Genomic DNA, 72089 nt, shown 5'->3' on the forward strand with positions numbered 1-72089 from the left:
GCAGACAGAGAGTGAATACTGTCCACTGGTGAAGGACAGTGCTGTTGTTGCGGGGGTCTGGAGACTGTCCTGCAGACAGAGTGAATACTGTCCACTGGTGAAGGACAGTGCTGTTGTCACAGGGGTCTGGGAACCTTTCTGTTGGTTCAGAAGCCCTGAAGAAGGATTTTCTTGTTGTATGTTTACAGAAATCCTGGGAGAGGGTTTTGCTAATGTGTTCAGGGGTTCTAGGACTGTTCTACAGACAGAGGATGAATTCATGAAGGGACTGGCAATGTATCTTATGGCCTTGCTAAGCCTTGTCTCCCCAGGAACTAAGATTGCTGAGAACTTGCCTCATGTCAAGATGAAGAAAAGACCTCCATTTGGGTATTAAGTGCTGTGTTTAAACTTGATGTAACTCTGGGGTAGATTCAATTGTGATCCAGGGGTGGGGAACTTTTGACCTTATGTTTGGAAACTAATCTCCATTTGAGAAGAGGGACTTTGTGGTGGACTAAATGAAGGTATAGCCTAGGGGTGGAGAAGTATTTAGAACAGGGACTTTGTAATTGATTGAATGATTGGAAGGTCCTGGGGTGGGGTAGTGCTTGGAGATTATTTAATCACATTTAGTAAATGCTGTATTTGGAATGATGTCATGTTTTGATCTTCTCTGTTCTTGGTTGGTCACTGAATAAAATGGAGAGCACCTATGCTGGTATTCTGAACCTTGGGAAATTGCCTTCCTTTACATTACATTACAACTTGTTACAAATATTTGGTTTTTTTCCCAGTGGTGAAGGAGACATGAAGAGAGAAAAAATAAATGTTTGACAATCAAGAAAATTAATTTTTTAAAAAAGATTGTATTGCATATAAATTATACAAGGTTTGATTATAAAATGAGTGACCTTTTCCACTTATATATTTTCCCAATTACATGTAAAGACAGTTTTCAACATTCACTTTCATAACATTTGGAGTTGCAAATTTTTTTCTCCGTCCTTCCCTCCTCCCCCTCTCCCAAAATGGCAAGCAATCTGATATAGGCTATTCATGTACAATCATATGAAACATTTCCACATTAGAATATGATTGATTTTTTAAAAAAACATATACTAGTAATTTTATTTGACAGATTTAATTGACAGCTATTTTCAAAATGGTCACCTTGAGAAGTTGTATTTTTATAATAATACTGTTACTACTAAAAATATTTTTGAAATTCCTAAGAATTACATTTTTTTGAGAGCTGGAAAGGGACTTCATCAGCCACTAATTCCAAACCATAACCTGAAGGAATCTACCATAAACATCTCTGATAAATGAGTTATTTGACAATACAAAGACAATAATGAAACTTCTCTCTTACATTCCATTAGATAGGGAGATAATTTGTACATACAAAAGTATAGACAATAAACACAAAGGGAACTGAAGAAATAAAAACAGTGAGAGGGAATCAAGAATGTTTGTGATTTTTGCTACTGGGACTGAATTTTGAAACAAAGGATTCTTTGAAATACAGGTGAAAAGGGAATGCACTTCCACACATGGGAACCAGCTAGTGCAAAGGAGCATCGTGTGTGAGGAAAAATAAGAAGGTCCCTTTGGCTGGATCATAATAATAGTATTTTAGTCCAACCCCTTCATCCTCTATATGAGGAAACAGAGACTGAGATGGGAAGCAACTTATTCAAGGTCATCCAGGGGCTAGCTAAGTGGCAGAGCATAGTCTTTAATTCAGATTTCTTCTAAACTGAAACATGTCAAGTCTTTTTTTTTTTACATCTTATCATTAGCATTTGCTTTTCATACCATAATCTCAGAACCACAAGGTTAAACACTACCACATATGTAAGTAATTTTAGTCTTTGGCAACAATCCTTAGAGAAGTAAGTCTGCCACCATCTATTAAATTCCATAAATACATTGCAACATATACTAAATACTTATCTCACTTGGGTCTAAGGGGGAACTTGAATATTCAGTGATCCATCTAATTGTGCAACTTATGAAGGGTAAAATGTTTTCTTAACTCATGTTATTTCACTCTGCAATATCAAGTGTGCTCAGAAATGCAACCTCTGTTCACTTTAGAACATTTTTATCACTTATTCTGAATATATTTACACAGCTTAATTCAACCTAGAACCAAAGTTAATTTTTAAAAGCTCTCAGGGTTTTAGAAGGCAGATGGGAGCAAACACACACAAATGTTAAAATTCAAGCAGAATTTGATTATGCTGTACCAAAGGTTCCTTAAGTCATATGATGGCTTGTTAATTGCTACAACTTACCTATTTTGTAAGGCAGGGGAAAGGTCCATTATAGTGGGTGCTTTCTTTATGTTTCCCTAGTTCCATCAATTCTAAATGATCACTCATCTGATCCACTTCCTTTCCCTGACACCCTTCCAAACTAAGGCCCAAGTGTTATGACCCTTGTTCATACATGTCAGGAGGAGTGATGGGAATGGTTCATTTTCACTAAAGCTTTTCTTTCCCAGCTCAAAGAAGCAGATCAAAGAAAGGGAAAATGAAGTAGCTCAGTGGGTAAACATTAATGTGCTTGTTGCCAATGCTGGAAAAAAGGGAAATACTTCTTTGTACCCTGAGTTCCCAAAAGCTGGAATTATTTGAGGACAAAAGTGATTCTCAAGGCCACAGGTCTTAACTACTCTTGTAATACTTGGCAAAAAAAAAACAAAACAAAACAAAAACCTTAACCCTACCACTAACTCAAAATGTTTTCTTGTGACTTTTCAATAAATCAATTGCTTGATTCAAAGATCAGAACAGAATATTAGTAATAAACTCTAGCAGTTCCATTTCTGAACAAATTGCTTCCTTTAAGTCAGACTCATGAATTGAAAATTCTCATTACTCCCCAAGTTTGGAGTCATATGACCAACAAGAATGAGGACTAGATAGATTTTCTGATCCTTACAACCTGTCAAGCCTCTCCAAAATGGGAGATAAAACAATTTCATCTGTATGCACTATCTAGAACATCAAGACCCCATGCAAAGTAAAAATTCAATGAACCAAAAGCAAAAAAGCCTAATTCCTAATTCAACAGTCCCTCCCTCACCACCACGTATCCTACTTCCACCAACAGGGATGCATGGGCTTGCAAAACCTAAAGTTGGGACAGCAGTAAGGAAGAAGACAGCAGCAAGGAGTGGTACTGCTCTGTGCCACATTAGAACTGGGACAGACAACTGAGAAACAGCAAAAACGGGAGCTGGGCACATGTAGGGGCTGTGTGGCACTCTACTAAATTAGAGGGAAATAGCCTAGAATTCAACTAGAGCCAATTCTATCCCCAAGAACTCATTTGAGGAAGAGACTGAGGATAGAGAACTATGAATTTCCCAGTGTGAGAGAAGGCTGAAACAGCTCTGAGATCCAATTCCTGAGAAAACTGCCATCAAAGGGAAGGGAGTCAGAAAGTAAGGAATAGGGGGAAATTGGGGGAAAGGGAAGCTGAAATTAGTAAAGATCTTGGAATAAAGAAAATTCATTTAAGATCTTACACATAAAGAGATTAACCAAGACGAAAGACACTAATAATGAAAGGGAAAACACCCTCCAAATCAGGGAAGAAGATTCAGGCATCTATGAATAAGTATTGCAAGGCAAAGGAAAAATGAATCAATATCTGATAAGGCAAAGGACCCTGAGGATCTCTAAGAGAGCGTGAAATGACAAGCTGACTGGTTTAAAAGAAAAATAAGAATGATAAGAGCAGAATTTATAGCCTGCACAGGAGAAATAACTATGAGAATAGAAAAATCTGAATCCATGGTAGCAAGTGTCATTAAAGAAATAAAAAAGAAGATAAACTGATTAGGAATGAATACATGAAAGTGAAGAACAATCTGGAAAAGAGAAGAAAAAAGCAATAAAATTAAAAGAAAACATGATCTCCATACAAGCAAAACATATCAATTTTGAAGGCAGGATGTATAGAGACAATTTAAGGATCAGCAGTCTCCTAGAAGAACATGAGTCCAAAACCTTTAACAACATTATGCAAGAAATAATGTAAGAAATCTAGCTAGAACTTCTGAACACAGAAGACAAGGTGTAAATCAAAAGAATTCATAGATTGTCTCTGGAAAAAAGAGAGATTGGGGAAGAAAATTCAAAACTCAGTGTCTTATGGAAGCTAATGCTGAAAACTCAAAATAAATGAATTATTTTTTAAAAAGGGATGGTGGAGAAATGAGACTAAAATATTATGGACTGACCCTCACAACATCTAGCAGTATATCAATGTGTTTTTGTTGTTGTCATTTTGGGGGGGGGGGGACTAAATTACAGAAAGGAAGAGAAAACAAAATGGAGTAGGGAGAAAAGACAGAGAAGAATATGTGAACCAAAAGCTAACAATGAAGGGAAAATAACTCCTGTAGTCTCTCAGAAAGAATAGAGCCTGTAGGAAAATGGGCAAAGAAAAGGAAGTACGGGAAACCCAGGGAAAAGATTTCAAGGCAAAAGGAGGGGTGAGGGAAAATTACCAAGTAGAGGGCAAAGGCGAATAATGGACTGTACAATCATGAACAGAGGAAGATTCCTTGCATGGGGCAATATCCTCTTTACTACCTACAGAAATTGGTATTTCCAAGAGTGAAGTATGACAAAAAAGGGGGGGCTAAGGTCAAGACCTACAAGGCAATAACAAAAATGTTAGAAATACATAACCAATATAAGTACTTCAAAAGGTATATCATAAGGAATATAGACAATAAAGGAGTAATTAAATAAGTATAAGGGCCATAAATCAAAGAAAAATGTCTAGAATAGAAAGAAAAGAAAGATAAATATTGAAGAGAATGAGGAAAGAAAATCAGTTTTAGAAAAAAGTGCAGAGAATGAATTTTAATAACTAATGAACAAAAGCAAGCTGAAGTGGAGGAAAGGAGAGATTCTACTTGATTCCTTAATTGAGGGAAAAAGAGGGGAAGAACTAAATAACTAAAATAAAACAAGAAAGAAAATAAGCAAAATTCTAAAAGTAGAGAAAGGGGTAACAAATAGGAAGGGAGGTGAGCAGACAGGGTAGAGAACCAATGATAATGGGGTTGGCACTGAAATAGGAGTAGGCTAAAATTACTCAAGGGACATATTACTGTGTTTACAATGGAAGGTGGGGAAAGAATCCTGATTTGGAGGGAAAAAACAAGATTTGGAGACAAATGGAGGAAAAATATAAACCTAACTCTCATAACTTGAGAAGTGAATGGATTAAACAATTCAATAAAATGAAAAAGAGTAACAGACTGGATAAGAAAACAAAACCCTATGATCTGTTGCTTACAAGAAACACATTTTTAAAACAATGGCATACACGAAATAAAATTGAGAGATGGAAAAAAAAATTTACCATATATCATGTGAATCCAAAAAAAGCAGGAGCTGGAATCACGCTATCAGACAATGCAAAAACAAACATTCAAAATAAAAATAATATAAACAAGGATAGAAAAATAAACTCTATTATGCTGAAAAGAGCATGGGTAAAAAACCAGTATCAATATTAAACATAGGTTACAAATGCCATAGAATCTAAATCCATAAAGGAAACATTAACAGAGCTATAAGAATATACAGACAGTAATACAACAGTAACAGGAGATTTCAATGTCGCTTTTTCAGTTCTGGTTAAGTCTAACAAAAACATCAAAAAAAAGGAAAAAAATATAACACACACACACACACACTTTTCCCCTCAATACCACATGGAACTTTTACAAAAAATGGCCATGTATTAAGGTAAAAGGATATTACAAACAAAATTTAAAAGGCATAAATAGTAAATACATTCTTTACAGACCACTAGGCAATTAAAAAAAATTAAGAGACCACAATTAAAAGATAAACACTAAACAGATTTAATAATGAAATCCAAAATAATAAGTGGGTTAAAAAAACAAATTATAGAAACAATAAATAAGTAAAAGAAAATTATAATTGTGAAACAATATGCCTACATTTCTGAGATGCAACTAAAGTCATTCTCAGGAGGAAAATTATATCCCTACAAACATACATTAACAAAGTAGAAAAAAAGAAAATTAATGAACTGGATATGCCTTTTAAAAATTAGAAAGCCAACAAATTAACAAACCTAAAACAAGAGCAAAAGAGGAGATATTAAAAATCAGAGAACAAAGATAAACCCAAAAAAGCAATAACCAATAAAAATAAAAACTGGTTGTCTGAAAAGGCTAAAAACATTGATAAACCTTTTTAGCCAATCTGAGTAAAAAGGAGAGGGAAGAAAATAAAATTAACAAAATAATCAACAAACAAGGTGGAATCATAAGTAAAGCAAAGATGTGCACCCTCCCCTCTATATTATTTGATATAATTCTGAAAATGCTAGGAATAGCAATAAGAAAAGAGAAAGAAATTAAAGGCCTAAAAATAAGTAAATAAGAAATAAAGCTATTCCTATTTCAGGGTGGTATAATGGTTTATTTGGAAAAGTAAAGGGAATCAGCAAGGTTACTAATTAAGATAACAGGTCTGGGAAAGTTGAGGACTGCAAATCAACTTCATTTTTATATAATAAAAATATCTAAGATGTAGTAATAGAAAGGAAAACACCATTCCAAAAAACTACAAACTACATAAAATATCTGAGGCTCAACCTACAAGAGCACAGAAAAGACCTGTATAGGTTCCCCTAAAAGAACAACATAAGTAGCTAGAAGAACATTGTGTTCACAGCTGAGCCAAAGCTGTGACTATAATAAATATGACTACACTACTAAAGTTAATAGACACTTCAAATCAAATCAGTCAATCAAATTATCCAATAGATAAACTAAATAATAAAATTCATTTAGAAAAACAAAAGATCTAGAATATCAAGGGAAATTATGAAAAGAGATAATGTTAAAGGGGAAATTGTACTTCCAGACTGCAAACTATTTTATAAAACAATAGTCATCAAAACTATTTGATATTGATTTTAAAATACAGAGATGTTATCAATGGAACAAATTAAACATCAGAAACAATGGAACTTATAGCCAATGTTTGATATAGTAGAAAACATAGCAACTCCATATTTGATTTAAAAAAAAATACTGCTAGGAAGACTAGAAAGCAGTCTGGCAAAAATCAGACCTGGACTAACATTTTACACTGTATTCCACATGACATTCTAAAAGGATATATGACTTTAATATTAAGGATCATACTATTAAAAAAAATAGAAGAGAAGTGGATGATATACCTCTCACACTTATGAGCAAATATATTCTTAACCAAACAACGGATAGAGGGAATTGTAAAACATAAAATAGGTAACTTTAATTCTGTGAAAATGAAAAACATCTGCCCCCGACAAAAATGAAGACATCTAGAATAAGCACCTACTATGTGTCAGGCACCGTGCTAAGCACAAAAGAAAAGCAAAAGACAGTTCCTGCTCTTGAAGAGTTCACAATCTAATGGGGGAGATGATTTGCAAATTATGTATATAAATGAATTATATACAGAATTATCCAGAAATAATCAAGAGAGGGAAGGAACTAGAATTAAGAGAAAAATTGAAAGGTCTCCTGTAGGTGGATTTTTAGCTGGGAATTGAAGGAACTCAGTAAAGCCAGGAGGCAGAGATAAGGAGAGAGTGCATCTGAGCATGTAAGAGAACCAATGAAAATGCCTGGAAGTGAGAAATGGTGTAAGGAGGTCAGTGTCACTGAATAGAGTATGTTCGTGGGGAGGGAGGGACAAGGTCTTAGAAGACTGGAAATCTGGGGGCTTTGAAAACCAAAGCATTTTTTATTTCATGCTGGAGGTGACAGTCACTAGAGTTTAAGTCGGATAACAGTGTCAGAGCTGCATTTTAGGAAGAATACTTTTAACAGCAAAACGGAGGATGGACTGGAATGGAGAAAGATTTGTGGCAGGTAGATCAACTAGCAGGCTACTACAATAATCCAAATGTCAAATGATAAGGTCCTGTATTATATCAGTGGAGGGCAGTGTCAGAGGAGAGAAGGGAGTACATATGCAATAGATGTTATGAAGGTAAAGTGGACAGCCATGACAGCATATTGGATATGTGAGTGGGGGGGGAGGGGTGATAGAGATGACATCTAGGTTGCTAGCCTAGATGACTGGGAAGATGATGTTACCTTCAATAGTAACAGGGAAGTTTGGAAAGGAAAAGAATTTAGAGGAAAAGACTGAATTCAATTTGGGGTATGTTAAGTTCAGTGTTTGAGATGTCTAAAAGTTAGCTGATGCAAGAATGGAGGTTAGGGCTGGATAAGTAGGTTTGAGAATCATCAGGATAGAGGTAATAGAAGAACTAATGTGCTCAACAAGTAAAATAATATAGAGGGAAAAAAGGGGCCCAAGGCAGAGCACTATGGGACACCCACAGTTAGAGGGCATTCCCTAGACAAAGATCCAGAAAAGGAGACTGAGGAGCAGTCAAACATAAAACCAGAAGAGTCCCTGAAAACCTAAGGAGAAAGGAGTACAAAGGAAAAGGGGAATGATTAACAATGTCAAAGGCTGGAAAAAGAATAAGAAAGATGAAGATTTAGACATTGGCATTTAAGAAATCTTTAGTAACTTTGGAAGGAGCAGCCAGACTGAAGAGAGTGAAGAATTAAGTGAGAAGTGGAGAAACCTATTACGGATTGTGGATGAAGAAAAGGATTTGGGAATGGAAGGCAGAACAAGAAGTGAAATGATACTAGGGTGTGATCAAATAAGGCAATTTCAAGGTTCAAGAACATGAAGTGATACATTTGTGGGTGTTCGCAAGATATTTTTATGTATGGCTGAGTAGGTTGGATGGAGTAGGTCATGTGAAATAATTGAGTAACTATGAGGTTAGGGTATCAATATGTATGTTGAAGTCCCTTATATGAGAGCAGAAATGGGGGTAAAGAGAAAAACTGTGAGGAAGGCAGTGAACTCATTAAGTTAGGAAGAGTAGTGTCTTAGAAGTCTGCAGGCAATGACTACCATGTCTACTAATTCAGTAGATATGAATGAAGTAAAGTATAAAGTAGTAAAGGAGGAGAGGTGACTAATGTGATGGTTATAGAGGAAGAACCTGGAACCGGCAATGGGAAGTAAGGCATAGTTGAACTCCCCTACTTCAATCAGTAAGTGGGAATGGAGGAGGGGAAAGGAGTATGGTGTGGTGGGGAAGAAATGAATGAAAGTACAAAGTGCAGTCAGTGCTGAGGCTGTGTCAGGAGGGTGCCAGGTCTCGGTGAGAGCCCAAACCCAGGAGTAGGAAAGGAAAAGATTTAAGATGAAAGCAATTCTGTTACATATGGAGCAGGGATTCCATAGACCACAGTGGATAGCTTCAGAGATGAATATTGGGAAAAAGACATTAGGCAGTATAGCAGGAACAGGGAATGGGGTTTAAATCATGATTGTCAGAGCTTCAGAATCACTGGGACAGGGAGGGTATAACTGGAAGAGAGTTTGTTAATCATAAAGGGATGATTTTAAGGTAAATTTTCAATATCCATAGGACTTTGGCCTCAGGCCTTTAGGGTTCAGACTGACAGAACAAGTACCCTCACCACTGTCAGAGGAAACTGATTTGATAAAATGGCTCTTCTCCTCACTTTGTTGAAAAGATGGGGCCCAGGAAGTAGAAGACACATTACTGATGGAGCTGTGAACTGATACAACTCTTTTATAAAGCAATCTGGAATTATGCAAAATAACTAAAATGTTTGTATCCTTTAACCCACAGATTTTATTACTGGGCTTTTACCCTGGTGAAGCCATTGATAAAAAGAAAGCCTTCATATAGAGCAAAATACTTATTGCAGCCCTTTTGTGATAGTAAGTTGAAAACAAAGTAGATGCCCACAGATTGGGGAAAAGTAAACAAAAGTCATATATGAATATAATTCTGTAAGAAATAACAATGTCGTGAATACAGAAAATGAACTTACAAGACTTGATGCGGAATAAATTAAGCAGAACCAAAACAACACACACTACATCAATGTAAATGAAAAGAACCACATACACAGAACAATGAAAAATGAAGATTGCAAATTGATAAAGAACAAATATGGCCTGAAAGAAGAGATATGAAAAGACCACTCCTTTGAATAGATGGGAGACTCATAACTGTTGAATATGTTTTCAGCCTTTTTCAATATATTAATCAGTTGTGCTAATTCTTTTCCTTCTCTATTGCCTTTTTTTTGTCTTTAAAACATACTATTTCAAACTATATGAGATGGCTTTTGGGAGGTACAGGGGAAGGACAGTGAGGGAAAACTATGGTGATGTAAAAAACAAAAGACATTAATAAAAACTTACTTTTTAGAAAATTTCCGAAATGTCATATTTTAAGGATCTATGATTTTATTAATATATATATTCCCTCACTGGGTCAACATATCCTATTTTCTTTTAAGTTGTAGCATCCTCTCCTGTCTCTCCACCCGTGGAAAAAAAACCCAAACAACCCATCACCTGATAGCCAACTTCTTGGTAACTATGTTCTCTGAACTTAGCCAGGCTGGGCCTTGAATGACACACTGTCTATTAATGGAATCCAATCTGAAGGCTTTCAAGCTTGCTAGGACCAATAAGAGCTTGTACTCTTCTGGCATAGATACTGAGAATACAGAGTCCCTTCTAAACTATGATAAGATATGAAAGCAGAATGTTAAGTATGAGGAAGATGCCACTTCTTCCACCTGGCCCAATGTGTGAGGGGGGATGAAAAAAAGTATACCCAGTACTAGGGAAGCTGGAGGGATGCAGTGTCTTCTGTTAGGAGTCAGATTTCTATAAGAACAAGAAGATAGGGTTCTGGAAGACACAAAGAAGGGAAGAAGTAGAACAGAGTATAGACTCACGATGGGAGAAATGATTAAGGTAGATGGCAATGAGAAAGTGAAGAATGGTAATGTTCTCCTTGACATCACAATGTATCTCCCAATAATGGGATCTGGAGGGACAAAAGTATACAACAAGTTATATCATCAAATACCATTATTTGATATGTGTGTCTCAACACACACATATTAGGGTAACAGAGGGCAACATCAACTTATTCAATCTCAAAAATCAGTAAAAAGGAAAAAAAAATATTTGGTGATTGGACTCATTGGAGGCTTGATGAGATACATAGTTCAGTATCAGTTTCTTTGCCACATCTCAAAATATAAAGTCAGAAAATATTCTGCAAGTGTGGTTGGCTCCTGGTTAGGCCTGGTATCTGAGACTCTACTCAAGAGGTTCACGTGTCAACAAGCCTAGTGTGTGAGACACTGGTCCTGGTGGCAGGAAGTCTGATATGTTGATAACTATGGAGATCTGAAAGCAGCTGACTTTCTAATGAAGGAAAAGTAGCTGTCTAGCCCCATGGCTAAAGCTTTGGTCCTGGTCAAGGTTAGAGAAGCAAAGTTCTCAGACAATGGTTAAGGAAGACAGGGATCGTGGATTTCCTCATCCTTCCAGTAGGAAATAGCCACACCTCCTGAATGCAGAGTCCTGTGCTAGGTACAAGGGTAGACACAAAGTTTAGATAAGGCATGCTTGCTGCCCAGTGGTCCCTGAACCCTAAAAGAACAAACTATAAAGGTCAGTTTACGGTTTAATAGTAGTAATCATTCTCTAAAGTTTCAAAACGTTTCTTTGTTTGTGTTTACATGTGTGTAAAGAAAAAAACAGGGTAGCTAGGTGGCACAGTGAGTAGAGCACCGGTCCTGGGGTCAGGAGGACCTGAGTTCAAATCCAGCCTCAAATATTTATCACAAAAACTAGCCGTGTGACTGGGCAAGTCACTTAACCCCAACTGCCTTCCAAAAAGCAAAAAAAAAAAGAAAGGAAAAAGAAAAAAACAGCCCCTCAAAAGCAATTTTTTAGGATGGAAACACAAGTTACCTTTAAACAAGTCTCAGGACACCAGAGAGCAATCAGTAATAAAAACCAGTTTCATTTGGCAATGCCAGCAGTAAACACCGTAAAAATGTAAATTATTTCTGATCACATCAAATTTGCTTTCAGTTGGTGCATGTTAACCTGCACTGAGTAAATATATTAATAATGGTGTGCCAATATTCATTTGCCCCCAAACTGTTCTTACTGCATCCCTGTTTTCTCCCTTCTATTATTATGTGCTGCTCCTTGATGAATGTTCCAATTAAGTCAATCTTCACCAGTCATAAGAAATCCTAAAAAAACTTACCTGGTGCCTGGAAATCTATCATTCACTATTCAATATTTACACCCTAATATATTCTGCCAAGATCCTATGCTATCTTATTTCCGCAAATCCTAAATCCTTTAAAAGAACATGATTCTTTGTAATCTCTATTGTTCTCAATTACATCTGGACAAAACAAAGGCTGAGTAAATTTCGAGTGCAAAATGATCTTTTCTACGTTCCTCAATTCTAACCAAGTTAAGGAAATGACAGTTTCAACAAACAAGTTTTATTTGATTCATTCATCTTTTATTATTCTTTTGGCAAGCCTCATAATATGAGCAAAACTATAATGCTCACAATAATTAAACACATTTTTTTGCTTTATACAAGTTGTAAACATAATAAAGTGGATAAAATACTTGGACAAAGACATATTCCAGAACCTTGACATATCCCTTTTTGCTCCAAGTTAAGGACAAAAGAAACCTTATGAAGTTCTAATTAGACCAGATTTTATATCATACAAAAATCTAAATTAGCATATGCTATACTTAATCAACATCTGCCATTATTTAAACTTTGATTTTAGGTTAATACTTAAATGATGGTAAGTAATGTTGAATCAGAATACAAATTCTATAAAAGAAAAAAAATTCCCAATAGAAATCTTGTTCATGTCTGCTTTTTAAAATCCCATGAACAAGACAATATTCAGCTCATGATAAAAATACAATAGCTACCAAATGAAAAATTGCTTTTAAACCTATTTGGATAACCTACTTTGCCTGTCGTGTTTCATGATATCAAATTCATATGAATATTACTGCTTAAAAGTTACAGAGATTACTTAGAAAACAGGTCAAAAGCATTAATACTTTAGAATTTCATTCTTTGCATATTTTTTACCCAAAAAGCATTTAATTTAAATCATATAAATTTTAGTAATCTACAAAAAAGTTCTGCATTCTGGGCAAATATACACAAAGATTATTAATCTGATGCTGATATTTCACTTGTATTCATTCTTCCAAAAAACAAATATATAAAACAATAGTTATTTGCACATTGCCTTTTTATAGAGCAAATCATATGCATTTACATATAGGATTTAGTAGTACCATCTAAGTATGGATACTCTTATGTATGTTAAACTCTGGGAAAAGACAGATCTATGTTTCATACTTGAACATATTGTATATTATATAGCTACAGGCTCCCAACCAGTGACTTTACAATTTACCCATAACTGAATTATAACTAATCCTAAAATGCTCAATTAATGGAAAACTAACATAATAAAAGTAAAATGTAATAAGTAACTAGGGCTTTTTTTAAACCCTTTTTTTAAACAAAGAGAAAAGCAGAAAGCTTTAAAAAAGGCAAAGTGAAAATGTGGATATGAACATAGTTGAATTCAGACATTTTGATCATGAGACCTAGTCTCTTCCTTATTTTGTACAGAAGAAAAATAGAAGCAATCAATATTTCCCTAAAGAATCAATTGGGTAGAATGATGAAAGAGCAAACAAGTGTGGGGAAAGGAAGCTATATTTTTTTGCAGAAAAAAGTTAGGAGTCAGCCATGACAGCAGCTGAACATTCATAGGTAAAACAATACAAAGCACATGGATAATGAGATTTTTAAGATAATCAGAAATGTATAGCATTAATTCCAGAGTCTAAACCTTCAAAAATAACAATAAATTTCTAGTGAATTAAGATGCATATGCTGCAGAGTGGTTAGGTGTCTCAGTGCATAGAGCACGGTTCCTGGAGTCAGGAGGACCTGAGTTCAAATTCGGCCTCAGACACTTAACACTTACTAGTCATATGACCTTGGGCAAGTCATTTAACCCCAATTGCCCTGCCTTCCCCCCTCCAAAAAAAGGGAAAAAAAAAAGATGCATATGTCTAAAAGTTACTTGGCGGGGGGGGGGGAAGAAGGAACTGTAATTACATTTTTTTTTCTTAAATCAAAAGTGTCATACTATCAGCATAAACTGTTAGGTATCCTTGACTTTGCCTCATCCACTTATCTTAATCAAGTGATTTACACCTGCATAAAACTATGAAATTTTTAATTACGCAAGCATGCTATTAGCAATACCTTAATCTTATAAAAATAACATTGTGGAGAAAATTCAGATCATTCTATCAACACCCAAGTTATAAGCATTCAATCTCGTCTGAAAATTAGAATTCACTATCATCACTGCCACATAATTGCTGAGTATTAACATCTTCAAGAGTTAAACTGAAAGACACTAAAAGCTTTTTCCTAAGATTTAAAAATACGACCATTTTAAATTCATACCAGTGTAGGTTAGAGGAAATCTATTTTAGGATACAATAAATAACAATATTTGGAGGCTTTCTCCTAAACCTGCTCTGCCTATGCTTGCTTTCATATGATGCAACCAAAACAAGTTTTAAAAATGCCACTAAGTGGAAACTAGAGTTTATTTCTGATGTGTACTCAAAATCCATTAGTAGCTTTGCAAAAAAAAAAAAAAAGGGAAAAAGAGGAAAGAGAAGAAAAAGAGAGAGGAAGAGGAAAAAAGAATTAAGATTCAATTCCCTTTGGAACAATCCAGACTTTGATATGAATGCCCAGACTGTTGTGCTGCACAGAATAGTACAATCTTCATAAACTAGCTACCATTTTCTGTAGCTGTGTCCATCAGTTGTTTCACAGAATTATAATGCTCTCCTAAGCCATATGCATGTCTCATATATCTGGAGGGAAAAAGAGAGATTACTATTATTAAATTTTGGTCTCAGTAAAAAGAATAAATGTGCCAATGCTTTCCAATGTAGAAGTCAAGAAATTAGTACCTCTGGTCATTACAGTACCATTTAATGTACAAGATAACTTGGTTAATAAATTGCTTAAGAATCAACCAACTCCAGAAGTGCCTGACATAAAAAGCAGGATACAGTTTAATAATTCAGTCCATTGGTTTAGTAATTTTACATACAAAATATATGCGGTGGGAGGGTGAGAATAGAAACAATGAAATAATGAATGCCAAAAAAATTGGAATTTTCTTTATCTGAGACAGAAAAAATTTCGTTCCTCCATAACAAATGCAACTTACCTTGCTCCTAACTTAATATAAATAATAGACAACTTGTCAAATTTTCTGTTACTTACCAAACAAAAAATTAGTATGTCATTTTAAAATACATACACAAGTACATTTAAAGTAATGAACTCTGAATAATTCATCTGGTAACATACAACCTACCACTTTGAAACTTAAGTCCTAAAGTACTGAGCTCTTTAGAAACTGGCATTATTCCTGAATCAAAAATCAAATATAAGAATAAGTCATCAGGGATTCAAACAATTAATTATGCAGGATATACATTTTGGCACAGTCTTTAGCTTCCATAATCATCTTCCAACACAAGTCAGGTCAAAAATGCTGCTCAATGCTGAATTTATCAATGAACAATAATTGCCATTCTACATGCTAAGCACTTTCTATTACTAAACAAAAGCTAAACTGGGTGAAAGTATTTGGATACTTACACAAGTGTTAAAGGTTTGTTTGAATATTCTTCACCAACTACAATCGGAGGAGAATCTGCTTGTATTACTTCTATTGGTGTTTGTAAAATGTGAGAGAGAGCCCTTAGCTTTAATAAAGAAAAAATGTATTAATAAGAAAAACAAATTCTGAGCTTATTAATTACTACACATGATTAAAGTAGGTTTTTAAGAGAAACGGAGAAGAAAATAAAAATGTAACAAATAGTGAAAACCGACTATGCAAGGTATTCTTGCTAAGCATTTCTAGGAACATGAAATGTACCAGGTTTAAACATCTACCCCCAAGAATCTAGCAATAAAGGGATTTACCCATTTTAGTAACAATATAAAACAAATCAGGGCTTAAAGTCTGCTAAAGACTATGGATAGTTGTGGGAAGCCTGGAAGAGGTATATTTCTAGTTTCCTGGATCCATATGTTGAAATCTCTTTCCCACTAAAATAGGTTAATCAATTGGATATCTATTCTGAGGCATGGCCCATTTGTGAACTCTTGCTAGAACTCTCTCAGTACATTTAATAGAGCAGGAAATATTATCCTCACTGGACCATATTTAAGCCCACATTGGCTTTTCCTTTGTAGGGTGTTCCTCTGAAGAAGCCCTTTTTCCTTTTTTGGGGGGAGGGGAGAAGGAGGGACTCAGAGAGGATGAGGAATGACATAGGAAGCTTGTGATAAAACGATCCTTTTGTATAGGTGAAATTTTTTTTTTATTAAGATCATATATTTAAAGTATTAGAATATTACAGAATGACAGACTTTTTAAGAATCTGAAGGGACCTCGACAGACACAGATCCAGCCCATTTACAAAAAGAAGTTCCTCTGTTATGACACCTCTGCTTGTATTATAAAAGTGTAAAAGAGTATTCCTGTAAAGTACCACCTCACTATGTGAAAGTCAACTCAAATAGAATCTAGTAGGGAGAAAGCACAAAATTTCAAACTTTTAGAGAAAGAAAACCCCAAGTTGAAAGGAAGCTTCTAGGGCTTTAAATGGTCCGGATTTAAGACCAATGTGGGCTGCTCCTGGGTTACTAGTAGTCAGTGCTTGTAGCTAGAGGTAAAGAAGCCAAATCAATGGCAGGGATTCTTAACCTTTTTTTGTGTCATAGAGTCCTTTGAAAGTCAGGTGAAATGCTTCTCAAAATGCTTTCAAACAATGCAGATGATGATACAGAGAATTACAAAAGAAACAATTATATTGAAATAATAAAAAGTTCACAGACCCCAGGTTAAGAACCTGCATCTTGCCAACACTGGCTAGGATTTATGCTTCAGATCATTTACCATGGACTATAGGGAGGATGTGATTTTTCCTTTGCTGAATTTATGTAGAGTTAGCAAGGGTTAAACTGAAGGAGCTCCCTACATTTAGAACCTTTATTTTCATATCTCACTTAGTTTTATTTTACTTTTCCCGATTTTTAAAACCCCTAATGAGGGCTCTCTTTAAAGGAAGGCAGACTCTGGCCCAGACCTAGACCAGGAGTTTCCTGAAAGAACCAGAGCATATATTAATAAAATTATAATATAGAGCAATCCAGGGCCTAGAGTATTGTTTGGCCCCAGAAGAATTACAATCAAACTCAGGGAAAGAGGTTTAGTAATTCCAGTAACAAAAGCTTTTCTGGGTCTCCCAAAGATATCATTTTACAGGGCCTATATATTAAAATAACTTTTTTTAAAAGGCAAGGAGAAAAAAAAACTCTTCAAAACATTGCTAAAATGGCACAAGCCCATTAAGAAAGTTGTAGTGGGGGGCGGCCAGGTAGCACAGACAGTAAGAGCACCCAGAAATAACTGGCCATGTAACCTTCGGCAAGTTACCTAACCTCGATTGCTTAAAAAAAAAAAAGTTATAGCAACACTCAAATTTCAATAAGCTGAATTCTGCTTTTATAAATTTTTTAAAAATCTAAATTACACAATTTAAGCCTTTTGAGTTATCATGTAAAAAGGAATGGTGAAAAATACCAATTACTCAATCAACAAGCATGTATTAGAGGCAGCTAGAGTGCTGGCTGGATTTGGGAGTCAGAAAGACCTGAGTGTGAATTCTATTCAGGATCTTACAACTGTGTAACTCTGGCCAGGTCCCTTAATTTCTCTTAGTCTCAATTTCCTCATCTGTAAAATGGGGATAATAATAGCACCTCCCTCCCAGGGTTGTTGTGATGATCAAATGAGTTACTATGTGTAAAGCCCTTTGCAAACCTTAAAGTGCTATAGAAATACTAGTTACTATTGTTTTAAGTATTTACTAAGTGTCCCACACCAACTCCTGTCCATCTACCACTCAGGTATCAAACTGATCTTAACCCACTGATCTGACCATTTTACCCCTCCTCCACATTCAATAAATGCCTGTGCTCTCCAGTACTTTCAAGATCAAGTATAAAAAGGTTCTTAAAGCCCTTCATAATCTGGCTACTGCTTACCTTTCTAGTCTTCTTACAAATTACACCTCTCCATGTACTTTATAGTCCAATGACATCAGCCTCCTTGCTTTCATTGTATGAGATATTCCATGTCTAGACACCATACATTTCACGTCCAGAACTCTCTCCCTCTCCTTATAACCTTCATCTCCTATCTTCTTTTAAGTCTCAGCTAAAGTTTCCACTCGGCTTTAAAATTAGTCGCTCTGAGATTGTCTGCAATTTAACCTGTATACATTTGTATACAATTGTTTGCATGTTGTCTCCCCCATTGGACTGTGAGCTCCCTGAAAGTAGGCACTGTTCTTGTCTCTCCTTGTATACCCAGTGCTTAGCATACATAATGCTTGGCACATAGTAAGCATTTAATAAAGGCTTACTGACTAAATACTGAGGATACAAAAAAACCCCAAACAAACCAAAATACCCCACAAAAACCATATATGCCCTCACAGAACTTACATTCTAATGGAGGAGAGAAATAAAGATATATTGCTACAAACAAGATATAGTTATGAGGTAGCCATAGAGGAGAAAGCACTTAGAAGCCAAGAGAACCAGGAAAGGTTTCCAAAGGTGGTGCTTGAGCTGACTAATAAACAAAGAAAGGGCTTCTACCAGGCAGAGGTTAGGAGGATATTGAGGTTATTTCAGGTGTGAGAACCAAGAGAAGAAATAGAGCAGCACATATTAAGAACAGCAAGTTAGAGAGCGTAGAGAAAATCTGGAACTCAAAAAGTTGTGGAACTAAATGTTGTAAACTAAAAGTAAATAAATTAGAAAAAAAAAACCAGCAAGCTGGCCAGTGTGGCTGGATCAGAGTTCATGGAAGGGAGTATGTGTTAAAAGACTGGAAAAATAAGAAAGGATTAGGTTGTGAAGAGTTTTAAATGCTAAAGAAAGGAGTTTATATTTGATCCTGAAGTTAAGAGAGAGTCACTGGAGTTTCGTTGTTTTTCAGTACTCTATAACTCTTTGTGATCCTTTTGGGGGTTTTCCTGGCAGATACTAGAGTGGTTTCCCATTTCCTTCTCTAGTTCATTTTACAGTTGATTAACTGAGGTAAACAAGGTTAAGTGACTTGCCCAAGATCACACAGCGAGAAAGTATATGAGGCCAGATTTGAACTGAGGAAGAAAAGTCTTCATGATTCCAGGCCAGACACTCTATCCGCTGTGACACCTAGTTGCCCCCTCCCTTCACTCCTTTTCCCCCTGAAGTTTATTAGGTGACATTAACTCACAAATTATCTCATTTGATCTTCAAATATCAGAGAGTAGCTAATTATTTCTAGCCACCCTAGAAATTATTTTTACAAATTAGGAAACCGAGGCCAGAGAAATAAAATGACCTTTATTATAACTAAAAACTTCTGCCAACAGGCTAACCACTAAAGAAGTTGCTTAACTTATGATGAAACGTCCTTACTAATGTGTCCTTTGAATGCCATCTCTATTGAGGAATCCCCTTAAGTGCAAAGGAAAGAAGACTAAATTCAGAATCAGAATGCCTGGGTTCAAATGTTAAATCTGCCACCTATTAACTAAGCCAAGTAACTTAAGGAAATGGAAGCCCAAAGAGGTCATGGGTAAAATAAGGAGGTTGGACAAGATTATCTCTGAAGTCCTTGGGAGGTATAAATCCTATCATCCTGAAAGTGTCTAATTTTCAAATAAATCCTTAAGGGCAACTTCAAGCATTTCAGTTAATTCTAATGTAGTCTTGCAGCATTCATTATTTTAAAAAACCCCTGGTGGGTTTAGAAGAACTAAACTTCCTGTAATATTAATAGTCTATAAACCGGGAAGAAGCCATCTACTTAAAACCCATGAATTCAGCTCCCTCTAGTGGTTCACAAAAACTAAAGAACCACTAAGCTCACATCTTTAAAACATTTTTTCAGTGAAAACAGAAATATGAAAGATAAATATGTATGTTCAAATGGCATTTAAGGTTATCAATCATTTGGTCAATTGTGCTTTTATGTGATGCTGGAAGATAGCATTAAAAGAAATAACTAGAGGTAAAATCCATCATACAATTCACCCCAAGAGACTGACCAAATTGTCTTGTTCTACTTCAATTGTGTTACATCAAATATGTAAGTGAGCTATCACAGATGGGGTTTTGAAATCCTTTTGTAACATAATTTTTGTTGAAGTGGGATTGATTTGTAATTTCCCTAAAAAAGGCATTTCTACTACTTATTGTAATGGAGGTGTGACTTTTCCTAATAGTTATTATAATCAGCTGGGCCAATAGGGTAGCTAGCCCTATAATTAAGTGAACTCTGCACTTCTGTTACTCAAGGATACCAAATATATTGTCAGAACTAGAGAACTGGAAAAACTTAAGCAGATACAATGCCAGCAGAGAAATCTTCCATTATATTATTTGTAATGAAACTTTATTTAATCTTCCCCCAAGGTACATACTTTAATCAAAGGCATAAAAACATCAGCCTTTCCCTATTAGGATGGTACAAGTAAGGAATATCACTTATTTGATGAAAAGTGAATCTTTAAAGTGGAACTGGGACAGTTTGAACAGCATGCCTAAAAACAAATGATTGGATTTTTAAATCTTTTAACAGATCCACTATATACAACCACTGTGAATAATCAGACTTACCTCAAGCTGACCTCCCCATGCAGCTGTGTTTATAATATCATCACAGTACTTTCCAAACTCTTCTGTAAAAAAGGAATAAAATAGTTCAGAGTATATAACCTTATAATTTTCATTTATAAAATGCTAAAAGATTCAATTCAATTCAAAGGTACATTTATTAAAAGTCTATGAACAATGCTAGGCACTGCAGATACAAAAATGGAAACCAAGAGACATGACAAATATCCTGCTCTCTTTCAAAGATCTTACACTCTAAGGAGGGGTAGGATATATACATGGTCAAATAACTACCACACATGGTAAGTGAAACAAAAACAAAAGAGAACCAAACAAAGTACTATGAAAATGTGATGAGGGAGAGAGACTGATGTCACTTGATGACAGGATGGCAGTGAAGACTTCCCAGAGGAGGTGGTGCCTCGAAAGGTGAAGCATCAACAAATGGAGGGAAGAAGTAAAGGAGGCATGAAGGGAAGCTTAAGTAAAGGCAATGAAAAGTAACAGAAATATTAGGTGGCAGGACAACAGAACACAGGATCATTGATTTAGAACTAGAAGGAACCTCAGCTGTCATCTACTCCAATCGTCTCATTTCAGAGATGAAGAAAACTGAGGCCCAAGAAGGTTAAGAGATCTGCCCACAGTTACACAAGCAGTGAGTATCAGAGGTGGCATTTGAAGCCAAGTCCTATAACTGGCTCTAGAAGCCTAGTTTCCCTACACTGCTTTGCTTCCCCAAAACGAGAAGGGATTTTTGATCAATCTGTCCAATCCCTTGATTTTATAATCAAGAAAACTGAAGTTTAGCTGGAATACAAACTATGTAAAGAGTTGTAGTGTCAGATAAAGATGCAAAGGTAGACTGGAACCCAGAATATAATGGAATAAACACCAGGACTACGAGTTTGCACTTTATCTGATAGCTAACAGGGAGCCACTAAAAGTTTATGAGTAAAATACAAACACAATTAATTAAAGGAAGATGCTTTGGGAAATGGTGTGAAGGATGAGTTCAAATGGGGATATACATTGGAAGGAGAAGACCAATTTGGTAGTCTATAATTATCTTAATGAGAAACATAGTGAAGTGCAAAGAGAGCTCAATCTGGAGTCTGCTGTCCTATATTTGAATTACAGAGTTGCCAATTATTACCTGTTGGAGGCAAATCTTTTTACTTCTCTAGGCTTCAATTTTCTTGATTATAAAATCAGGGGATTGGACAGAATGATCAAAGATCCCTTCCAGTTCTAGATCCTATAATCCCATTAGAAAGGATGAATGTCTGAAATAAAAACTGGTAACAATGAGAATGAAGGATGGAAGAGATACAAGAGACAGCCCCTTGAGAGTAGGGATTATCTCTTTGTATCCCCACCACCTAAACACAGAGGCACTTTTCAAATGCTTACTGGTTGACTGACTGAAGAGAAATCACCCAGAACAAGCAGGTTATTGATGATATTCAGGGTGAGGGAAAGGAAAGAGTCAAAGATAATTGACATTACAAGCTTTGGTGACTGGGAAGTGATATGGTAGTGCCATCAGCAGAGATAAACAAAACTTTGTGGGTAAGGCTTGTTTTGGGGTTGGTTTGGGTTTGTTTGTTTTTTTTTTTTTGGTAGGGAGGGGAACAAAGAAGAATAAAGCTAGAAGGTAGAATGATGACTTAAATTTTTGACAGGTTCAGTTTGATGTGTCACTTATGTGAAAATATCCAGTTGGCAACTTAAAAAGAGAGCTTCTGGAAGGAGACTGGTCTGGAACTATAGATATGGATGTTAGCTGCAGAGACATGAAAAATGAAGCCATGAGAATGGACAGTATCACTAAGATAAAAAGTACAAAGAAATCCAAGAATGGAATTCTGAGGTATAAACATGTTTAAAGGCATAAATATAGACATAAGAAGATGAGGAGTTAATAAAATTAACAGAGAAGGGGAGGTCAAAGAGGAAGGAGAAAAATTATGAATCTAGGGTTTTATTTTTTCGCTTTTTGGAGGGAAGGCAGGGCAACTGGGATTAAGTGACTTGCCCAAGGTCACACAGCTAGGAAGGGTTAAGTATATGAAGCTGAATTTGAACTCAGGTCCTCCTGACTCCAGAGCCAGTGCTCTATTCCCTGCGCCACCTAGCCGCCCCTATGAATCTAGTTTTATGGAAGCTAAGAGACACTGTGTTATCAAGAAACTGAAAGGAGCCATAGTGTCAGATGCTACAGAAAGAGGTAAAGGAGATTTAAGGGGAAAAAAGGAGTACTGTATTTAACACTAAGGAGATCATTACTTCAGAGAGAGACTTCAGTATGTTAATGGGAACAGCTGTCAGATTGTAAAGGTTTGAGGAGTAAATTAGTAGTGAAAAATGGAGTCATCCAATTCTTTCCCCCCTACTATTAAGGGTCTTGAACAGGCCTCCTGCAAAAGGTGAGATACTAGCTAAGTCTTAAAGTAAACAAGCAAGAACACCAAGAATGTCACTGTAGCTTGGTCACTGAGTATATAGAAGGGAACTAAAAAAAGAACGGAATGGTAGGAATGGATCAGATTGGGAAGGGTTCTAAAAGCTAAACAATGGATTTTATATTTGACACTGGACACAATAGGGAGCCACTGAAGTTTATTGGAGGTGAGAGTGAGGCAATGATATGGTCATTACCTGTGCTTTAAGGAAGATCACCTTTGGCATCTAAATGGAGGATAAATTGGAATAAAGAGAAACAAGACGGGGAGAACAACCAACAGGTTATTATAGTGGTCTAGTGGTAAGATGATGAAGGCCTACAAGGGTGGTAGCTGAGTCAATCTTGAAAAAGGAACACAGAGAGATGTACAGGCAGAAATGACCACACTTGGCAACAGAGCAGACATGTGGGATTATCACAGTAAAGAGTGGAGGGTGACATTTAGGTTGGGAGCACAGATGACTGGGATGATGGAGATGGCCTCAACAATAGTGAAATTGGGGTATTTTGGGTGAAAGATAAATTTTATTTTGGATATGAGATGTCTCTGGGACATCCAGATTGAGATATCCAGTAGGCAACTGGTAGAAGACTAGGTATCAGAAGTGAGATTAGTGAGAAATAGATCCCAAGCAAGATATTATAGTGGGAGAAGAGAAGAGGGTTAAGAATAGATCCTTTGGGGCCACTCATGGTTAAGTGGAGAGGAACCAGGAGCCAGCAGTGTCACTTCTCCTAGGAAGGAGAAAGTATCCAGGAGAAGAGTGAGTGCAAGTTTCAAAGGCTGCAGGGAGGTCCAGAAGGGCTAGCACTGAGAAAAGGTCATTAGATTCGTCAATTAAGACATCACTGGTAACTCTGGAGACAGCAATTTCAACTGAATGATAAGCCAGACTACAGAGAATTTAGTAGAGAAGGTAGAATAAATTTAAGAGAAAAAGGTCCAGGATGAATGAGTTTCTAAACAGGGGCTAAGGCAGCTGATGACAGATATGGGAGTGGGGAAGAAACACTAAACCAACAGATATGGTTTGCAGAGAACTTTATAGGATGAATTAGCTCTGTTTAGAATGGTAACGTGACAGTGTTCCACAGCTTAAACCATGCGCTTATTTATTACCCTTTGATTTCCTAAGTGAACTCACAGTAGTTGAGCTATGGAGGGAGAGTTTCTTCAAGTTGGGGTACTCTCAATTCCTAATGAAGTCACCTAAGTTCTGTTCTCCATATTAGAATTTAAGTCACTCTAGCTATATGCCCTCTCCCACTGCTAACGTCCCAAGACAAACTGTTTGAATTTTATGTGCTTTGTTCCTTCAGATAGGGTCACCAGGGACACCCCTACCACAGACCTTCCTAGACATTGTCATTCTCTGGTTACCTCCTTCAGAAATAACCAGTATGTATTGATTCCCTCCTTTAGTGTTTTCTCCACTTGAGCCCTATAGCTCCACTGCAGAAAGCAAAATACAGTAGAAGCCTGTTAAAATATGGTTTGTTAACATTTAGACCCAGGTGCATTACAAATCAAAGTGTATTGTAATCATATTAAATCAGCTATCACAGTAGGGGGACACATAGAGCATGCTGCCAGTCTAGATCCTTTCACTAGCAGTGTCCTCCTCACACCCTCCCTTCTCTCCACCTTTGCAGTATTTACTTCTTGCCTAGCCGTGACAGTTGCACCCACAGATAGTGCTCCCTGGCTCTCTGCTGTAATCATAGAACTATCAAGTCCAACTTGTCCTTGAAGAGGAATGCTGTACTATGTTCCCAATTGTTAAGTTGCTCTTCTTGGCTTCAAAAGTTCCATCGAGGGATAAGTTGCCAGTGGGAAATATGTCTGTTTTTGTATTCTCAACACCTGATACAGTGCTTATCTATTCACTTTACACCACAGTGCTTGTCATACCAGCATCTGACATTCTGGTACATTTTCTTGATAACAGTCTGTTTCCAAGAATTTAGATCCAGTATTTCCTCCTACCTCTGCGGTCTCTCCTTCTGTTAACTTTATTACTTTTGTAATAGTAATGTAATTTAAAGATCCCCCTGTATTGGCTTGGTTTTTGGATTGTGTTAAAACCCAGAGCTTGTGAATCCCACTTGTGGGATGGACTTGACATGAAAAGAGAGGGCTGAACTGGGAGGAGCTGGGGACGTAAATTTAGAGAGACACAAGAAAAGAGAGAGGCAAAAGAACTTTTTGGAAGCAGCATCTTGGAGGCAGAGAGAGACTGAGAGGATTGCTGAGGTCCACTTTGAATTGCCCAGGACTTTTGAGAGCTGCCAAGGACTGAGGAGACATGGCTGTTATGCTGGTACTTTGTCTGTCTGTTTTGATGTTGTTTTGCCAGATATGTCCACTGGTGAAGGACAGTTCTGTTGTTGCAGAGGCCTGGGAACCTTGCTGTTGGTTCAGAAGCCCTGAAGAAGGATTTTCTTGTTGTATGTTTACAGAAATCCTGGAAGAGGGTTTTGCTGATGTTTTCAGGGGTCCTAGAACTGTTCTGCAGACAGAGGATGAATTAATGAAGAGACTGGTAGCTTGTGGCCTTGCTAAGCTTTGTCTCCCCAGGAACAAAGATTGCTGAGAACTTGCCTCAGGTCAAGATGAAGAAAAGACCTAATACCATTTGAGTATTAAATGCTGTGCTTAAGCTTGTTGTAACTCTGGGGTAGATTCAATTGTGATCCAAGGGTGGGGAACTTTTGACTTTTTTGTGCTCTGTGATTGAACAAATGAATGTACTTTACTTATGATTGGAAACTAATCTCCATTTGAGAAGAGGGGCTTTGTGATGGACTAAATGAATGTACAGCCTAGGGGTGGAGTAGTACTTAGAAGAGGGTCTTTGGAATTGACTAAATGCATTATAATGTCCAGGGGTGGGGTAGTACTTGGAGATTATTGAATTACACTTAGTAAATGCTGTATTTTGAATGATGTCATGTTTTGATCTTCTCTGTTCTTAATTTTTCACTGAATAAAATGGAGAGCACCTATGCTGGTATTTTGAACCTTGGGAAGTTGCCTTTGCTTGGCATTACACTCTTCCGTTTCTATCTTCCTTTACACCCTTAAGCGTAGTTTCTTCCACTGCTCATGACTTCTCTCTCAGAGTACCCTCCATTTACCTTATTAATGCATATGCATAATTTGAATGTTGCACCTCCATTAGAATATGAGCTTCTTGAGAGCAGAGTGTTATTTGGCCTTTCTTTGTATCCTCAACATTTAATGCAGCCCTTGACACATAGTAAGAGCTTAATTAATGCCTGCTGACTGACTCACCTCACATTCAATGAAACCTGGCTTTTCCCTGTGGACTCCTCATCTCTAATATCAGATGTTTCTTTTACTACTTCCTGGAGTTAGCATACTCCTTTCTTCACCACTGCTACTTTCAAGCCCCTTCTCTGCCATCCCTTAATATTTCATACAAACTTCATGCCATGAAAATATAGCACTTCTTTTAAAGTGAATTATTGATAGCTCGTTCTTATAGATGGTCATTTCTGGAAATATTCTCCTTCCCAATGAAACTTCCTTTAAAAAAAAAGATAAAGGAAAAACACCCAATATAGGGATTACATCTGACAATGTATATAACATTCTCTCCCTGACTTCTACCTCTCTGCCATGAAGACATGCTTATTATCTGTTCTCTGAAAACATTTTTATTTTTTCAGTTTTTCATTTATATTGTTATGATTATCATGTATATCCTTTTGAATCATTGTATATATTCTTTTGGCTTCACTTATTTTGCTGATAATATATATCTGGTAAAATTTCTATATTACTCTTAAAATATTCAATTCTCCTCATCTGCTGACCCTCTTACACGATTCTCCATGACTCTAACACCTAGCAAATAGTCTTCTCATATACCTGGTACCAAAGGCAGCTAGTGGCCAGAGTGCCTACTATAAGACAGACTTTTCTTCCTGGGTTCAAATCTGGCCTCAGACACTTACTAGCTGTGTGACCCTAGGTAAGTCATTTACCTTGTTTGCCTCAATTTCTTCTGTAAAATGAGCTGGAGGAGGAAATAGCAAACCACTCTAGTATCTTTGTCAAGAAAACCCCAAATGGGGTCACCAAGAGTTGGACACAACTGATAATGACTGAATGATAACATCCATACTACTGTCATCATCCTGAATTTTAAATCCACATTGATGACCTTTACTGCATCCCATGCTCACACTTCTTTGAACACCTCAACTTCTAGAATAAGATCATAGAAGTTCTACCTCCCAAATTCTGAAATTTCCCTCTCTGACCAAAATCTGTTATCCTCCCTTACTCCTTTCTTTACCTATTTTAATTCTCATTCTGACCATCTTCCTAATTTTTTTCATTCCTCTATCAACCTATACTGTTGTAGCACCATTATCCTCATTATCCAGTCTTATTCTTGTAGCCAACTTCTTTAGTCCTATCATTCGGCTTTTAATCCTTTGTCCCCTTAGCAGTACAGTGTACTGAAAACATATGTGGATTTGGAAGACATGGATTGAAACCTCTGGCATGAATATGATTATGATAAAGGCTCTTAAACTCTCCGGGCCTCAGATTTTTGGCTAGAAAACGTTAGCATTCCAGTTCTAAATATATGTGTAACCTTTTACCATTTTCTCTATGCTAACCCTTAACCTTATGTAATTTCTGCCATTCACCCTCTTCCTTTTCTAAAGCTAAAGAATATTGTTTAAAGAATTAAATTATGGTGTGTCCACAAGGATTTTTTTGAAAAAATCTAACTCAGCTGGACCCTCAATGATTGCTCTTTTATTCCTCTACTGAATCCCTCACAATCCCCACAATGGCTATTCCTTCTTTTCTCAAAGATGTCCAATATGTTCCTTTGATTTGTCTAATTATATGTATTTGTTGTGAGAGGACTACTAAGAGGCAGAAGAGCAAATGGGAAATGACAGTGACTTTAAAAAACAAAAGAGCATCAATAAACCATTTTTCAATACATAAAGGTTTTTATAAGGATTTGTCTTTTGTTCTATTGCATAACATCTACACGTGAAAAATAAATTATGGCAGTGTCAAGACAATTTTTATTATGTCTACAAAAAGTGTGTAATTATTTATTAGCCTGAGTAATGCTGCTAATTTTGTTAGAGCTAAATGAAAATCAAACTAACAAACCAAAATAACTGTATCTGCCAGTGTTGCACACTTTGTACACATGGTCTCCCACATCTCCTTTGAAAAAAGGTGCATTTTTTCCTCTCTTCTCGAGGCCAAAACTAGTCATTTCAATCACACATTGTTTAGTGCCTTAAGAATATATACATAATTTGGTTATGGACAGCTGAGTAATTTTTCTCATATAACTCCAATTTGTTTTCTATAATGATTAGACCGATTCACAACTCCTCCAATAGTGTTATTTAGTGTGCTTACCTTCATATAGCACCTCTAACATTGACTATTTCCATTTTTTGTCAACTGTACCAATTTACCAGGTGTGAAGAGAACCTTCAGAGTTGTTTTAATTTGCATTTTACTTATTAATGATTTGAAGGAGTCTTTCCTATGACTGCATATGCTTTTGCAAATATCTTTGAACACTGTTTATATCTACTACTGAATAATGGCTCTTCATGACTTCTACCTAGAATTTTTAGGTTTCCCTCTGTGTCGAAGTGACAGATCACTGATATTTTACTCTAACACAGCAAGACATTATCTCTAATGGTTAGATATTTAGCAAAAGCATTCAACAGAATCATCCTCTCCAATTATCAGTTATCTTAAAATAATGGTTTTATATCCTTATTGTTATCTAATCTGTTTGCCATCCCTCATAGTTTTGTGTCAAATATGCAAATATGAAAAGTATGCCATTTGTGAAGACATCAATAAAAATCTTCAATATTTTAGGGGCCACCTACTTCCACTTCCAACGTGACCATAAACCATTGCTAACTAACCACTTTGGGTCCAATCATTCAATCTGTTATGATTCCACCTAACAGTAAGATCACCTAGCCCAAAGCTTTGCTAGGATACTAGAGATTTTATCAAATACTTTGCTAATAGTCTAGGTAGTCAGTTGACTTCTTAAGAGCCTCTAATGGACCAAACACAGTACCAAGCCCTGGGGATACAAAGAAAGGAAAGACAGTCCCCTGTTCTCAAGCAGCTCAGTCTAATGACTATTTGTAGACACTCTTGATACAGCCATCTGGCTCTTTGCGATGACCACCTTACCTATATTTCTAGATATCTACTAACCATCTCCTTATTTCTGCCAGGAATTAAGAGTAAAGTTCACTGGCCTACAGTTTGCAGACTACTCTTTCTTTCCAAAAATCAATATATTGTCTTTTTCCAGTTCTGCAGTAACTTTTTATTCTCCACAATCAGTGATTCAACAATTACATTTGTCAGTGTTTTCAGCATGTGAGGATGTAATTTGGGGCAGATAACATGAATCCACTTAAGGCAGCTAGGTGCTCTCATTTATTTTGAGCACCGATTCACTAATGAGTAATTCTGTTTTGTCCTTTTTAGTCCAAAGATCAGTATCTGTAGCAAGAAGAAAGACATATTGGGGTGGCCAGGTAGCACAGCAAGTAAGAACACTGGCTCCAGTGTTGGGATGACCTGGGGATCAAATCTGGGCTCAGATACTTAGCACCACACCCAGAAATAACTGGCCATGTAACCTTGAGCAAGTTACTTAACCCCGATTTCTTTAAAAAAAAAAAAGAAATATTGAGTTAATTAACCCCATCTTCCGTCTGTCTTCTTTTATCATCACTACATCCACCTCCAGGCAGCAGTCCTAACCTCTCTTCCATACCCCTCTTTTCTGCCAATATAGCTAAAGAAATCTCTTTTGTTATCCTTATCTTTCCTCAGCAGCACATTTTAACTTTTAGCACTACTGACGCTATTCTTACAGGCTCTGTGCCACAATTTTGTATTTATTCTTCATTACCTAATCTTGCTTCTTCCTTTTTCCTCATTTCACATTACTTCCTTTCACATGTGTTCTATGCAAATTACTATAAGCTATTTCCTAAATCAATGTCACCTCCCAAATCCATGTATTCACATAAGCTGTTCCCCATGTTCAGAATGCTCTACTCATTTTCTGAGAGTAGTAGCAGTTATTCTCTGGGGAGCCAACCTGCCAATTTGAGCAGAAGTTGGGTAATGCTATTACTTCTCCTTCCCTTACCACACATAGTCTGTCTCACCACTTGGGGCACCATATCATTACTTGTGCTCTGTCCACAGGAATATAATTTTTGGTTCCTTATATTTTGTAAGAAAATTGGGGGTTTAGTGGCTAGATTTTTTGTAATTTTAAATAATTTTATTATTTTTTTTCAAAAAGCTAGGACAATTTACTTTTTGGCCTATGCAGTTTTCATTTATGATTTCTTTAAACATAGCTCTGAAAAAACAGGTTTTAAAAAAGATCACTGTGTGTTTCAAATCGAATGGCCAAAAATAGCCTCCAGCCCAAGCTTCTGTACCTCACTGTTTAGGTTTTGATGGCTTAGAATGAGTCTAAGTAGCAATTGTTTTCTGTTCTGGCTAGAAACTACAATAGTCTACCCCTCCCCAAACTGGTATTTTTGTGAAACTGAGACCTGGGAAAGACCTTAATTTAAAAAAGCCAAGGTTGCCCACTACATCCTGGGCCATCATCAGTTGTCTTGACTTGTGTTTTGCTATTGGACCTGAAGACACACCCTCATGATGTCATTGGTCCTTTTTGAGAAAGATGGAAAGAGGAAGGACAATAACCTTTCAGAATCTGTCTCATCCTTTCAAAGTTCAGCTAAAGTACTTATGTTCCACAAAGTCTTCTTTAATCCTGAATTCTTGGCCTTCTCTCCCTCTTCAAATATATTTTGATATCTCCCTTGTCTCCTATACTTCCCACTTACATTAAGTTTATCTGTTCATGCTACATTATTTCTTCTCTCCACTCTCATGGTTACTGTCTTAGTACCTTTCTCCAGGACATTCTCTTAATACTTCTCCCCACCACCAGTCTCTGGCTTTCAGTCACTCCTTACATCACTGCCAAAACAACTTTCCTCAAATACTCAAAAATCAAGGACTCCTTATTGGCTGCGGCATAAAATATCATTTAAAACCCTCTATAGTATAACTCCCCATAATAGCTCTTCTCTTATTTAATATTATTCCCCTTTGTGCACCTTTTATACAAACTAGCTTTCTAGCTGTTCCCTATATACAAGAGTCCATATCCTTCCATACCTTTGTAGCAAGGTCCTCCCATATCTACTTCTGGGTTAATTGCCTCCTAACCTCCACCTCTTAGAATCCACAGCCAACTTCAAAGAACAGCTTCTGCTTCACTCCAACACAAGGCTTTTCCTGATCTCCCAGTAATGAGTACTCTATTCCTCTTTAAAATCATGTGTTTAGTTGTTTTTCAGCCATGTCTGACTCTCCATGACCCCATCTGAGATTTTCTTAGTAAAGATACTGGAGCAGTTTGCCATTTTCTTCTCCAGTTCATTTTACCGATAAAGAAACTAAGGTGAACAGAGTTGACATACAGGTAGTAAGTGCCAGAGGCCAGATTTGAACTCAGGAAGATGAGCCTTCCTGACTCCAGGCCTGTATTACCTAGCTGGCCCCATGTTAAACTACTTTGTACAATTTTGCATATACTTTGTATCACTCAAGCCAAATCGGGGAAGGAACTGTTTAACTTTTCTTATCTCCAGAACTTAGTATCTTGAACATAACAGGTTCTTAATATTTACTGAGCTGAAATACTTTGGGGTGGCATGCTCTATTAGCAAAACTTAATGAACAAATGACTAAACTGTGAAAAATAGAGGATTTATCTTTATCCATGTTAGGATACAAACATTAGGAATGTGTTAAGAAGCATGAAAACCCTTGAAGTTTTTTTTTGTTTTTGCCTTTTGGAGGGCAACTGAGGTTAAGTAACTTGCCCAAGGTTACACAGCTAGTTTTTTTGTGTGGGTATTAAGTGTCTGAGGCCAGAACTGAACTTGGGTCCTCCTGACTCCGGGGCCGGCGCTTCACTCACTGAGCCACCTAGCCGCCCCAACCCTTGAAGTTTTGACCTTATGTACACATTTTAGTTCTTGACTTTCTAAGAAAATGGATACAAATAGTAGTGCATAAATATTAAAGCACTGCTGTCTAGCTTTTGAATGTTGATTAATCTGTAGATTTATTTTCCTAATCATCTTTTGCTTAGACTAAAATTAATTCTGTGCTCTTTAAACACATGGGTCCAAAGAAACAAAGTCACTTGGGGCAAGGAGATTTAGAATTTGCCTTTTTTCCACATGCATCAAAAATTGATGCATCAGTATGGGTTCCCTGCAGCAGCTTTTAGGAAGAGACTGTATTCTTGTGTTTTAGGTCCCCACCAGCATAGAGATACAAATCCTGGCACAAAGGTGGCAGTCTATAAGTTTTTCAGATAATGATTAATTCTATTTCTATTTCATCCCCACACAAAATGATGAATGTTACTTTATCTTCTTAACAGCTAACCACCTGAAAAAATAATTGACAGTACAATACCTAATACCTATAATCATGTGCTACACATAAAAAAATAAACCTTTAAACATTATAGTATTTAGGTTATAATGATTTTTCCCCCAGGGATAAATTTGAGGAGGGGTTAGAATATATAATCCTTTCACACAATATTTAAAGAGAAGGCACAATAGGGAACGCAAATTGTACTAGAATCTTTACCTGGAGTATATATATCTCCTGTATTAGGATTAGTTAAGAATGGCAGGAAGTCTTCTATATGATTTTGCATAAATTCAGCAGTTTGACTTCTTAAGGTGGTTACAGTCATGGGGCACTCCTGTTCCTTCAGCTGGTCTTCAATAGCTCGGTACATACAGTGGCCATCTGATGGAATCTGTTTAATCTCTAAATGTCTAGCTGCCAAAACTTGTGCAAGTTTCTGATTTTCTAGATGTCTGGCTCCAGATAAGTTTTCAATTTCAGCTTCTGCTATCCTTTCTTCTCTTTCCTTCTCCAATGCAGCTTTCTTCTCCTAAGGCATAGTAGGAGGGGAAAAAAGTAAAACCAACTCTCAATTATTTAGGGACTGATTATATATAATGAGGAATATGTACATTTCTCCTTATTAATTACAACAGTATAAAAAAATCTGAACCTCTCCTCAAGTTATAGAATTCTATGGTTGAAAAGAACTTTTACAGACCATCTAGTCCAACTCAAATCCTTGTTAAAAAATCTGTTGGCCTGTCAGTGATCAAACTGCTTTTCATTTACAAATTTCAAAGTACTGAGGGTCTCATGACCTGTTCCTAATCTACAATGAGTATAGTAGCGTCAGATCCAAGCCTTAGGCTAATCTATGCCTTCTGACTCTCTGCTTCATATCACAAGACCATAATATGCTAAGATCTTCATTCCTCTTGCCTACTGATATATCCAATCAAAGCAGCATATATATCTGGTATATCTAAAACTCAAAATTTAAAAGATCCATATAGTGCTTGGTCTACCCCAAAGTTTTGCAAAGAATGTGAAGTAAAATTAAATTCTACAAATTTAACCATTTGATAGCTCTTCTAATAAAAGGTTTTAAAATTTGGGGAGGGGTGAGGTAAGGAATAACAATGCCTCTCAACCAAGACACCCACATGGAGAAAAACAGGAATAGGACAGTACAACTTCCAAGTCAATTAACTGAATAGCAGTGGAATTTCCCTAATAGAAATGGTCTCTTATGAAATAAAGTTTTAAGAGGGAAATGTGAATTCTCCTAAGCACTGAATTAAACATATTTTAGAAAAAGTATCAGACTTTGATGTTAGAACACCTAGATTAGAATTCTAGCTCTATCAATTATAAGATATAGCACTCTTTGTTTACCATTACTCTCAGTTTCCTCATTTGTACAAGAAAAGATAACGTTAAGTTCTCAAAAAAAAAAGAGGTAAGAAGCTCAAATGAACTAAATATATGAGAAAGTACTTTGAAAACTTTAAAATCAGAATACAAATATAAGGTATTATTAACATACTTCTCAAAAGTTCAACTATCTTCAACTCTAAAGATGAACCTCTGAATATTACTGGAAGAAATCTAGTCATAAAACTTCTTGCTGGAATAAGATGTTATGCCTACATGGGTAAATTTTAGCTATTTCTGACAAACAGTCCTCAGCAATATGCCACTTTAAATGTTCATGAAAAGACTACTCTTTACTGAATATAGTACAAAAAGCAAGACTGGGGTAAGCTTAAACACCCCCTCACCAACTCTTATCTTTTACTACTTTTCCAATTATCTTGCTGTACCCAAAATATATCATGCTCATTCATACTTCTGTTTCTGTCCCTGCTACTTTCTCTTCTGAGTATTCCCTATGCTTTTTAATATAAAAATCCAAGTTTTTTAAAATATAGTTTTATTAATATAAAAATCCCACTAGGATCTATCTCATATCTGAGTTCCTAGAGCACTTAGTTTGTCACACAATTTCCCATTTGTATACTACCTTGAAGCATTTCCTAGTTATTCCCTTGTAGAGAGAAAACACTTGAATATGCAATCAACTTGTAAGTTTTTTAAGGACAGAAACAGTCTTTCTTTGTTGAATGTAGTAAGCATTTAATAAATACTTGATAAATCTGATTCATACCCGCCTCTTCTGTGCTTTTGATATCCGAGGCTGCGGATTCTCAATATCCAAACTTGCAATGTTAAGAACAACAGAGTCTATCTAATGAAAAAAAAGCATCCACAGGTTACAGAAAATTAACATATTAAATAACACTCTGCCAAACTTTTTAAGCATTTTTTAAAAAAGAGAAGCTAGCTAATCACAGCTTCAACTTGAAAAAAAAGCACCAAATGTTGTGATGATGTGGTTTTAATTTTTACATTTCATCTGCACAAGAACCCTAGCAATTTTATTTCCGGCTTCCAGACAAGTGAATTACCTCAGTTTGTTAATCTAAAAACTGTAAAACTGTGGCAATCAGGGCCTCAGTTCATCTAGCTTTCTTAATCTATACCAAAGTGAAAAAAGACACACACAGAGCACATTTTTATTGATAACCATACTAACATCTAGTTTGCCTAATGTAACGTACCTAAAAGTCTAACACTTACCCTTTTCCAAAAAATGCACCAAATTTTTTCACACTGAGATTATGGTATTTCTACAAGACAGTGCAACCACAAAGTTCTGGCAAATCATATCTTAGACTTCTTTGTTTGCAGGCAGAGATCCTTGCTTAAAAACTCTTGCTTGCTATACAAGATGCATGAAATTCATTGGAGAAAGAACTGATAAACTTATCTGAAGTGAAATTATTTAATTACCCCAAAGCAGAGGGTCTGAAAACTATGGCTTGTGAGTCAAATCCTGCCCATGGCCTGTTTTTTTTTTAGCTAAGAATGGTTTTAATTTTTTAGTTTTTTTACGTTAATTTTTTTTGCTTGTTGGAGGGGGAAAGCAGGGCAATTGGAGTTAAGTTACTTGCCCAACATCACACGGCTAGTGGTAAGTGTCTGAGGCCTTTGAACTCAGGTCCTCCTGGACCCCCTCCAGGGCCAGTGCTCTATTCACTGCGCCACCTAGCCATCCCTATGTTCATACTTTTAAATAAATTCTATACTTTTAAAGCTAAGAATGTGTCTTATATTTTAAAGTAAATTCTCATTATATTTAAACATATAAAAATCATTCATAGTGTTGTGAGTATTAGTTTGCTAATCTCCCCTCTAAGAAAATACTTGGGGTTTAGGGGGTCTAGAAAAACAAAGACTACTTCTATTACCAAAGACTACCCATGGACCACCTTTCCCTTTTAAAAGGTTTTAAATCCAACACAAAATTGTAATTTGACTTATTTGCACCATCTGGATCTGTTATGAGCATCTTCAAAAGGAAGACACGCAGAATCTGGGAAAAGGAGAAAAACACAAGTCTATTTCTAAACATGCTCTCTAAGCTTTCCCAGTCTACCTTCCTGTACCTAGAAATTGCTGGTAAGACACAAAGAGTCAGGGAACAGCCACAAAGCAAACTTGTCCAGCAGCTTGTTTTTTTAACTTATAATCTTGGGCAAAATCACAAGCATCACAACTGACTTTTAGAAAAAGAATATAGATGAAAGGCTAGATATTTGTGCATGTCATACCTTCCCTACTACAGAGCAAATTCTATGAAGACAAGGATAAGTCCATGTCTTTGTATACCACATTATGCCTGGCACAGTGCCCTCCATATAGCAAGAGTTATATAAATTAGTTAAATGAATAATAAGCTATAGACTAGCAAAATTAAACCATTATTTTTGTTATTATCACTCCTTAATATTACAGACCTATTAACATTCATGCCACTCTTGCTAGTTGTTGGGGATACTCAAACAAATAAAATACAGTCCATATCCTCAAGGTTACAATTTTATAGATGTAGAAAATCAGAGACAAATAGAGTTGTAAATGCATGGGTCAGCCAAGTGTGACAGTTTCCAGCAGGGAAGAGAATAAGTGATGTTTCAAGAAGAACAGAACAATTTGGCATTAAAAGGTCTTAAAGGATCTCAATAGGAAGGGAGAAGTGAGAAGACATGTCAGTAGAAACAAAAATATAAGCAGACCAGAATAAATTTAGGGAAGTGAATATTTTAGTTTTGCTGAAATGTATTATGTAAGAGGGTGAGTAGTAAGAAGTCTGGAAAGGTAGTGAAGATCTTTTAATAGCATAATAAAGTGTTTACATATGATCCTGTTAGCAAGAAGAAATCACCAACCAGGGGAAAGAGAAAATCACCAAAAACTCCTATTAAGAAAACTAAGAGAGCAGAAGAGTACAGAATTTGACTACAGAGGGGAGAGAAGAGACAGGAGAGCAGTTGGTAGGAGAGGGCTACCCAGAAACAGTAAGAACTAGGTTTAAGTCATAGAATCAAACACCTAAGCTAAAACCTACCAGAGCAATTTGACTCCCTTCTAAATGCCATGTAAATGTCAAATATTCATGTATAGTTTCAGGAATATACATTTTAACAGCCATACCTGACCTCTTGAAATTAACTGGAAAATCTGACGACAAGATCAGCTGATGATAAAAGCAGTACCCAAAAAATGAAGGCTGGCAATATACTCCATAAAGTACCAAGGCCCATTGTAGAAGAATGCTGTCATACCAAGAGGACTACACCAAGACTCTCTTCCTCCTGAGTTAAAATAGCACTTTTTAACCTCTCTTACTGTTCTTTAACACTATAACCTTACATTTAAGTCATCTGAATATCTTCCCTCCTAGACTGTTAATTGCATGAATGCAGGAAATGACCCCTTGGTTTTCAAAATGGCAGGAATTATGACATTTCTTCTTTGTATCATCTACAATAAAGACCAAAGTGCCTTGCACAAAGTAGATATTCAACTGTTGAATGAATAATTCAGTATTGCAATAGTGGCATGGGTAGGAAGACTTAAGAATGAAACACTGAAAACTGCTTAAAAATGTACATTTTGAAGTTATGTTGGGGTTTTTTCCTTAAATGCTTTTTATGTTAAATTCTATTAGAAACTAAGGTTGATAGGGATGTTGACAACAGTAACTTACTATTTAAATTCCTTCTGTTGATCTACTTGTTATCTTCATCACTGTATCTGTGTTAAGAGCCAAGTTTCTTAAAAACAGAACTCTTTGCTTAAACTTCCATACCCCAAAGTATATAAATTGTAGGTATTCAAATATAAATTAGAACCAGCCTTGAAAGTCAGGAAGAATTTAGTCAGTATCCTGCATAAGAGAGCTTACTAGCATTGTGATCCTGCAAAAATCATTTAACTTCTCTCAGCTTCGGTTTCCTTATCTGTAAAAGGTATTTAATAAAAGTACCTCCCTCACAGGACTGCTATAAACCTCACATATGAAAGTACTGTGCACACCTTTAAGTGCTATATTAAAGTTATCATTAGATTCTAAGTTCCTTGAGGACAGGTACCAGGTTCTTAGTGTGCAGAACAGTGCTGTGCTTAATCAACATTTGCTGTTTTTGATAAAATATGAAAACTGTAATCCGTGTATTGGTTTTCTGGTGTTTTTGCCATTCCTATACCTTTCTGCATCATACATTCAATAAAGACATTAAATAATAAGACCAAAATACAGAGTTCCTAAAGAAAACCTATAAACAAAGCCAGATGAGATATGCTGTCACACACCTTATTCTTTGCATGTGAAGTCAGCTTCAAACGCTCCAGTTCTTCTTTGTGTCTCTGTTCCATTTCTCTTTCCAATTTAGCAACATCCTCAATCAATTGCTTCCTCCTCTTTTTGTCATTCTTGGGAACAGCATTTTTCATACTTTGAATTTTGGCTGAAGAGACACCAATGATGGTTAATTAGAGTCCCAAGAAGAGAAAAGTAAAGAGAATGGGACAGCTTGTAGAAGCAAGACTACGCAGTAGATCCTTAGGAGATACAAGTTCTAGTCCCAGATCAGCCAATATCTTGTCTCAAAAGCACTTTTACCCCTATGGGCCTCAGTTCCCCTAAGTGTAAAAAGAAGGAGGTAGGGGACTGGAATACCTGCCCTCTATCTTTCCTTCAGTTTTAATTCTTCTGCAAATGTGACAGTTACGTAATATTGAGGGGAGAATAAAGAAAGGTGAGGAAATGACAAAACTCACTAACCAGAGAACCAGAAGCAGTTTCAGAGTGGGCAAGCACAGACACCTGCCGGACTAAAAAGAAGAAATTAAAGACACGTGACAGAAGCGCTCGGGACTAAGGACCACTGCCTCAGCGCCCAAAAACCTACGTGACCTTGGCCGATCATTCCCGGTCTGTAATGAGAGGGCTGGACTAGACCCTTTCCCGGATTCCTTCGCCCTCCCAAACCTTCCATCCTATGGCGGGTAGCTAAGAACACGTCCTCTGGATCCGGTTTTTATTCTGGGGGCTCTTTTGGGGAGGGGAAGGAGGGAGAGAAAAAGATGCTCCAAACAGGCCTTGAGCTTTCCTCGTGGGTAACAGCACCGCACCCCGTACCAGGGCAGGAGTGGAGGGGGTGAGGGAAAGTGGGGGTGACTGTAAGGCCTCTCCCTGCCTTGTCTGGCCCTGGATTCCCTGCTCACCCTGCAGCTCCTTCTTCTCTTTCCGATGCCGCTTCAACAACTGCTCTTGGCCTTCTTCGTCCTCCTCCTCCTCCTCTTCAGGCAGCTCCTCAGCAGGGACTGCCTCCATGGCGACCGCGAGGCGCGGCAGAGCCGGCACTTTCCAATCTTCGCCCCTTCACCCTTCACCTCTGACCCCACGGCCCCATTGGACGCGACTGGGACGTAGCCCCGCCCCTGACCCGAGACAGAATCGACTCTGGCACTAGGAATGGAGAGGACTCGGCCGCTGATTTCCTCGTAGGATGCCTAATCTAAGCGGGAGGGGGAGTGAGGCGCGGCCTGAAGCTTTCATAGCACGCGCCGAGGCAGCCTGAAGTGTGCGTGCGCAGTTGCAGCGAAGAAGGCAGAGTGGGAGCGTGGAGCGCTGACCTCGGCTGGGGGCGGGCCCAAAACGCACTGCTGCGCGCGAGGATGTACGCGATGACGTCACAAAGAGCGCCGTCGTTCCTCCCTTTTTCTACCTCGCTGTTATCATGTGCTGGAAGGAAAGTTAGGGGTGTTCTTGCCCCATCCGGTAAAACTGAGCTTAAGAGAAGGAAAAGGAATTTCCCAAAGCCACAAAGCTGTTAGGTGGCCTAGCCGGAATGTAGACTCTTTTCTTGATGTTTAGGCAGGTGCTTTCCGTTACCGCCCACCCCTCCCCCAGCTTTCGGCCTCCCGTGGACTTGGTAAGGATTACACCCCCACACCCCTCGCCAGACGTGCTTTTAAAGGAAATTAAACACGTGGGGATTTTAAGTAAAGCTAATGAAAGTTTTCAGTCTGTTCCTGCTGGCTCCCTCAGACACCGGGACCAGTTTTAGTTCTCAACACAACTTTAATTAAACGTGATAGGATTCTATTAAATTATGAAGGGTGCCTTTTAAAAAATAGGTTGATGAGGAGACCCCATAGTTTTATATCTTATTAAAACTTTTAAATCATGCACCATATCAGTAAAACCATTGTGAGCTCATATCCTCAAATTTATTTACAATTTACGTGTATATGTTGTAAATCACAAAAACAGACATTAAGAAAGGATAAGAAAAAGATGAAAAAATGTTTTAATTTTTTATTATATAAGAACGTTCATTAAAATACTGCTCAAGTGATCTACACAATGTAATTAATATTTTGTGATAGTAAAAAGTTTGCTATTAATAAACTTTAACATTTAATTTCATTTTTATCCTTATTTTATCATAGGAATGAATAAAACATTTATTAAACATTTACTGTGTGCAAAGCACTGTGCTAAGTACTCAGGATTCAAATAGCAAAGTAAAACGGACCTTTCTTTCAAGGAGTTCATATTCTAAGGAGAGAGTATGAGAGGTAACACATGGAAGATTTCAGACACAAGTCCGATTGTAAAGTCTCACGGTCCCTAGGGTACAGCTGGCACAACAGATGGTAATGCCTCTTCTTTAATGTCATTTCCACTGATAAAAATCATATCAGTTTCTGATGCTGAATCAATTGATGGTGACAAGAACTTTCTTGGGGGGGGGGGGGTCTACAAAAGACGGTAGCATTGGAGGAGCAGGTGCTACCCTACATCCACAGGAGTTGCTTCCCAGCATGATGGTTATGGATTATGAGCTGGAGGCATTGCTATTTCAGAGGTTCTTGGGTTTGGGATCCTGGGCTATTTCCATGAGAGCACGAGGACTTTACTTCTCTGGCATACAGTACCTCCTGGCCCTCCATCTGGGTGCCTTTCTCCTTTCAACAGGCTGGCATGCCTGCCCTTTGGGTGGCAATTGATTGTCAATTGGTATGGATAGCTTGACCCCTTCTCCACAGTAGCCACTTCCCCAGCAGATGGCTGTGAGGTCTAGTTGGCAAGCATGTGTTGGGGGTGCTGTTACTCCCTTCTAGGGAGTAATTACCCTGTTAGTTGCATCTGTTTATTGCTTCTCCACAATGACTTCTCACCTTAATGGTTACTGCAGGGGCTGGACTGGAAGCATGTCTGATGATTTGATGGACTGTTTTTCCTAAGGCTTTAGAGTTCAAGGCCTTAGGATATTTTCATCAGTCTGAGTGGAAACGGTCAAGATGGTGCTGATGGTGGTTTGCCTGGTACTTGCTCTCTCTTGTCTTTCCCTCAAGGGGCCTTGCTGCTTCAGCTAGGCTGGCTTGCCTATGCTTATACGTAAGCACATATATGTTATATAATTTAATAATATGACTGTTAATGAAGTATTAGCAATAATATTTTAGTGAGAATAATATAATTGAATATGCATCATTTTGGGGGAAAAACTGTCTATCCTGGGGGATAAGGTAGACTTATAAATAATAGTTAATAATTATTCAGCTAATTTTTTCAGTGTAACTGGACAGGCAGGTGAATTTTTTTAGATTTTTGTTTTGGTTGATCAATACAAAAATTTTTTTAAAGTCATAAGTCATTGAACATAACATGAGCCACATGAGTGGGAAATAGAAGGTAACTCTGAGGTTGCAAACTCCAGCCTGGGAGGATAGTGGTGCTTTCAGTAGTAATAGGAAAGTTCCAAAGAGGGATAAGGTTAGTGCAAAGATAATGAGATCCCAGATGCAGATCAAAATCTGTTCATGCCTGCAACTCTCCTGGGGCACAGCTCTTAATCATTTGGTCACTCTCCTGGAGTGCAAGACCTACATTCTGAAAAGCATTTGCCACAGCCACAAGGTGATCTGGAGGGCAAAGTTAGGCAGAAGGGGAAAGGTGGATTTTTCCAATGTTACCTGCACAGTTATTGCTATGGGTGATCAAAACCTTTTTTAGGTTAAAACTACCCTGTGTGGCCAATACCAGTTCAGAAGGGGAAGCTTACACAAGAAAGGAGGGGGCAAAGTTGGGAAATGAATTGGTCCTTTACCCCAGACTTGAATGCCCAAAAGAGAAAACTATGTTTTAGTCTATATACACTTCAGGCCAATAGAAACAGGTCAGTCATGAAGTAGGTTAATGCAAAATGTTCACATTTATGCCAGTTCGCTTTTTCACCCAGAACCTGGTCTCCACCATTTCCCACATGGGTGACTCCATCTTACATATGATATCTTCTATTAAGCAGGACTGTAGAGAATCTGGATGGATTAGCCAGACTTTGGAGCATGCGTATATATTCCTTCCTTGGTTACATCACATGAATTTAGGGAGGTTTATTTCCAGACATGTGGCTAAATGGCTTATGCTGTGTGATTCTTAAAAGTCTTTTAATTAACTGCAGAGCCTGAAGAACTGATGACTTGTGGGTTAAGTGGGAAGTGAGTGAGTATACAAAAAGGGGCAACCTTCTCCTTATTTGTTGTCCCTTTCTTTTATGGCTGCAAAGAGGAAGGATTACATAGACTCGGACCAGAGAGTTCATTGTAGGAGAGATGAAACCCTGCCTCACACTTGAACATGATGACTGTGAGCACATAGCTACCTGTGTTTAATCTTTCTTGATCTTAGGTGAATGAGAATTATAATCATATATATATATATCCATATATCCAAGCAATTGCTAAGTGTTATTTCTATCTTTACAACAGCTTTCACATTTAGTCCCTTCTCTCCACTCACACAACTACCCCTTCATCACATCTCACCAGGACTATTGCAAAAAATTCCTAATCGTTCTCCTTGTATCAAGGTTCTTCCTGCTTCAATCTACTTTCCACACATCTGTCAGAATGACTTTTTCCTAAAGAATAAGTCTGAGCATATCACCCCCTACTATTGGGCAGGTAAGCCAGCATTGCCTAAATCATAAGGCAACCTTGGGAGAGAAAGGAGATGACATAACAAGTTAAACTACTGTCCAAAGCACAACCATAGCAGCCAAAGGGACATCTTCATTAAGAGAAACAAATACTGTGGATATAAGACCTGGCAACCCTTACTTTCTCAACAATTTCACCTACTGAAGATGGGAAAAAGAACAATGCCAGGAACCTAAAGATGATATGGGAAATGGATCCATGGGTGTACCTCAGTTTCCATTAGGGTTTGTTTTTTTTTTTTGGAGTTTTTTTTTTAGGGGAAGAACATCAAGGAAAAGGATATCTTTGCTTAGGAGACGTAGGTTGAAGATCTCCTATATGGGTAATAGTTATGGTGACTACTAAGGGTGTGTGTATTTTAGGAATGGATATTAGAAGTTCTTAGAAGTCAGCCACCTGATATCATCCTTTTTCACTGGACACAAAGTTATTATAAGGGAAGTTTGTTATGAGAAATATTCTTTCATCTCCATTGTGAGGGAAGAAATTTTTTTATCCCTTTGCCTGAGGACCAAATATTGTTTGATAGGAAAATATGGTACTGGTAACTCCAGGAATTTCCATTTGGCCCTACCCACAATAGCCAGCATTAAAATTTGCCAGAACTAATTCCAAAGAACTTATAGTAGTCATTCAAACAATGTATTCACCCTGAGTAATTACCATAATTGTGATCCCTACAGAGGGTCTTCCTCCCACGGCATCCTGAGCAAGGATGCCCCTTTAGTCAATAGTATTTGCCACCAAACTCAATAGAAATTGAGGCTCCATGTTGTGAGAAATGAATATTTCTCTCTTATATTTTATAACTAATTACTATATTAGGACCAAGGTTTTCCCCTTTTCTACTTCCTCATCCAGAAGTCAACCAGTGTGGGAAATCTCTCTTAGAGATTTACCCAGGCCAAAATCTAATAAGACAGTAAAAAAAAAAAATTCAAAGTTTGGGCTAATGGTTGCATTTCTGCTCATTGTCTTTGCCCAGAAGGGTCTGAGGAAAGAGTGATTCTCCCTATTATCCAGACAAGATGATATGGAAATTGATGTCTCTTTGACCAAGATTTGAGTGACCTAAGACACTACCCCAAGACCTTAATTTTAATATAGTCCATGCTTCTGTTAACCAATCCAAGTTGATTGCCTTGCCCCAGGAACACCTACTCTTCAAAGGGCACATAAACTATGACCCCACCGCCATTAAGAGACTTTGGTCTAAGAGACAGGGCCAAATTACTATCCTTATATTAACAACATGCTGGCCTTATTAATAAAATGATTAAATTACCCAGAGACTATGTCTCGACAATTTCAATTGTCACACCATGGTTCTCTTGAGAGTTGCCTGGTATTATAATAACATGGCTACATTAGCAGTAATCCTTCATATTTTGTGGCTTCTGCAGTCCTTTCCAAGCAACTCTAACTCAGACATATGACCACCCATTCTCTTGTGATTCTGCAGTGAGAATATTTGTTGTTGTTCATTTATTAAAGTCATGTCCAACTCTTCACGACCCTTATTTGGGGTTTCCTTAGCAAAGATACTGAAGTGGTTTGCCATTTCCTTCTCCATCTCATTTTATTGATGAGGAAACTGAGGTAAATGGGGTTAAGTGATTTGCCCAAGGTCACACAGCTCATGTATATCTGAGGCCATTTTTTAATTCAAGTCTTCCTGACTCCAGGCCTGGAGCTCTATCCACTGTGCCACCTAGCTGCCCTTAGTTAGAATAGCCTAAGCCTAAGGGGAGTTGCCTTTTTGCTTTTCCTCATAAATGGTGCTCTATCTAACAGATCCATGCTTTTTCACTGGCTATCTTCCATGCATGTATTGCTCTCCTGCTGAGGACCACAGGCAAGTTGGACTCGGACCCTGACTGCTGAACAAGCCCTCCCAGGTGTTCAGGCCTGCAGATCGCCTGGATCCCGTTCCCCATCCCCCAGGAAAAGCATGCAAAGGTGTGAGGATTAAGTCCTCGAGATAAACATGGCATTTACACCCACAGCCTGGGACAAAGAATTACACAATGTCTTCAGGGCAAGGCAATTAAGAAGCGTCCTATAAAAGCCTGGATGCAGAATAATAAAGTTGGTTTCTTGCTTTCACCACAATTCTGAGAGTCCACTCTCTTTTTATACACTAGCAGCCTCTGGTTCAGTGATTCTTTCTCAGCCCTGTCTGGGGACAACACTCTCCCTCTTAACTTCCTCCACTTCCTGGCTTTCTTTAAAACTCTGTCTACCCCCCAATAGCTAGTCCCAGTGCCTTTCCTCAGGCACAACCTTTTATTTTCAGTATATATATTTTGCATGTACAGTTATATGCATGCTGTCTTCCCCATTAGAATATAAACTCTTGAGGACAGGTACCCTATTTTCTCCTTTATTTGCATCCCCAGAACTTAGCATAGTCTTTGGCATAGAGCAAGCATTTAATAGATGCACATTAACTCACTGATTAACTCAAGCCTGGATGCAAAGACTTGCATGGTTTGGAACAACCTAGTGGGGTGGAGGCATATAGGGATATCCTGAGTTTGGGCAATGTGAAAGGACTATCACTCCAACAATCTTGGATGCTTCCATATAATTTTATTAATATCCCCAAGAGCTTCTGATCAATCATCTTTTCAACCCCATGTCTCAAAAACTCATTCAAAACTTCTTACCAAAAAGGACATCATGAAATTTCACCCCTCTAATATATGGAAGCAAACAGTACATCTCAGAATTCCCAGAGCACCCAATTGTATAGGCAGCCTGGAGAGTCACTGGAACTATGAAAAGATCAAAGTTAATATTACCTCTGGTTTCTACTGTATCGAATTTATAAAGTAATTTGTTTTATGCCACATTGATTTTTATAACTGAGTCTGCATCGGCCTAAAGTCACTTTTCTATGTCCTTGCATTGAGCTCAGGAATTTAGCCTTCTCTGTGTCAGTTTAAAAGAAAAGTTATCTCTCATACTAGTAGCACCTGGGACACTTCCTGGACATCTGTTTGTTATCTTTAATCCTCACAAATTAACTTGCTGCCATCTCCAAAAGATATGTCATCTGTCATTGCCAGTCTTTATGCTATTAAGGGAATTTTTAATCTCTTCCAAGGAGATAGCAAGTCTGGTAACAGATTACCAGATGTAGATGGATTCCATAAAACAGCTGACATTCCTTAAATATTACAGAGGGGTGTGATTAGCCTCACCTGAATGCTAGCCCACCTTTCTTAGTATAGCTAATCATAATTCTCCTGCCCCAGTCCTACAATCTACCACTTTTTCTAAATGGTAAGAGACTTATAGGTTTCCTGAATTCAGGAATAAATAGGAAGTACACATTTAAAGTAATTAACACCTATGCAGTACCAGTCAAAGTACATTTTCAGGATCGTAAAATGAGCCATACTTGAAGAGTATCCTAACCAAAACAAATTTACAATATTAATGAAACATTGGGCTCATCACCTTAAGGGAACTATAGGAAAAATAACACTTCCTTGCCATAAAGGAGAAAGAAAATTGATAGATATTTTTAGATTACATAGCAAATAGGTCAAAAACCTACATAGATACTTTCAGAACAAGTAGACATCACTACATTGAGAAATTGCAATGACTGAGAACAGGTATATGTCATTGGACTTGATAAATATAACCAAAGGCTGGCTACTTCCAAAAGGGGCCAATATAATAAAATGGCTAACATCTTAGAGTGGAATCAAAAGACCCTCCAGGGATGACATCCACGTGAACTTAGTCAATAATATGTATCAAACAGCTGGTTAAGGAAGTAGTAACTGAAAAAGGGATTTCTATTTTTGGACCATGGCTTGAAGTAATGATATGCCCTTGGCTAAGTGCAGAGTACATCTAATGAGAGTTGGGGGAAAACGTGTGTATGTATATAGGTATACATATATGTATGTGTATACACATATCAAATACACACATATATACATGTACATATACATAATACACTGTAATGGTAATGGGATTTGAAGATCTTTCATGCCCCTTGAAAACTTGCTGATGTAGCAGGAAGGGGTGGGGCAAGAAGGAGCCAGAGCCTAGTAGGAGCTGGGCTGGAGCCATGACTGGAAGTGGCAGCGGCTCGAACTTCTTTTTTTGAGCCAGCTAGAACTTCTGCTAAGGACTCTTGTTGAGGACTGTTGGGGACAGAAACTTCAGGGGGGGTGGGGGTGGGGCCAGAGCTTCTGGGAGCAAGCTGAGTGAGGCTGAGCAGTTACCGTGAATGAGGAGAGGATGATCTTTACCTGAGGTACCCTGTTTTGTTTTGAAGGCTTGAGAATGCGGGTGTTTTCTGCATTAACTATGTGTGCCAACTCTGTGGCTACTGTGATGGCTTTGACTTTCTGGTTTTGGAACTCAGTTGTCTGGTATTTGAATAAATGTTCTAGCTATGTCCCCCATGTAGAGAGCCTGTTACATTTTGTGGTTAATAACCATATCAATATATTTATAGTTACCATAGTCATTGTGAATACTGCATTGTTGATACATTCACATATATATTTTACTGGAATCTTATTAATATAATCAAGAGAATTATAAACTGAAAAGGAATGGAAAAGGAGAAAACTGCATATATATGTATCTGCCAAATAAGCTACCAAACAACATATAAAATAAGCTGGTATAAAATAAAACATAGAACATCATATGGAAGACAACAAAACCTTGGAAAATATTGACATTACGTGGCAAGAAATAACCCAAGGGGCTAGCAAAGGAGACCAAGGAGCAGTCAGAGATAGGAAGAGAGTCAGGAGAGAGTGGTATCTATGAAAACCATGGAACATAGAATATTTAGCAAGAGGGGCAGGTCAACACTCAAGAGCTACAGAGAAATTATGGAGGGTGAGTGTTGAAAAAGACTATTACATGTTATTTAGACAATCACTTCACTGGGGTGATCATGGCAGAAGCCCAAGTATGAGAGGTCAAAGAGAAGGTAATTAATTGCTATAGAAGAGATGTGATAGGGTGTGGATGGAGAGAAATTATTATGTAGAAAGAGAGAATGCTAGACCCAGTACCAGGAAGACCAGACTCTGATGCCAGGCTTTAACAATCAAGAGTTCTGTGATCTTGATCAAATCACTCTGATTTTCTTTGCCTCAATTTTCTATTCTGTTAAATGGGGACAATAATACTTTACTATCTGTCTCACAAGATTGTTTTGAGGAAGATTCTTTGTAAACTTGGGCCTGCTGTCAGGAAGACCTAAGTTCAAATATGGCCTCAGATACTCACTAGAATTTATGACCCTGCTTGTCACTTAAGTCAGCCACATTTTATTCGACTCTAAATTGAGGACAATAAACTACATAATTCCCAGGGCTTTTGGGAGATGAAATGAAATTATATTTGTAAAGCACCTAGCACAATGCCTGGCATGTAATAGAAGCTTAGTAAATGCTTACTTCTATATATATGCATACATGTACGCACATATATGTGTGTGTATATATGTATGTATGTATATGTATGTATAAATGCACACACATACCTACACATACATACATATAGTGAAATAGACTTTCCCCAAGTTAAAAATTCAACACCAGAGCACTTAGTCCATAAACATTTGTTAAGTGTATGCTATATGCCCAGGCATTGTGCTAAGCCTGGGAGATACAAAGAAAGGAAAAAGAGAGTTCTTGCCTTCAAGAAGCCCATAATCTAGTGGAGAAGACAACACATAAAAAGAAGCTGAGAAGTAGGGTAGGTGGGGTGGGGAGGACCTGGCAGCATCTGAGAGGATGAAATACAGATGATGAAGATACAAATTGTGCCCTGAGGGTTGAGTTGCTTTTCCAGTACTTTTGAAGCCCTTAGTTTATTGTCTAACCTGAAGGCATTCTAAAGCGACTTTACCTTATCTTGAAAGACCCCTTATCCTGGAATATAAAATTCCTTGTCTCCCCCTTCCTGGGTCATAAAATTTATACAAACAAGCCCCATACCTCTGTAAATTGCTAGTCCTTCTTCCAGGGCTAGCTTGCTTTTGCATTAATAAAGCTTCCCTTGCTTAGGAGAAAATCGGCTGAATTCTGTCACACCTGAACCTGCTCTCCCAACTCTAAACCTCATCACAGAGACTTGATGAGAAATGGGAATAAGATGGCTGCCATCTTAAATGGAGGATCTGAGGGGTGCTCTCCACTCTCCACCCTCTCCAATAAGAGGGAGGGAAGGGCCTGGGGTAGGGGATACAGAGATGCTGTACTTGATGTGATCTTGTCAGATGATGAGATAGAAAATGAAGTTAGGCTTTGTCTTTATTATGCATTTTTATTGTTGATAGATATAATAAAGACAAGAATATATCCTGGGTGGCTGAAGAACTCAGAATCTGGTCTTCTCAAGTTGAGTTCTGTCTAGAGTCATTGATTTGTGCTTTGTCTGAGAGGATCTTATGAGTAAGAGTAAGTTTTATGTTGTGGTTATTTTTGTCATTGTTCAGCTGTGTCCATAGTTTTCTTAGTTTGCCATCTCCTTCTCCGGTGTGTACACATTTTACAGATAATACAAATATAAGTTAAATGATTTGCCCAGGGTGACAGCTAGTAAGTATCTGAGGCCAGTTTTGAACTATGGACCCACTGCTCTATCTACTCCTGTGTCACCTAGCTGCAGACAACTTAGGGAGTTGTTGATAATCAAAGGCTTTGATCTCCAGACAAAAGAGCTTGAGAAGTATGGATCTAATCTTAGCCTGAGAACATTCTGCCTGTCTTTTGTTAGCTGGGGGTGATATAGCTATGTTTAAAGAATTGTCCCTTTGCCTTTCTCTGAGCAGGTTCTGGTCATTCTATCAATGTGGACGGTTGTCCCCAGCAAGGTGGAAACTCCACAGCCAATGAGAACAATGCTTGGTGAGGAGCTGGCCTAAGCAGAGCAACAAGAAAACATAACCAGAAAAACTACGGCATTAAAGGGGCCAGTTGCCTGTCCACACATAATTCCCTGCATGGATCCCCTCATACCTAATCCCTTCATGTGCTCATTCTTCTCTCTTGATGCTGTGTATATTTGTGAAAGCATGTTCAATTAATCAACAAGGGTCTATTAAGCACCTATTATATGTACCAGGCATTGTGTTAAGCACAAAGACAAAAATGAAACAATTACTACCTAGAATGAATGAATGAATGAAAAAGCATTTATTGGATGTGTGCTCTTCTGTGTGCTAGGGATAAGAATAGAAAAGCAGAGCGAGTTCATAACTCTAAAGTGGTCCACATTCTAAAGGGAGATAACACAATGGGAGGTTTCAACTGCAAGTCAGATGAAAAGTTCCCATGGTTCTTATGGTGGATACAGCAGCAAAGCAGGTGGTAACGCATCTTCTCTAATGTCATTTCCACTGATAAAATTACATCTCTTCCCAACTTTGAACTATTTGACAGTGCCAAGAATTTTGGTGTCAAGAACTTTTTTTTTTTTCTGGGTCCTCAGGAGCTGGTTCTGAGGAGGCAGGGCTGTTAGCCCCTGCTTGCCAGGAGCTATTGGGGACACATTTAAATAAATAAATAAATGATATACAAGCAAAATAAATACAAGGTGAGTTGGGGGAGTTCACACCCTCACAGACATACACATACATATAAACACATGGGGCAGCTAGGTATAACACGGTCACCCTGAATTTGGATAGTTCTAAAAGGTATTTAAGCTTTCTCATTTTTTTGTTCAGTAGTTAGACCTCAGCTTCTAAATCCTTATACAAGTTCGCTCGTTTTAAAGGTATAAAATGAAATAACTGTATATCACTATTTGTCTCCTTTAACCTAATTTTTTTTTTTTTTTTGCTTTTTGGAGGGCAGTTGGGAGTAAGTGACTTGCCCAAAGTCACATGGCTAGTAAGTGTGTCAAGTGTCTGAGACCGGATTTGTGCTCTATTCATTGTGCCACCTAGCTTCCCCTAAGCTAACTTTTTAAAAGGTTAACAATTATGGTACTTTTGACATCAGGTGGAACTGTTGGATGGGATAGACTGAGCAGCACCTTAGTTTATCAAAGTTAATGATTCAGGCACCTCAGGATTCATTTTTCCTGGAGTCTTAACCTTGATGAAGTCGGGTAAGTTCTCCATTCCAAAGGACTCCTACTAGTTTAGTTGAAGTCCGAAATTCCCTTAAAGCTAGCTCAGGGGGTAGGGATCAATTCCTGTTAAATGACTCTGTATTAATTAGATCCCCTCTGGAGATTGATCTTAGGAAAATTATTGCCAGCACTAGTGTTCAGTTAACTAAAGATAATCAAAATTAGGTTGGCCACAATAGGGATCTTTTGAACCAGTCAAAGTTACTTTATCTTAAAATCAAATTAAGTTTAAAGACCAACAAAACATTTAACCAGGAGAGGGAATGTTTTCATTGTGGAAGGCAGGGACAAAAGGCAGTAGTCTTTTCCTTTAAGGCTTGCAAAACCTTAGATTCTGCACCTAGCCCCAGCAGTGGCTAATTCCTTCTCTTCCCTCTTCCCCAATAACCCAGCCCATTAGTTTTCCCCCAACCTCTGCTCTTCCTCTACCCTATTCCTTGCTTCCTCCCTTCTTTCCCTTAAAGGTTCTGATCCTGGGGAGGATAACTGCACTTTGCCATTATCCCCTCCCTCCTAGCCTTCCCCTACCTACTCTAGTCCTAAGGACAGCAACACTGTTCTGCTGCCATTGTCTCCCCCACCTTCCCCTTCCCTCAAAGGTCCTTGTCCTGAGGCAGATGGCTACACTCCATCTGCACACCAGGGTAATGAACCTAATCCCATTGGGGCCTATCCCTTTAAGGTGGTTAATCAGAAAACATCGGGATGGATGCCACGGCTCCCTTGCCTCAATGACCGTAGAGGGTTTGCAAGCAAAGGTTAGGATCTGAGCCCCCATCCACTCCTACCTCATCAGGTCTTGAATCCTTGAACAAAAATAGCCAATGTATAACAAGACTCTAATTCACCCTCTTTTTGTTGTTAAATGTGGACTTTGTATTTGTATTTGTCCTGTCAGTTTGTCTGTTGATGTGTGTGTCTCTATGTCCGTATTGTGTGTTCTGTGAATGAGTCTGTTATCTTGGAAGATCTAAACTACAGGCAGTCAAAGATTTCTATAAAACTCTTTTCCTTGTAGTTTCTGGTCTGGCCAACCTGGAATTCCAATGAAAAGTTCGATATAGCTAAAAACATCTTAGCAGATTCTGAGAATTAATCAGTAAGAAGTTGGGAATTGATTATATTGGGAATGCTGGAGAGACTGTAGGTAGTCAGTCACCTGTACTAAAACACCTACATCCAAGAGATCACTTAGCATTCCCTACTCCCTCCCCAAAGTTAAAAGAATATCTCAGTCTGGGGATTATTTTTTAACAACCAGATTTTGTTAACTCCTCTCATCCCAGATCAGATTAGAAGAGAATGCAGGAGAGTTGTAGGTATAATACTCGCAGACTGACAGTAGCCCTAACTGACTGTGCCCCTGGGCACCTCGTAGCCTACCATTCTAGGAAAATCTTAGAAATGTCACCCAGGTCCTGTACATTCTGCCCACCCTGACCCAGCAGCTGCAACTGCCCCAGCCAGGCTCAGCAAATTCTGCAGTTGTGGGAAAGGGGGAGGTGGATGGATCGGGCCTATGGGGAACATTCCCTAAGCTCTGCCTCCAAGAATTGTCACCACTGGGAAGCCAGCTGCTTCTCCAGGTAAACTCTACACTTGTTACAGTTGCAAAAATGTATTTTATCTCTGTTTGACCTGTTCCCTGAATTTGTAAAGGGAAAAATAATAGTGTTTGTTATGGGATCAAAATGGTATAATGATTATAAAATGTTTAATATAAACATAAGTTGGATACAACATTATTATCTCTCTAACTTTGCAGTGATTTTTGAATGACAGGAGTGATAAGATCAATTATTTTTTATGTCATTTGAAATTCATTGTTATGTTATTGCCATATTCCTAAAATTATACTGTATTTCTAAAAGTCCGTTTAGTGAAATTAAAAAAAAAACATTTTGAAGTAGAAATGGTGTTACAGCAATTTTAAAAATCTGGATTGTGTTGCATGTGAATTGGGTTTTTTATGTTATAAAACTTGATAAGTTAAAGCTGTTATATTTGGGTTACAAACAGGTAGTAATAATACTGCTGATATTTACTATGATAGCTCATTGTTCATTTAAAATTTTGGCTATTATGAAAATATATAATGATTTAAAGTTATAGTTTCTACATTACTAATGATGAAATGAATGATTCTCTGTGCAAAGTGAATTGGAAATGAGTTTTGTAGAATTATCATTGAGCAAATGAGAAACCTTGAAAAAAATATAGGGATGTGGTTTTCAAGCTTCCTTCATCTAAGGATGTATTTATGTTAATTGGAAGGTTTATGGATCATTGACCATCTATGTGGGATTACAGAATGTAATTGATTTCTAGTGATAAGTTGATTGGCCGTGTGGTACCAAGAAAGTTTTAGTTACCTTAGTTTAGATAAAAATGATTTCTTTATGTTCATTAACTTTATGTGGAGTTTTACTTGGATGTGAAGTTCCTGTGTAAAACAATTTGAAAACACATCCAACTGAATTAAGGTCACCAGATTGGTAATTAATTGGTTTTGATTTCAAAGTTTAAATTTAAGAACATAAAAATTGTTTATGATACTGTTACTGGTAAACAGTTGTATTATCTATGTTGTAAGAGAAGCAATTTCTCTTATAGTCTAAAAATTGTTAAATTGAGAATTATATTGTGGGAGGAACAGAAAAATGTTGAATGAGACACTCTAATCATGTGTTGTAATATTTTGCAGTATTGCAATTTGGGAAATCATAAGTTTCCAAGTTTGTTTGAAAGGAAGTTTCAGTTAAGATTGTTTTGCTATTTTATGAAACTTTAATTTTTTTTTTGCTATTATTTATGAAGCAATAAGATTGTTAACTATTTGGAGTTACTGTTTTAATGCTAAAACCTAAAATTGTTCATTGATTACTGTATGTGGAAAGGAGGAGACTGGGTGAAAACTTTATTTGGATTGGTTCTGCCCATTTAGAACAGTCCTCTATGTATGGGAGTTGGCAGTTAAGGACCCCTCCCTGGGTCCATGTCAGTTCTCCTTATTTTGTAAAATTACCAAGGCCCCAGGAAACCATCTGTACAAGTAAGGTCATCAACCTTCTATTGCAAATTTCTATGATTAGGGCAGTCAGTAAAAGATATGATCTCTTTTGTGTTATCTAACTGGGAAATCCAATGTTATTTTTCATGTACAGAATGTTATGCAAACTGCTTAGGACTCACTTTAACATGTTCCCATTGCTTAAAGGGATTGCAAAAGCAGTAGCTTGTAAAAGCACTGACTATAATCAGTCTCTTAACTGTTGCCAATATGAGATTCCATTTCAACACCCTTTTGACTAAGGAATTTTGTGATCTAGGAATTCTGTATAATACCTTAGGAATTTATGTTACTTAAGGACACTAGCTTAGTTTAATGAATTCAGATTTCAAAGGTTTATTTTTGCTTAAAGGAAGAAGAAAGATATCATTTAAAACTTTCCAATAATTTTCTTTAGTGATTATTTCTTTTAGTGATTTAGTGATTATTTCTCTCAAAATCAGGATAAATTTAAACTATTTTTAAGGACAGGAATATGCTTTTAGAAGATATATTTTGAAAAGTCTTGTGTGATATTTTTTGACCTCCCCCCCCCCAGAAGAGTTTTTTTTTTCCATACCTTCTTTGGTCTAAAAAATAAAATCTTAATAGATTTGTTATTGACCAAAAAGGGGGGAAATGATAATCATTAAATATCATATTTTGGCCAAAGTCTGAAATAATCAAACAAACTGCTTTGCTTTGCTTTAAAAATGCCTTTTCCTGTGTCAGCAACTCCAGAGACCATTTAAGGCTGGAAGCGGGATTTCCTTTATCTTGGGACATATTCCATATGGGAAGAAAACAGAGACATCCTGAAACCATAAATTCCAAATGGACCCTGTTCTGCCCATTGTACCTATAATTCACTATACTCAATTTTGCTGGGTAGGTGATTCCTGGTTTCAGTCCCAGCTTCCCTGACCTCTGGAACATCATACTCCAAGCCCCTCAATGCAGGAGCTACCAGGTCCTGTACTATCCTGATTGTGGTTCCACAATACTCAAATTGTTTCTTCCTGACTGCTTGCAGCACCCTCTCCTTGGTCTGGGAATTTCGGAACCTGGCTATAATCTTCCTAGGAGTTTTGCCTTTGGGATCTTTTTCAGGCGATTGGTGAATTTTTCCAATTTCCATTTTGCCCTCTAGTTCTAGAATATGAGGACAGCCTTGAGTGATAATTTCTTTTTTGTTGTTGTTTTTTTTATCACATTTTCAATTTTAATAAGGGACCTTAGCCTGGGGCTTATAAGAAGGGAACAGTACACATAAAGCTTATTGCCATATACATTCATGATAATTCACTGTTATTCACACACATACACATATATGACATGAAATATTAAAAGAATAGTGAAATTTTATAAATGTATGCCTGGCTTTTATTGACTTTAAATTTCTCTAGAAAACAAAAGATCTTTTAACCAACACAAGCAATCTTCCAGTGATGCTATATGAAGTCAAATCTTTGGATATGCTATCCCTGGATAATTAAAATTGCATTTCATCCAAAGGGCAATGGAGAGACACATGATGGGAACAAATAAGCCACTGTATATTTCCTGTAAAGAATTATACAGGATGAGGAGAATAAATGGTATTATCAAATTAATGTATTACCAAAAAAATGAACTGGTCATGTAGTAAGAGTTAGGCACAATGAATGTACAGCTTTGATTTTTCAATATCAAGATATTTAGACAAAAGACCCCAGTGCATTGAAGAGTAGTCAAATAGTGGATAATTTACAAGAGAGTATGGAGAATAGTTACACAGGAGGAAAATGTATGGATGAGTTGTGAATTGAATCAACTGTGGAAGCAACCATTTTCAAGAGATCAATTACAATGAAGCATTTAAGCATATGAGATATGTTGCTGTGATTAAATACATTTTGTGTTGTAATGGGAATGTAAATTTGAAGATCTTCCCTGCCCCTAGGCTAAAGTGCACCTGGAGCCTGGGGTGGGAGGCTTGTTTTTCAGTAGATACTTCCTGATTGGCCAGTGAGTCAATAAGGTTGTTACATTCTCTGAGCCAGGAGAAGGCTATATAAGACCTGATGTGTAGCTTTGTTTTGGGGCTCACTTTGAGAAGTGTTCTGTGATTTGATATGGATTCCGGGAAGCTGTTGTCCAGAGCCCCCCGGCTTTGAAAAACCCAGATGTTGAAACCCAGATGTTGATTTGGTATGGATGTAATGGTTGGACAGTTTGGAAATCTGTCTACTTGATCTGTTTCTCTGACTTGATAATTCTGTCTGTGTATTCTGAAGTTCAGGGTGCTGACCTTTTTCCCCTGAACTAGGTAAACGATACATGTTTGACTGATTAAAGTAAGCTTGTTAACCCATTTTGAGTTGCTTTCCTTTATCAAAGCAGATCCAAGAACCTGTGTGAGCAGCCACCCTAGGGATGCCAGGGTGCTTGCTGCTACATGTGTATAACTGATCATAAGGCAATATTTTGCCTAGAAATTATGGATAAAGCTATGGAAAATAAAACAGGACCATAAGCGATGAGATAAGTGTCTCATCTAAAATATAAGGTTATGTATTTTGACCTTTTTAAATTAAATTCTGTAGTCATATTTCTTTTTTTTATTGTCTTTTTTATTTTTTTTATACACACACATATATATATTTGAATATTGATTTTAAAACTTTCAAATCCAGATTCATTCCCTTCCCCCCCTGCCACCCATCCCCACTGGGGAGACAAGCAGTTCAGTATAGGTTGTACATGTGCGGCTAATGCAAAACAATAACATAGTAGATGTATTGTAAAAGACTGACTGTATTTCCCTCCCTCCTATCCCACCTCCCACTTGTTCTATTCTCTACTTTGATCTTGTCCCTTTTCAAAAGTGGGTGCTTCCAACTTCCCTCCCCCCCAGCCTGCCCTCCCTTCCATCATCCTCCCTCATATCCCCTTCCCCACTATTCTCCTGGAGGGTGAGATCCCCTATTTAGTGTGTATTTCCCTCCCACCTCAAGCCAGATTCAATAGGAATAAGGTTGACCTATTCCCTTTTGCCTTCCTATTCTTCCCCTCCATTGTAACCATTTCCCCTTGCCTCTTCTGTATGAGATAGTTTGCCCCACTCTATCTCTCCCCATCTATTCCTCTCACCTCTTAATTTCACCTTTTAAGTATCATCCCTTCCTGTTAAATTGGTCCCATGCCCTCTATGTATATCTGTAAAAGTATATACACACATTCACATATGTATTCATGTGCCTGCATACCCTCATATAAAGACATATATATATGTATTATATATACATACATATATATATATATATATATATATATATTTCTAATCCCTTCAACTACTGAGAAAAGTTTCATAAGTTACAATTATTGTTTTTCCATGTAGGAATGTTAATAGTTCAACTTTGGCCAGGTGGCTCAGCGAGCAAGAGCACCGGCTCCAGTGCTGGGACGACCCAGATCAAATCCAGGCCCAGACACTCAGCACCACACCCAGAAACAACAACTGGCCATGCAACCCCAAGCAAGTCACCCAACCCCGAGTGCTTCAAAAAAAAAATAGTTCAACTTTGATAGGTTCCTTATGATTTCTTTTCCCTGTTTACCTTCTCATGCTTCTCTTGCTTCTTGTATCTAAATGTCAAATTTTCTATTCAACTCTGGTTTTTTCAGCAAGAATGCTTGAAAGTCCTCTATTCCACTGAATGACCATATTTTCCCCTGAAACATGATACTCAGTTTGGCTGGGTAGGTGACTCTTGGTTTTAATCCCAGCTCCTGTGCCCTCCGGAATATCACATTCCAGGCCCTTCGATCCCTCAGTGTAGAAGCTGCCAGATCCTGTGTTATCCTGATTGTGTTTCCACAATATTCAAATTGTTTCTTCCTGGCTGCTTGTAATATTCTCTCCTTAATCTGGGAATTCCGGAACCTGGCTATAATATTCCTAGGAGTTTTCTTTTTGGGATCTTTTTCAGGAGGTGATCGGCGGATTCTTTCAACCTCTATTTTGCCCTCTCGTTCTAAAACATCAGGGCAGTTTTCTTTGAGAACTTCCTGGAGGATGCTTTCTAGGTTCTTACTTTGGTCATGGCTTTCAGGTAGTCCAATAATTTTTAAATTCTCTCTCCTGGACCTATTTTCCAGGTCAGTGGTTTTTCCCATGAGATATTTCACATTGCCTTCTATTCTTTCATTTGTTTGGATCTGTTTAACAGCATCTTGATTTCTCATAAAGTCATTAGCTTCCATTTGCTCCAATCTAATTCTGAAGCAATGATTCTCCTCAGTGAGCTTTTGATATTCTTTTTCCATCTGGCAAATTCGACTTTTTAAGTCATTCTTCTCCTCATTGCCTTTTTGAGCCTCCTTTGCCATTTGAGTCAGTCTGTTTTTTAAGGTATTATTTTCTTCAGTCAGGCTGTTGACTCTCATTTCATAATTTTCTTGCATTGTTCTCATTTCTCTTCCCGATTTTTCCTCCACTTCTCTTATCTGCTTCTTAAGGTCCTCTATGGCCTGTAACCAGCTTGTATTTTCCTTTGAAGCTTTTGGTGCAGGAGTACTGACTTCACTGTTTTCCTCCTGTTCCATGCCTTGCTCCTTCTTATCCCCAAAATAGGAGTGTAATGTTGGAATCTTCTGTCTGCTTTGTTTCCTCTGCCTGCTCATTTTGCCACTCAATTATTTGACTTTTGGGCTTTTTTGCCACAGTAGGACTCTGCCACCAGGCAGGGGAGTTTTCGTCCCAAACACTAGGGTTTTCTCAGCTGCCAGAGGTATTAGATGGGTGCCCTCTCTGAGGTCTCCACACGCTCTGGCAAGCTGGACCCACACCCCAGGACCTCCACCCTAGACTGCAATCCAGATCCTAGCAGGTTAAAGCAAGAGCGATTACCCCTCAGACTGTAGCTTGGTCCCCCTACACTCTGCAGGCCAGGAGCTGAAGCCGCCACGTGGCGCTGGCAGGCTGTGCTGGCGTCTCAGCGGTTTCTCGCCCCGGGGGTAAAAGCCAAGCACTCCCACTTACTGGTCCCAAAGTCCAGACTGCACTGGCCTCTCACCTTGTCCTTCGCATCTATGTATTGATAAATCTGGAAACGGCCACAGCTGCTGCTGATCTGGAGTCCCTCTGGCAGGCGGCTGGTCAGGCCCGCCCTGGGGCTAAAGCCTCGGTGTGGTGCTGGGCTTGGCTCCCAGAGCGATGTGCTGGCTGATTCCTGCCGGCCTGCTGGGCTGTCCTCAGCAGGAGGTTAGCTTCTGTGTGTCATTATGTGGGTTCTGCAGCTCCAAAGTTTGTTTAGAGTCCCCTTTTTACATGGATTGGGGAGGGTGGAAGCCGGAGCCGCGGGAAGGTCTTACTTCTACTCCGCCATCTTGGCTCCACCTAAGAAGGATCTTGACTGGGACTGAGGTTAGACTCCTGGGATGGAATTAAGGGTGGAGACAATGGAGGGCTAAGCTGTAGTCATATTTCTCTGAGGAATCCTGGATATCGTTCATGGGGTTTTGTAAAACATAAAATAACATTGTATTCTGGTTTTCAAAGAAAGGGAATAGAATAGAAGAGGAGCACCTCAGTCAGACTGTAAGCTTCCTGAGGCCAGAAACCATGTTTTATATATTCACCCTTCAACTTCAAAGCTCAATTCAAATAAATATCAGATACATATTAATCAATTAATCAATAACTAAACTATGTTCAAAGCAAAATATCTTAGACTTTAAGTTGCTGGAATAGCACCAGTCTGTCTTGGTAGGAAGCTAAGTTTTAAAAGCTGGAGAAAAAGAAGGAATCAATTCAAAATTTGCAGATGACTGTGCAAAGGTATGGGAGCAAGAGAGGAAACATCACACATAAGGAATAGCTGGGATGCTTGTATTTTTTAAACTAAAAGATTGTATTTAAAATAGAACTTTTTAATTCAGTTCTTTAGAACAGGGAATTCATTTTCATTTAGAAACCTGCTGTATAGTGGTCTGGTTCTCTAATTAGTAAGAATATGGAACTGTAATAACAATGGTACAGAATAATCATACCTAACATCCATATATTATTGTACAAATAAAAATATGCTTTAACATACATTATCTCATGAACTATCCAATATTTCATGAACTAGGTATAGTAGGCACTATCAGCTCCAATTTAAAAGGGAGAAAACCCAGATTCCAACAGGTTTAAGTGCCTTGCTAAAGGATACACAGTCATAAGTGGAAAAGTCAAGATTCAAATGGAAAGATCATTACTTTTAGAGAAGTATTCTATCCATTATACCAAATCAAAAATGCCTTGATGTTACTACCTTAGAATGCTAAGAGCACACCCTCTCGCTCTTTCGTTTAATCCCAGAATTTAAAATTTGGAAGCAACATCAGTGGCCCTCTAGCTCAACTCAGACAAATAGGAATCCCTACTGTTAACAATCATCCATTTGTCTACTTCCTCTTACTCTCCTTTTCTACCAGGCATTGACAACAGGGTCCCTCAAGCTGTACACTGCTATCCCCATTCCAGTTCCACACTAACTGTGGTGGCAGCTATAGCCTATATCAAGAGATCCAGTAGAGCAGGAATTGGAGAAAGGGTTGAATGAGCATGCACAGAAACTACAAGGCAGTGATAGGCATGATGGAATATTAAACAGGGAAAGTGGGAAAAATGGGTGGGGGGGTGACTAGCTTGGGTAGAACCTTCTGTTTGTTTAAATCTTTGGGAAATTTTTTTACCTATCTGTGTCTGTGTATTGACTTTCTTTTCTTCCATAGTCCACAGACTGACCTGCCCACTTCCTTTTTGAGTGATAATTTCTTGAAACATGGCATCCAGGCTCTTTTTCCAATCATGGCTTTCAGGCAGTCCAACAATTTCTAAATTATCTCTCCTGGATCCAATTTTTGGGTCAGTGGTTTTTCTAATGAGATATTTCACATTGCCTTCTATTTTTTCATTTGTTTGGATCTGTTTTATACTATCTTGATTTCTCCTGAAGTCATTAGCTTCCAATTGCTCCAGTCTTATTTTGAAGGAGTTATTCTCTTCAGTGGGTTCATGAAATTCCCCTTCCATAAGGTAAACTCAGCTTCCTAAGGCATTCTTCTCCTCACTGGCTTCCTGGGCCTCTTTTGCCATTTGAGTTAGGTTATTTTTTTTTTAAAGCAATTGGGGTTAAAACTTGCTCAAGGTTATACGGCCAGTTATTTCTGGGTGTGGTGCTAAGTATCTGAGCCTGGATTCAATCCCAGGTCTCCTGATTCTGGGGCCAGGGCTCTTACTGCACTACCTGGCCACCCTATGTTACTTTCTCATTCTTTTGTTTAGCAGTTACAACTCAGCTTTTACCTCCTTGTACAAGTTCACTAGTTTTAAGGAAATAAAATTGAATAATTCTATCACTATTTGCTTTGTCTCCTTTAACCTAACTTTTTAAAAAAGTTAACAATATAAAGGTAGTATGTTTATAGACAATTCTTATTACTAGAAAGTTTTTTTTTTTCTGAAATCAAGTCTAAATTTGTCTCTTTGCAATTTCCTTGTTGCTCTTGGTTTTGAGTTTAGTGCTTCAACTACTTGAAAACAATTATCATGTCTCTTCTCAGTCTTATCCTTATTTAATGTCCCCAGTTATTTCAGCTGATTTTCATATTATGTTAATATATATTCATAATATATTCAGATTCATAGACTTCCCATCCTAACTATCCTCCTCTGGACATTCTCCAGTTTATTAATGTCCTCCCCTAAACTTTTGTATCAATGTCATCTAACAGCAGAGTATACCAGGATCATCATCAATGTATGCTGGAAGCTGTATTTTTCTTAATGCAGCCCAAAACCTCATCAACTTGTTAGTCAGGCATCCGACAATGTTGACTCAAGTTACATTTTAGTAGGAGCAGTATCTATTTCACCTAGGGTCAGATGGTTTCCCTTAATGGAAGGCAAGGAGGCTATCTTCAAGGTTTGGTTGGCCCCAGGGACTATGTCTTGAACCATTAAAATTGTTTTTTCCTATTGCTCAAGGCAAACAAAAAATTCCTGCCTGTGGGAAGCTGGTGTGCTGAAGGTTTAGTAGGATTTCCACTCCTTTGAGGGAAGTTTTTCTGACCCAGTGTTGTTGCCACGGTAAATATGAGAGAACACATTTTCTGTTTAAATGAGTAAGTTGTCTGTTTTTAACCTTACTGTAAGTAAATTTGTTTTTATTGCATTTTATGAGTGCTTCAAAGTGCTGAGGTCAGAGTTGGAAGAGCTGGTTCGAGTTTTTGAAAGAATTTAGTTAGACCTTCTCTTTAGCCAATGAGGGCCTTATTGACGAAAAAGCCTATGGGCCTGAGATTTAGCAAGGAGCTAAACAAAGGCATTGATATAGGAAAAGGACCAGACTTATATAGCCAGAAAGCTATACAGCCTGTAGGATGGTGATGTAATTTTAGCATTTCTAATAGGGGGTCGGAGATTTAGGGACAGGATGAGAAAGGTGGATCACACAAGACAAAAGAGACAGGGCAAATTTTATGACCCTGGATGGGGGGAAGAGGGAAGAGATAAGGAATTTTTATGGTCCTGGATAAAGGGGAAGTTTACTTTAAGATGCTATCCGCTCAGGAGGGCCTCCCAAGGTAATGGAAAAGCAACCCTTAATATTATTTCTAACCCTTAGGGTACCTTTGTATCCACATCAAAAGTATTTCAATACTGAGCCTAAATAATTGAACTAACCTGGGCTATGCCTCTCCCAGAACACATGTTGCCTCAAAATATTTCCGTTTTATGCCTCACTTGACATTGATGCTCAGCAAAACACTGAACAAAATTTTTTTCCATAACTGAATCAATCATAGAATTTAATAAAATTTTTAGCATATGTGTGATATCCAGCATATTTCAGAAGAATTTTGAAAGATACATTTTATACTGCTGAGTCAAATGCTTAATAAAAAATCAAACAAGTGATAGTGGGATTTTATATTTTAATCAGCTGTGACTGAGAAAAAAGGCTTCATGAAAGTTTGCCTTCTACAGTCTCATTTTTCCCCATTAAGGATACCTGCTATTTGTGTATATAACGTTCTCAACCCTTGTGTATAATATTCTTTCACAATACATATACACATACATATATAACCTGTTACATTTATACCACTGATGGGGTGCTTAGGGTATCTAAGTTTGTAACATCAGTTTGTAACAATAATTTGTAACATCGGTTTGTAAAACCAGCCTGTAAAATCACATTGCCCCCCTCCCCCCAGCCTCAGAGCATTAATTCTGCCCCTTCCCCTTGCCAGCACCCTGCCCAGCAACAATTCATTGTTTATGTCTGCTTGGAACAATAACGAGCTACACCTATGAATCCTTCACTAAACCTTCTATAAACATTTTAGCTTAGGCAAATGTTATCTCCCCTTAGTATAATGGCCAGCTGCACCTATGAATCCCTCAATGCACTATCTATAGGTTAACTCCTTAGCCAATTATACACATACTGAGTCTCCCTTAGCCTTGGTTCCCAACATTCATCTTGTCAAACATGACACTGATGGGTGGCAGACTAGGGACTTCTCAGTCAGCTGACTTAGTGACATTTCAAGCCTAAAACCACACCTCTAGGTAGCCCCCCCACCTTGGGCTATTTCCCAGTGAATTATTGGCAATACACCTGTGCAGTTGATATTAAAAGTGCATGTTCCTTTAAGCACTGACCACTCCTTAACTCCTCCTTACTCCCACCCTTACTCACCTAGTTAGCATAGTTGACATCTGATTTACTGTCTTGACTCCTTAAAAACTATACCTGTGACTTCTTTAAGTTTGCAAGTTCCCTAAGAACCTTTGCCTCCTGTAAAGCGTAACAAACTTTTACAATCCTGACTTCAAAGTTTGCTTGGGCCTAGTGAATTCATTCCAGACTGAATAGCAGGAACTCTGGTCATAGATTGGAGCCCCTGTATAACCTATTGTCCCCCTCATCACCACCACCTCTTACCCCCCTGCCTTTAGTGTTTTCAGATATCTTGAAGTGAGTTGTAGACATCTTTTCTCATTACTGCCATTGGCTTGAACCCCAATTTGTTATGGGGAGGCTGTTAGAAATACATTTGTGGGTATCACAGAACTTCCCAGGCAAGGTTACTAGCCCTCAGAAACATCCATGTGATAGACCCATTCTCAGAAAAGAACTCAGACCCCCCTCCCCAATATTGTGAGAAACATGCTCACTCTAAACGAAGAACAAAACTTGTGAAATCAGGAAAGCTCTCATTTTATTTTAGCCAATTATTCTGCATTCCTAGTGAATAGGTCCTTCCTAAATGGAGAGTACATGACAAATGCCAGGCTTATATGCCCTGATTTCAGTTCTGCAGGTCAGGATGCTGCCTCCCAATGGCCAGCATTCTAGGGTTCACTAAATCCCACTCCTTGATTACATCTTCTCATTTCCACATTTCAATGCCCCCCTCCCTTCTGATCTTAATGTTTCCTAATACTTAAATAAAAGAAAGGCAAAAATGCTTCTAGTCTTCTCCCCTTTTGTCTGCATCAGATAGCATGAGAAAGGATTTTTCTCAATTGCTAAGGGAATTGACAAATATAAAAAACAAAACAAAAACCCAGGAGTCTGAATATTCGAACCCTAGGTATCAACAATGAAAGTCCCATTATAATGGATCTAATCCTCATTCTTTGTGAATGAGATCTGGCCAGGCGTGTTTTTTTTTTGTTGTTGTTGTTGTGTTTTTTGTTTTGTTTTTTTTTATACAGAAAAAGGCTCCCTCAGAACAAAGTAGTACATATGCTGATTTTCAAGGACAGCATCCCCCACTGCCCTCTATAAGCAGTGTTGTTCCTGACATCAGCCTTCAGTTTGGTTTCAAATCATGTTTCATATAATTTCTGTGGAAACAAAATTCAGTCGTACCTTACAAGGTCAATGACTACAACCCCAGTTCTATTTAACCACTTAATATCAATTGTATTTTACTTCACAAAGATAACAAGAACAAACATATATTTCCCCCAACGCCTTGTGGATATAATTCTCCACCCCCTAAACCAGGTCTTGGTCTTTGTGGATAGGAGTGCGAGATTAGGCTGAAAGCTTAACTCAGTTCCTACACAGCAATGGTGTTCACATCCAAGGATGGCATGACTACTGAGTGAGTTTTTGCCTCATAGTTTTATCATCATAAAATATGATGAAAGAAAAAAAGGTAGGCTGACTATATGGTAAGAACGAGGAATAAGAGTTTGATAGCCTGTTTGCTTACATTGCTACACATAATAGAGTAAATAAAAGTACGACTACCAGCATGTGTTAGTGGAACATCTGTGGAGAGTATTTAGGAAGAACACAGAGAAGAGTTGCACAGGCTGAGAAGTTATAATTGAATTATGCTCTGTGCTATTGGAGGAAGTTTCTATAATGATGAGATAGATTGCAGGTTCAGCTATGTTTTGAAGTATAAAATCTTAATAAGAATGTTCTTTATACATATAGAGGATAGTCTTGATTTAAAAAATGAGAAATTAATAGGCAGGCTCTTCTATAGATATTTTAAATTATACAAATGATTACAACATAAAATCTCACTATCTTTGTGCTTTTAAAAAACACAAATAAACAAGATAATTAGAGCAAAATTTAACTTTAAAAGTTTTCCTCCTGGGGCGGCTAGGTGGCACAGTGAATAGAGCACCGGCCCTGAAGTCAGGAAGTCCTGAGTTCAAATCTGGCCTCAGACACTTAACACAAAAACTAGTCATGTGACCTTGGGCAAGTCACTTAGCCCCAAATCGCCTTCCAAAAAAAGCAAAAAAAAAAGTTTTCCTCCTTTCCAAAGAAATGATAATGTATTTTATCAAGGCACTTTATAATTTTTTCATTCCATTTTTTTTGGAAGGGGGAAGGCAGGGAAATTGGGGTTAAATGACTTGCCCAAGGTCACACAGCTAGTAAGTGTTATGAACTCAGGTCCTCCTGATTCCAGGGCAGGTGCTCTATTCACTGTGCCACCTAACCGCCCCCCATGCCATTCTTATGGACAAAATGAAAAGAGGTCGGTTTGCTGATAGTATAGCTGGATAGAGTCAGAGTTGGATAAATGACCATGTCATCTTAGGAGAAGGTCTTTAATGGAGCCCAGAAATCTATGTTTGGCCTTGTGTCAATAGGGCCACTTGATAATAGTTTGATGTAAAGCTATATGGCATTGTGTGAACCTCAAAACTGTGTGCAACAGAGATCCTTACCCAAATAATACTCAGAGGCTTCTCAAGGTAGGAAGCAGAAAAGAATGGTTTATTATGATCTCAAGAAAGGTCCACCCTCCTGACAAATGGTCAGGGAGGAGAAGCATTTTATAAAATGAAATGGCAAACTTATAAAACACTAACATGGAATTCTCCCCCATCCCCTTTCTGCCCCTTTTCTTCCATTGGCTAGAAGTCAGGTGCACAATCTAAGTGCAGCAATCTACCTCAAGTACCAGAACAAGGAAACAGGAGACCACCCAATGTACATTGGAGAAAGTACTTCTGTCCTTATTTGGCATATCTTATGCTGAGGTGTCACTGAGGAGAGGTGTGACTCCCTACTGCTCTGAGTTTTGAATCCTTGTAAATCATATGATTTCTGGTGAAGGGGAACTTGGCCCATTTCCCACAAAAAGCCTTACTAGATTTTAGAGTATAGTTTGAGAAGTTTTCACTTCTTTCCTTCAGCATGTATATCAAATTTGCATATGACACAAAGTTTGGAAGGACAGCTAATTCATTGGAGGACAGAGTGTGGATCCAAAAGGAGCTTCAAAAGTACAATTTAGGTGTGACTATTTTATATATATATATATATATTTGAAAAGCATTTGATTTGGTGCAAAAAGCACTTTCATACAAGGTGCCTTTCATGCATACGTTAAAGTCATACAAGATTCCATGACAGATGCAACCATGGAGACAACTTTGTTCAGTGATCCACTAAGTATGAACATCAAATGAAGCATGAAATAGGGAGACATATGTTCACTAAAGCTATTTGATGAAGTCATGAGAGATATCCAGTGGATTCTGGACTTTATTTGGCACTATCATTTCCCACCCACCCCCTTTTTTTTAAGTGATATTTTTATTTTCCCCCAATTACAAGTAAAAACAATTTTTAATATTTGTTGGGTTTTTTTAAGTTTTGAGTTTTAAATTTAATTCCTCTCTCCCTCTCCTCCCTGAGATATAAGCAATCTGATATAGGTTTTACATGTGCAATCATGTAAAAATTTCCAAATGAGTCTTTGTGCAAGAAGACTCAGAAAGAAAAAGAAGGAAGGAAGGAAGGAAGGAAGGAAGGAAGGAAGGAAGGAAGGAAGGAAGGAAGGAAGGAAGGAAGGAAGGAAGGAAGGAAAATAAAGAGGGACAGCAATGGAGAAAAGGAGGGAGGAGGGGAGAAAGGAGGAAGTGAAAAACAGTATGCTTCAGTCTATATTCAGACATCGGTTTTTTATCTGGAGGTAGATAGTTTTTTTTCATCTTGAGTCCTTTGGGACTGTCCTGGATCAGTGTATTGCTGAGAATAGTAAAGTCATTTACAATTTTTCATCATTCGATATTGCTATTACTGTGTACAATGTTCTAGTTCTGCTCACTTCATTTTGTATCAGTTCATGTTTCTCTTTCCAGGATTATCTAAAATCATCCTGCTTGTCATTTCTTATAGCACAATAATATAATTATATCTCACAATTTGTTCAGCCATTTCCCAGTTGATGGACATCCCCTCAATTTCTAATTCTTTGCTAACACAAAAAGAGTTGTTATAAATATTTTTGTACAAATAAGTTCTATTCCTTTTTTTAAAAAATCTTTTAAAAAAATCAAAGGATATGCAGTTTTATTGCCTTTTGGGAATAGTTCCAAATTGTTCTTCATAATGGTTGGATCAGTTTACAATTCCACCAACAGTGTATTAGTGTCCCAGTTTTCCTACATCCCCTCCAACATTTATCATTTTCCATTTGTATCATATTAGCTAATCTAATAGGTGTGAGTTATTTTAATTTTCATTTTCTCTGATAGTGATTTAGAACATTTTTTCATATGACTGTAGATAGCTTTTATTTTTTTGTCTGAGAACTTTATCCTTTCATTATTTATCAATTGGCCCCCTTTCTTAAAACAATCTATACAAATAATGTTTTAGATTCCATATAACTTTTCTAAGAGAAAATTTACACAGATTTTTGAGGAAGTCCTTTAGTTTTCACATTTACACTTTATAAGAATAGGAGGCATAAAATATTATTATTAAAAGAATAGATAGATGTTTCTTAGTGCAAGTTTCTCAAAATGTGGTACCATTGATGACATTGCTACCTGTAACTATTAAGTGGCAGCTAGGTGGCCTAGAGGATAGGACATTGGACTTAAAGTCAGGAAGAGCTAAGTATGAACTATGAGCAAGTCATTTAACATCTCTGAGATTCATTTTCTTCAATATAAAACTGGGATAATAATAGCTCCTACTTCATAAGACAGTTGTAAAGGTCAAATGAAATAATATCTGTAAATGTTTTGCAAATCTTAAAACAGTACATAAATGCTAGTTATGTTTTCATTTACTAATACCGACATTGTCTTTTTAATAGATGTAGTAGAAAACTTTATTACAAATAAAATGTTAAATTTTTGTCATTTTCTTCAATAAATATTAATTTTTTCTCAATTTATTTATTTGGTTTTTGTTTTCAACATTCATTTCCACAAGATTTTGAGTTACGAATTTTCTCCCCGTCTTTCCTCTACCCCCCCTACCCCAAGATAGCAAGCCTACTAAATACCCCTTTCCCCAATCTGTTCTCTTATATTCTCCCCATCTCCCCCTAACTTTCTAGTAGGGCAAGATGTATTTCTATAGCCCAGTGCCTGTATATCTTATTTCCCAGTTGCATGTAAAAAAATTTTTTTTTAACATTTGTTTTTTTAAAACTTTGATTTCCAGATTCTTTCCTTTCTTCCCTCCTCACCCACCCCCTGTGGGAAGACAAGCAATTCAATGTAGATTGTACATGTGTAGTTACACAAAATGTTTCCATAGTAATTATATTTGAAAGACCAACTATATTTCCCTCCATCCTATGCCACCCCCCACATATTCTATTTTCTACTTTGACCCTGTCCCTTTTCAAAAGTGTTTATTTCTAACTACCCTCTCCCTAAATCTGCCCTCCCTTCTATAATCCTCCCACTTATCCCCTTCCCCCCTACTTTCCTGTAGGGTAAGATACCCAATTGAGTGATAAACATTAATTTTTAACCAAAACATAAGATTTTCAGATTCAAATGCTTGTTTTGTCATACCAAATATCTATTAACCATTCTTGTTCTGGTGGAATAAGACCAAATATATTATATTTATCCATGAGAAAGTAGATTTTTATCTGTTTATGTTTAGAAATATTTACATCTTTACAAAGTTTTTGTTGTTGTTGTTTTTGCTTTTTGGAGGGGAGAAGGCAGGGCAATTGGGGTTAAGTGACTTGCCCAAGGTCTCACAGCTAGTAAGTGTTAAGTGTCTGAGGTAGGATTTGAACTCAGGTCCTCCTGACTCCACAGCAGTGCGCTATTCACTGTTCCATCTAGCCACCCCACATCTTTACAATAAAACAATTGCTTCTATAGGTTAGTCAAGTAATTAACATTCAGGTGTTTAATTTCTTCTCTTTCAAATTTGCAGAACAGGTATTTTTTTTAATTGGGAAATATGTAAAATATTTTATAAATGTATTATTTGTAACTTTAAGTTTTTCACAAATGCAATCATTTTCTGAATAAGAGCATAACTCCAGGGACCTTTCACTGATTTAGAATAGAACAAAAAACAACAAATATATCAGGTTGGGAGGAAATTTTCATTATTCCTGAATTTCATCTTTATTGTTATCACTAAGAAAAAAAGTGCTTTCTTGTGTTAGCTCAAATATGCTTAGGACTATTTTGGCACGAGAAAACCAGTGTATCTGACAATAATACAGAAATATAATATGCTCTCTTCCCACATGATCAGCCAACTTTGTAGCAAGTTGGTGACAACTTTAAAATTATGACAACTTGAAAAATTGTATATAGTACTCTCATACTTCTTGGTCCAGGTGATTGTGAAGCATGCACTATATTCAAATTCCAAGAGGGTTTGTAAATAATCCTTGTAGATTTGATTGTCATTCTGACATCAGTTGAGCTCTGTCAATAAAGTCCAGTACATTGTATTATTTTTGTTTTAAAATCCATCCGTTATATTGTCTTTCCCCTTGATATGTTACCAGCAATAGCTTTGCAAAAGAAACAGATTTTTTTCCTAACATCATTTGCAACAAATATTGAGTTATAGAGCCTTAATTAAAACCACACTACACTTTTGGGACACTTTGTAGAATCAGATGAGCAAAGGGTAGAGCCAAGATGGCAGAATAGCAGGAATGAGTATAGTGAGCTCCCCTTTCCCTAACAAAACTCCTTCAAATAGATTTAGAAAATGCACCACCTAATCCTGATCAAGGAATTTGACTCATTCTTCTAGTCCAGGTTGGCATAAGGAGCCGGACAGAGAGGTAAGTGAACTTTGATCTGGCCAGGAGATCACTTCAGAGAACATTTTGGCGCCAGGATGACAAGGATGTAAATTGGAACAAGTCATGGTCCATAGATCCAGCCTGTAGCACCATAACTTTGTACCAGGTGTGAGAATAGTTGTCAATGGCAGCTTTGTTGCTTACTACCAAGATCTGGGTCACAGATCCAGAGCAGACTGAGGAGGGGAACAGTTCCCAAGAGTGGTATTCAAGGATAAGGAGTAGTAGCAGGTCCTAGGCTGTGTACTAAGGGAGGGAAGAGTTCAAAAGCATGTAGCTATGTGGCTTAGATCCCCAGGGGCAGTACAGGGTTCTAGCTTCAACTTCTAGTTCTGTCTAAAGCATGCAGAGGAATAACCAGAGCAGGAATCCCAGTGCAAAAGAAAGCCTTCAATTCTGTCACCAGGAACCAGCAGAGATTTCTAGCTGGTTGATTGTGGTTTAGAGCTCAGCAGTATCATACTGAAATTCCAAAAGAGGCAAACCCACAGCCTTGTTGCTCAGCCCTAAACCCAGGTCAGGAACTTGTAGAGATCGTAACAGTAGGGCAGTAATCAAACTTGCTCTTTATCAGACCACTCTGGGATTACCGAAAGCCTGCAGGTTCTCAGATATCTATCGTGATATCCTGGAATAACACAATACTCGATGCCCCAAGAAAGCAACAAGACTAGCCCATATGTCCCCTCTAGAATCATGTAGTACATGACTTTATTGTAAATATAAATATCAGGAGATAGGCTAGAAGAATGAACAAACAAAAGATTCTCACCCAAAAATCTATTACACTGAAAAGGACACTCAAGATACAAACTGGTTTGGAGTTTACTGTTGAGAGATGTTTATGAGGTAGAATTACTTTTAGTGGTATTTGTTTGCTTAACTGGATGATCCTGAGGCTGGTTTTGGTTTTTATGACACAATAAATGCTAAGTCTGTCATGGATTCTATGCTGGCTCAGAGTATCTTAGTCTTTTAAAATTTTTCAAGAAAATATTAACACAAGTTGGTCAGGACAGGACTTGAATTATTTGATTTTTTTTTCCACCTTAAACTGCTTAGATAGAGCTGTTCTTGGGCATTGTAAACCCCACCTTTGG

General features: G+C 37.6%; 1 protein-coding gene across 1 annotated transcript; it reads right to left on the reverse strand.

The window, feature by feature from the left end:
• Positions 1-12440: 12440 nt before the first annotated feature.
• OTUD6B (OTU deubiquitinase 6B) lies at positions 12441-39764 on the reverse strand. Its single transcript, XM_069086669.1, has 7 exons — positions 39408-39764; positions 38493-38647; positions 34942-35022; positions 33009-33321; positions 20782-20843; positions 15691-15797; positions 12441-14891 (listed from the first exon to the last, which is right to left on the reverse strand). The coding sequence occupies exons 1-7, from the start codon at positions 39514-39516 to the stop codon at positions 14807-14809; spliced, it is 912 nt and encodes a 303-aa protein (XP_068942770.1). The 5' UTR covers positions 39517-39764; the 3' UTR covers positions 12441-14806.
• Positions 39765-72089: the final 32325 nt, after the last annotated feature.

The sequence above is a fragment of the Petaurus breviceps genome, unplaced genomic scaffold (assembly GCF_028583685.1).
Source record: "Petaurus breviceps papuanus isolate PSGF00001 unplaced genomic scaffold, PetGlider_PUasm1.0 179, whole genome shotgun sequence".
Lineage (NCBI taxonomy): Eukaryota > Metazoa > Chordata > Mammalia > Diprotodontia > Petauridae > Petaurus > Petaurus breviceps.

Excerpts from the sequence above, each read along its gene's own strand:
- OTUD6B (XM_069086669.1), bottom strand. The coding sequence starts at position 39,516 with ATGGAGGCAGTCCCTGCTGAGGAGCTGCCTGAAGAGGAGGAGGAGGAG. Across the intron at positions 15,798-20,781 it reads CATGGGGAGGTCAGCTTGAG|CTAAGGGCTCTCTCTCACAT; the intron begins GTAAGTCTGATT and ends TCTTTATTAAAG. Across the intron at positions 14,892-15,690 it reads AACAAACCTTTAACACTTGT|ATATATGAGACATGCATATG; the intron begins GTAAGTATCCAA and ends TTTTCCCTCCAG.